The following is a 72,089-nucleotide window of genomic DNA, read 5'->3' as shown; positions in this document are numbered from 1 at the left end:
TCGAGCAGTATTTTTACTAATCGCTAACCCGTTTGATATTTTATTTATAGAGCTTGGCAATGGTAAGAATGCACATTAGGATGAGGATCGTATCTTTTGGCACGGTCGTACATCCTAATCTCGTGTTTTGTGTCGCTTTTTTGTAGAGGTGATATTTTAAAATAATATTTTGCAATATGTTCGGCCGGTATTGATTTATTGAAATACATTGCTAAGCCCTTTGCTGTCTTATTAAACCTCCTGATCTTATATAGATTCATTTAGTGAAGTTGTTGATTAGTATTTTGATATGCTGTTGCATCAAGACAATTTTAGTTTGAGCTGCCATTCTGGATATAACTGACACGATACATTTCTGATTCGCGAAAATAGTTAAGCGCATTTCAATAATTTCTTCTGGGAAGTTTTATGATGAATCTAAGACCTTCATTTTGATAATATATTTATAGTGATTAATCCCCTTTGATGTGAGATATTTGTTACAATTTTTTTACGCATGAAAAACAAGATGAAGTCTTCAGAAGTGTTATTTTGCGACAATTATTATTACTGAAGGCTACACTGCGAGAATATATTCGTAAATCTGCTACAAATAGGTTTCGTACAGAAAACTTTCGTAAAATATATGAATTTTTCGTACATATGATGAATCATTCGTAGTTCTTCGGAAACGTCTTTATTTAAATTGCAAGGTTTTCGTAAAAACCACGAAATGACTTTCGTAGGCTGTAACCCGTCTGGGTAACAATTTAGCACTGGGTGGAAACATACTCTTTTTTGCGTATACACTCCGTAGAGTGTATTGTTTACGTAATGTTATGCTCACCGCTGTTTTGTACCGTTCACGTTAAATTTGTAAATTTTTATATAGTTTCGCGTTTGTGAACGATTTTGTTTGTGCAGATACACAGGTGTAGTAAATTTTGTTTGACAATTGTACATAGTTAACATAGGGCTTAGATAGGCCAACGCGCTCCTACTGCTGAAATAAGTGCACTGGCTATGCTGCGCATAGGTGATGACAGCTATGCGGCGGTGCGGTTGTTTTGGTGTTGAAGGTTTTGTCGTGTCGTGAGGAAGGCGGCCATCGAGTTTTAGATAGTGACGGACCACGAGCAAGAACAGACGTCCAGAATATTTATTTTACTTTCGGGACAGTTTTGCGCCACCGTAACTGTGGAGTTTAGTGCGCGCGTGTGACAGTAAAAATCTCTGTCGAAAAGTGCCGGTTTGTGGTTCGGGCACTCGCGTGTGGTGTTGGCTCGCCATAGAGGGAAAACTAACCGCAAAGGAGCGATCTCGCTTCCCCGGCTAAACGTTAAGGAGCGAACACCGACCATTCTCACTGTGGAGGATCAGTCAAACAAGCCAAGCTCTTCTCCACAGTTAATTGACAAGGAGAACGAAGCAGGGTGAACAAAGGTTCCCCCTGGGAAGTTTACTGCGGTAACTTCCGGGATCGTTTACGGCGAGTAGACGATCCGGCGAGTCGTCGCCAATATCGCTAGGGAGGTTCCAACAAAGGAGCCAAGCTCACCGCCCTAGCTAAACGCCAAAGACCGCTGCTGGAGCAGCCAACGAAGCCCGGACGAGTACGCGGCCGTTGTTGTCCCGGCCTGCCGGAAGGAAATCGCCCGCTTTGCCTTCACCAGTAGCACTGGGATCCCGCATTAGCAGTAGCAGAGAGTAGGAGTGAAAAAACACGGTAAATTTAGTTTATTTGTTTACTTTTTTTGTTGTTACGAAAACCGGAATTCTGTAGAAGCACCTAAGCCGCCCTGAAAAGAATGGTACGCCGGGCAAATAAGAACCCGAGTAGTGGGCAAACCCTTACTTACACTACTTACAAGGCTTATTTCAAAGCTGTTTTATCAATCAAACGAATTGTTTGATGGAACACACGATAGTTTTTCTAATATTTACGAGCATCTTTCGTAATATGGATGATTTTTCCAAAGAATCACCAAAACAATTACGCTCAAAAATTTCATACCACTGAATGAATTTGCTCCTAAATCTGCTAAAAATATGTTAATCGTCGGATCCGAGCATTTTCGTGCCTTGTACATAGTTTCTTTTCACGAACTAAAAACTTGGCGACTTTATGAGTGAAATTTTTTGTAATTAGTTGTACATCGTACGAAATTCATCGCTGAAAACGAAGCTGTTTTTCGTGGTTGCAACGAAATATTTCATTATTTTGCTGTGTGTATAGCACGAATATTTCGTTAGTCGCATAATTTCAGTTTCGTTCACCGAACAAAATTTTCGTATATTTTTCATCCGATCCTTAAGAATCGATGTTTGTTTATAGCAAATTACTGATCTTTGGGTCGATTTCTTCACCCTCGCTTAACTTTTAAACCAGGTTTACCAGTACACTTAAACCTGGCTTAAGCGATAAGCGAGGGTGAAGAAATCGGCCCTTAATGAATTAAATTCGTAATCAACTCAAGACATTTGTTTGGCTCTAATCACGGTTTTACATTTCTTTTAAAAGAAATGTATAGAATTCGCTCAAACTTTGAAAACTTATTTCAAGGCCCGAAGAGCCGCGTCTCATATACCAATCGACTCAGTTCGACAAATTGGGACAATGTCTGTATGTATGTGTGTGTATGTACGTACATTAATGTCATGTAATTATCTCAGCAATGGCTGAACCGATTCTTATGAAACTAGTTTCAAATGAAAGGCCTAACGTGATAGTTTGACACTCACAGTTGTGTAATTATATCAATATCAAATACCTGCATGAAAACTTTTTAATAGAATCTCATTCCAGAGTGCTGAAAGCCATAATAATCCTCAGATTTCCTATCATATTGAGCTCACCTTCATAAAAAAACCTTTTGCCCCTCTCTTGTATATTGAATCTTATTACTAGTCTTAAGATAGCTGTAATTTTTTATCTCTTTTATAAAAAAATATTTCAACATTGTAACCTCCTAGTTTTAAGATATCCAAAATATAAAAACAAAAAAAATTGGCACCGCCAAACTAACGCATTTGTGCCTATCAAATAAACGAAATGAATAAAAAAAATATTGAGTCTTTTTAATAAGAAGCGAAGTTGGAATTGATTTAATGCCTATGAAATATATAACTGCTCATCGAAACATGGCATATCTTTCAACATTTGCTGAGAATGTTTTTATTTTGCGATTGCGTCGAGTTGAGACGAAAACGTAATATGGTTAATAACGAGGATAACACTTCGAAAGTGGAGGGAAATTTATGAAAAATGGCGTTTTTCGGTAGACTCTAGCAGGCTCTGATCAATTTTTATTAGCATTTGTTTTTTTTGTATTACCAATTATATGAATAAAGGGCGAACACGAAATTATTGCGACACCGAAAATGTCATGCCAATTTTCTTATAATGTTTATAATCAAACCAAAATCACTTTTTCAAAAATCAAAAGAAAAGTTAATCGATGGAGCCTTGAGTGTAAAATTGAACGCATTTTCGCTTGATGCCCTCCATCAAAGTCTTTCCAGTGTCATCCGGTACCAGTTTCTCAGTTTTTTTCCATTTTCTTACAATGTTCTTCTCGTCTTTGACTGTCTTCTTGCTCTTCCGAAGTTCCCGCTTCATCATTGCCCAGTACTGCTGCACCGGGCGCAGCTCCGGACAGTTGGGCGGATTCATGTCCTTTGGAACAAAATGGACAGAATTGGCCTCATAGCACTCCAGGACACTTTCAGAATAGTGGCATGATGCCAAATCTGGCCAAAATAGCGGAGCTTCGTCGTGCTACTGCAAGAACGGCAAAAGGCGCTTCTCGAGGCACTCAAAATTGTAGATCCCGCCATTTACTGTGCTCTTTGTCACGAAAGGCTCACTCCTCAGTCCACAAGAGCAGATGGCCTGCAAAATGAGATATTTGGAGGCGAACTTCGACATTTTCTTCTTCTTAAATTTGTCGTCCACATAGAACTTGCTTTTGCCGGTGAAAAACTCCAACACCGGAATTTGCTTAAAATCGGCTTTTATATACGTTTCGTCGTCCATCACACAGCAGCCATATTTTGTCAGGATCTTCTCGTAGAGCTTCCATGTCCGAGTTTTAGCCGTCGATTGCTGCCGCTCATCGCGGTTTGGGAAGTTCTGTACCTTGTATGTATGTAGTCCAGCTCTCTTCTTTGCATTCTGGACGTAGCTCTGCGACATGCCAATCTTTTTAGCCAAATCACGGATTGAGACGTTGGGATTTGCTTTAATCATCCGCTTCACCTTTCCCTCCGTCTTTTTGTTCTCCGGTCCCGGTTTTCTTCCAACTCCTTTGCCGTGGTCCAACGTCAACCGCTCCTGGAACCGCTTCAACACTCTAGAGACGGTTGAATGGTGAATGTTCAACATTTTTCCCAACTGCCGGTGCGACAGGTCAGGAAATTCCAGGTGTTTGGAAAGAATTTGTTCTCTCGACTCGCGTTGGTTCACCTCCATTTTCGTTGAATTGAAAAACACGACTTCGAATTTGACAGCATGTAAACAATACACATCAATGAGAAAGTGTGCAAAATTTGGTTGATTTTTACCCAATGGTAAAAAAGTTATGACTTGTTCAATGTGTCGCAATAATTTCGTGTTCGTCCTTTAGATTAGATCAAAGTGGACAATTATCAACAGATGACGTGAAATTTTTTGAATCGCTGTGTTAAACAAATTCTCATGAATACAATTAAAAGTTAAAGTTAATTTATTATTTTCTAAACCAGCTACCGTTCAAGTTGTACAGATTGGTGTGGATTTGGTACCTGCCATTATCGGATATTAGTAATTTGTGTACGCCTCATTGCGGTATTCAGGCCAGAAATGAAACCGTTGGAAGAAGTTATTTGTGACACATTAAAAGAGAAAATAGAAGATTTAAAAAGAGAATCGTTGACTGAATGCGGAATATTTTGTCTAGAATGCTCAGATTATCGATGAGATGAAGCGACCGGAATTTCGGCTCACACTTGGATGTGTTCTACTAGCGTGGGGTTAACGAAACCAGCTAAGTATCACTGGTTTGGAAGTTTCACTATCATTGCACCATTCAGATGTTTATGTAAGTCAGTTTAATAGCATCTTCATGGTCAGTTCGTTCCTTATGGATTGTCAAAGATTTTGAAATTTTTTTTAACAAAACCATGGATTGATCTTTGTTACGAAACAGGCGATGTTGTCACGATAACTTCATATTTTTTTTACCCTTAATTGATTATCTGCTCGATTACAGGTTTCATCAGTAACCAAATTCTTTATAAAAACTAAGGCTAATTCGGTAATTTCACCTTAATTTACTAGTTCTTATGTGATGACCTATAATTTTATTATTGTATTGAGTAGGCGTTCTGATCTTACGAATTACTTACTTATTTTCTAATATATGTGCCTAATTTTAAGTCATTAGTTCTGTAGCCGCGAAAAGTATTTTTTTAGAAATATTGTATTAGAAGCAATTTTCCAACCTTCGTAGGGTATGTTATCATAGAATATTTTCCAAAAGCACACAAACATTACGAATAAACAAATTATGGCAATTTTACAAATAAGTTGGCACTTCAAGAGAAATTATTTCACGAAACCAAAATCAAAACACTGTAAGATTTCTAGGATTCTAAAAAGTAGTTGCACTATATTGTACGATTTCCGGCCGAATGGGGTTCCATCGTTGTTGTTGGTGATGACATAAATTTTGCAACACGATATGAATGAGACATCGGATATCGAAGAGCTTAAAAGTGATAATGATGAATGGATGGGATTACTTGATGAATCTAATATATATATTGTTTAGAAGCATACGTGTATGCAGATTAACAAGTATTGTTATTGACATTTTTTCAAATATTCCTTCAAACATTTAGATATTTAATTGCATTTATATTTGATAGGTTCTGGAGCATAATCGTGGAAGAATTGCTCCAGGAATGTATGTTGCGCCAGTTTTCAGGTGAATCATCCCATAGTAAGCTTTACATCTGTGCTGGGATGCGTTATATGTATTTATATGTACATTCATGCATATAATCTATGATGCCCAATGTGATAACAATTTTATAAATTTACACTCAATTATCTTATTATTTTTTACATGAATTATTCTAATTATTTGTATTCAGTAATTTCAATGAGTATTTTTTTATTTACTTGTAACAATATACATGTTGACTATATTAAAATTAACCATACTCAATATTACAATATAGTTTTTCATTTTATGCACATGCTACATACATTTATTCATTTTACACCAACCACTGACTTTGGCCGCAAATGCAATACATGTTCTGCATTCTTATACTGCTCAAGCTAAAATGTGAATCAAAATTCTTAAGGAAGATGTATAAAAAGTACATACTAACTCATAATAAATAAATATTATAAAGTATGCTAATAATTAATGAGCACAGTGAAAGAAATAATCCTTCATTTATTTAACATTATAGTTGATATACTTATATTTTTATTACATTCATGCATTTTATTTTATTCGTTTATTAACTTTTATTTTCACTATTTGTACTATATTCATTTCATTATTTATTCATATGCATTATTTCCATGATGTTTATTTATTTCATTGATTGGGCAGGGAGGGTGCATCAGGGCATCATACGAACTGTGTCATGGATTAGGGTACGTGGACCGCTTGTCTCTAGTCAGAAGATAATAATGCCTGCACTGACTTCCTAATTCTTCGGAATTATGTAGTTATTGTCAGTATTGCTATCTGTCATGGCACTGTAAGTTTGACGCGCTCTTCTCACACAAACCATCAGGCAGTGCCTTAACGAGTAGTGCAAATGCCGCAATTCAAACTCCTGAATTTTATTGTTGGAAGGCGATTCTTTGTCCCTGTGGAGTTCGCATAAGAACTTCTGCTTAGCGATCTAACCCTTTTTGGCCATTTACCCGATCAGAAACACATAACAGAAATATTTCTAAACTGTATCTCGTATTGTTACTTGTTATAAATTTCTGCTATTTTAACTGCTAACGAGACCTAATTTATAGCACAATATGTTACACAAATTGTGTTTTGTTATAACTTTGTTATTTCATTTTGATCGGGTATACAGCGTAAATTGAAAGTCGTTTGATAGCAAATTTTGACATTGCTGTTAAAAGCAACTGCAGCCATTGGCGTAGCCCTTGCACTGATGGTGGGTTCACTACATCATCATCATTACCAATTATATGAATAGGTAAAGTACATGTTCGAAAACAGTAATTTAAGGTCAAGATCACATCATTTTGAAACCGCCAATCTCGGAGGTTTAGCATCTTCGATAAATTTTACAGACGTTAAACAGTACATCATCTGATAAAATAATTTTGGCGTTACATTCTCCAAGAAGTATTTATGGAGAATTCACTCTTGAAACAAATTTGGTTCGAGACTTGATATCTTCAATAAAGTTTTGGGGACTGCTATCACAAATCACTTTGTTGAAGACATGAAGACTCCATGTGTTTAGGGTATTAACATTTTTTGGGCTATTTGTATTTTCCTATGAAATAAATTATTATGATTTTACTGTTTATAATAAATTTCTTCTACTGTTTATAAACAATAAAATTTACATTTTATTCAAATCTTAAGTTTGTGAAGCTCTCAATAGAACTTATTATAGAAAAAAATAGATTAAAATTAATGGATTAATTCGTTAATATCGTTTTATAACTCGAAATACTCCCTATACGTAGTATTCATGCCTACAATAAAGTTGTTTTAAATGATAGTCCCAACAAATTTGCTAAAGACAGGGACTCTGTTACGATTTTTTGAAAAACTGATTCTCCATAATTTTAAAACGTAAAGGTGATGACGGTTTCGGAATTACGAACAGTAAGTTCGATTTTCACCAAACCCCCACCAAACCGAATTTCTGGTTACGAGTACCGTCTTTACGCATGGGCACACTGGGCCAGGGCCAGGGCCAGGGGCCCCGGACTTTTAGGGGCCCCCAACATAGGATGAATTTAGAACCATTCTGAAGACTATGTTCCAAAAAATAGTAGCACTCAATTGTTTATAACTCTTTAGTATGTAGGTAACAATGGATCAGTTACTCGGATTCACATATTGCACCATATCCCATGAGACGCTTAAGAGCATCACACAATCAAGTGGAGTTATGATAGCATGTTTTCTACAACACGTATAAAAAGTTCGAAAGGCAACAAGCAGGGGCGGCAACCAACAATGTGTCAATATTTGCACAAGGAAGCTGTACAAGAAGAAGATGCCGAAATTCGGTACACAATCCTTGTTTGGCAAGCGATCCGCGCATGTGGCAAATTTTCATTTCTTCATCACATCAGGGATTGTGAATGGACAAATCTACATGAAAACCTCTAAAAATGACTCCTGGACATCTTGAGATCTCACGATACTCTCGCGGCCAGATTAGGCATGTTCCACTATGCCGTCGTGGTGCGGTACAGAACCAATTATGTTATTTTGTGCGACACTCCGCCTTATCAAAAATAATTTGGCCGTCAGAATTGGGAATCAGAATATACTGGCTCAAATGGAACGTATCCCGTTGGTAATCGAGGATTTGGGCCTCACGGCAGCGTGCATTCGATGTGTTTACTATTTCGACTGTTTTACATGACTGGTATTGACTTCACTTATGAATGGGTTTACATTTTGTATAATATTGCAGTCTAAGTGTATAGCATTAGCTTTTAGTCTTTGATGAGCTGCGTTAGTAGATGGTTCCATTTATGTTTGTAGCTAATTATGAATGGACTGCTAATAGTTGTGGTAGTGAATTATTGAAATGAATTGCGTTGTTCATATAATTAGGTTCGAGTAATTTCGATGATTGGCTCTTAGACTGGTTCAATTTTTGACTTTTAGCTCCACCAAGCTCTACTGATTCCTTTTATGGCCCTTAGTAATTGTGCAAATTTTGGTACCAATCGGTGGTGTGTACGGACCCTCCAAAAATTTCAAAGTTTATATGGAAATTAGCATGGAAAATCAGTTAGCATTGAAAATAAATTCTTAAAAAATCACCTCATCAATCAATTTATCTGAACACTATATATTTCTAAAGGTATTGAACATATTCAAGGAACATTGTAAGTTTTTGAAAATTCGCTGAGAAAAGTTATTAACTAAAGAAGCATCATGACTTCAAAACAAGTGGATTTTATTATTAATCATAGCAACCCTGTTTGAATAACTGTATCTGCCATTCGCGAGCAAGTCGCATTTCGCAGGTGGGTGGCAAGTCTAGTTTACACTTGTATAACGATGGAGCTATTCAAACAGGGTTGCTATGATTAATAATAAAATTTACTTGCTTTCAAGTGACGCTGCTTCTTTAGTTAATAACTTTTCTCAGCGATTTTTTACAAACTTAAAATGTTCCACGAATGTGTTCAGTTGAAGAATACGTTTAGAAATATATAGTGTTCTCATGAATTGATTTATGAGGTGATTTTTTAAGAATTTATTTTCAATCTTAACCAATTTTCCATACTAATTTCCATATAAACTTTGAAATTTTTGGAGGGTCCGTAGTCACAACCGATCGGTACCAAAATTTGCACAATTACTAAGGGTCATAAAAGGAGTCAATAAAGCCTGGTGGAGCTAAAAGTCAAAAATTGAACCAGTCTATTGGCTATGTTTATTTGTTTACATAACATGAAGGTATTGAACATTTGTACGTTCGAAAGGTGAAAAGGCTAATTATCGTTATTGTCAGGCTTGTTATTTGCTGACACAATGTGCCACAAAGAGCGAAATACACCGATGAAAAATGGAGCAGCACAAAAACACTGCGATGTGCAGAACGACTGCACAAAGAGAAACTTGAAAACGAAAAGAAGAAAGATCTATGCACAAAGAGCTGCACAATATCGTTCAAAGAGTCACCTTGAAGAGCCACTTTTTTGTGCCTCCACTCACTGACAAGCAGGTAGGAAGGCGAATCAAATTACAATTCAGATAAAGTTTGATCGGAAGAACGTTTATAAAACGTTTTTTGGTTGCCTTCTCTGCTACTGTGCGCGTGGGACCAAGATTCACACTAAATAGCCTCTTTATTTCTACTCTTTGAGGTGTGAAGCCAAGGAGTAGAGTGCACGTATGGGAGCAACACACATCGGAGTGAAGAGGTTTATTGTGAAAGAGAAGAGCGGTAGTTCGCATGAAAAGTGCGAAGAGCGTTTTTATTCTTCTCTTTATTTGCTCTGAGGTGCATTACCTCCCTGGTTATTGTTTAATTTTGTTTTTTTTTCGGTCTCTTTCTGCACTGAGTGCCTATCACTGACACCAGAGAGGCGACTCTACCATCAAACGCTAGACTCGCCACTTAACTACCGCACAGTCTTTGAGATACTAATTCGTTGAATATGAAAATATTAATATTACTTATAATGCACTTGCTTGCTATCTTCGCCTCTCTGAATTGTTAATTAAAAAAGAAATGCGATTATCTGAAATGAATGAACCTCGCATCGCGAACTTTGACACAATATCGATTGATTTCAATGGCTGCAATATTCAATATTGTCATCTGTAAATGTAGTTAGATTATGATTTAAAAAAGGGCCTTTTTCAAAGCTGGTATTGACTTTTTCCAGCTGCATCATATCAGGATTAGTAAGAAATTGAGAATAACATTGTACGAATCAATGAAACTTTTGTAAGTCATGTAGTCGTCATCTATTAACAAGTTGAATTTTATTGGAATACTGCTAAATATTTTTCCTAGATTGTCATAGTGTGAGAACAATTATTGAATGAAACGTCGACATTACAGTGTTGACCCGCCCTACACCATCATTCCTCATTATTGATGGAAACACTCTTCAGCCTCAAACAACGTCTTACCATTATGAAGGTCAGATTATATCATTATTATCGGAGCGAATAGCGCAGCTGGTAAGTCCATTACACTGTACGCAACTCAAGTGAGTTCAAACTCCTACAACCGCATATAGTGATAGGTCCTTTGCCACTTTCGGTCAGATTGGTCCCAAATGCTAATATCTTTCTACGATCTTTCAAAATCGTCTTCCGTTTTTCGACGGTACCTGGATATTTACAATGCCACCTAGAGTGATGGAAATCTATTTTTTTTCTCCATATATTTTGATTCCAAGTCTTTTTAATACTTTCACATGGTTGAATGATATGGCTTAAATTTGAAAAACAAATCTCAAGGTGGCAGAAATGGCTGCGTGATGCTGGGGATCATTTTTTGATCATCCCACTGTGCAGCAGTTTATACCTATTCAATTATAGGGGCCCCTCAGCTCGGTTGGGCCCCGAGTGATCTTAAGACGGCCCTGGGCTACGCCGCTAACTCCAAGTAAGTAGAAACAAAGTCGTTCTACACTCGTCCACAAGAAACTTCTTCAAATACTGCCTACTTATTATAATACATTTAAGACCCGATTTGGTCAACCTCATATGAAAATATGTTTGATGGGCTCTGGCAAACGAACAAGGCTGAATTCGAGTAAATCCTTTCTTGAGAATTTTTTCTTATCTTAAAATGCAAATAGCCAAAAAAATTTTTTTTTTGATTTTTGCGCTAGAAGACTTTATTAAATAATCAGAAATAGTTATCAGACTACATCAAAGGAAGGGAAGCATATTTTAACAGTTTCAGTTTATTATGAAGATTGTCCCGATTTAGTCAATATCCCCATTTTGTCAGCCTAAAATACACCATGGAGCTAATAAAAACGGGTCTTCGCTGTATTTATTATTCACTGTGTCCCACATTAATAGGTACATCCCATTTTTTAAGGATATTTTTTTTAAATTGTATCGAACAATTTTTTTGGTAATGTTCAAGGGGTTATCTTATAAACTTCCAAAATTTGGCCAACATATTCCCATTTGTGCGATAATTTATGTTAAAAGGATATCCTAAATTAATCGATATACCTAAGGGTTTAAATGTTGCAGATAGAGAAAATTCAGAAATTTTCAGCTCTTTTCTTTCACAATATTAGCTTATTTTACGTTTTTTAAAGTGTTATTCTCGACATACTGTTTCCGTTCAACATTATTCGTACCCGGGAATACCCGTATTCCTGCTAGGCATTGGAGTTTGTACCGAATTTGCGATCGTTTTCTGCGATTTATTGCTGTTTTTATCCGGTCAGTTTGGATTGTTTTTGGCGCCACATCGACCGCTAGCACCAGCCACTGCCACTTGTTTCGTCGTTCTGTGAAGTGCGTAACTGTCATATCTTCTGGTTTGCGAATGCAACACAAAACAAATATAGATAAAAAACAATGTGGTGAGTGTCATCACGAAATCAATGATTTGGAACCAGTGCGCTGCGGCCTATGTGAAATCCCTTTCCACGTCAGCCAAAATTGCTGTGGTTTCAATCCTCCTTCAGCTCTTATAAGGATGTTTTTGCCCAAGGCAAGGCCGTATTTATTTGTACAAGATGCAGGGGCGAGCTAAATGGCAGAAGCATTCGTGAGTACATTACTAATATAAATCGAAACAATATATCTCCAAGTGCAAGTACCGACGATATCAGTAAACAGATACAACAACTATCTGGTATTGTCGAAGTGCTAGGCAAAAAAGTGGACTGTATTGCAAACTCAAATCAAACACCAAAACCCTCCGTTTCCCGTGAAATGAGAACCCCAGGATTGAGTTCAAAGCGTCGTCGCATTGAAAATAGCCAATCGGCTCGCCCAGCTGTCGATCGCGGCACTAGTTCAATCGATTTTGGTGATCTCTCTGTCGCTTTCATCACACCAGTTGCGCCGCCACCCAGATTTTGGCTTTATTTATCGGGCTTCCAGCCACTGATCGGTAATGATGATGTGCAAAAAATTGTTTCTCGCTGCCTAGATTTAGCTGACCCGTTTGATGTCACTCGTCTTGTACCTAACCCAAGTAGCAATTTTAGTTTTATTAAATGCTATTAACGGTTTTTAGGACCCAATTTATAAAACCAGCATTAAAACTTTCAACTCCATAAAAACCTCCTCAACACTGCTATAATATCGTATTATAGCTGTTTGGCCCAATCTTAATAAGGTTGTGAAAGTATGATTAGGAATACGTATAAACCTACTTCAAAACTCTTCTGAAGCAACTTGAATATTCCGTAAGATGTTTTTAAAACCGTTTTAAGAACAGCATTAAATCTATTTAGATTGACTATTTGCCTTTTTAAAACCGCTTTGATTTTTTCTGATTTATTATTGCTTTTGACAGAAACCGAAAGGTAAACATAAATAAAAATAAAATTATTCTTTATTACAAATCTGTAGACGGAACGAATAATCTAAGTGTGCTTGTTAGTATTGCATTTTAATCCGGTAAAATCAAGGATAGAAAATGTAACATTTAATTAATAAATTTTAATCCTTTTTTCAACGTTAAACAATGTGCGGTTCAACTTCTATTGTGAATATAGCGATAATTTTGAGATTCACAGCAAAGCGCCTCAAAATATTGACAAATGATAACATGGAAAATGGTATTCACGGCTGTCAATTCTAAATAACAATCCAAATGTCAACATTTGAAATAGGTCGCTCTATCGGTTAAATTTAACTATTAGAAAGAAAATAACTTTCGAACTGTTCAAAAATGAAAAGCTAAAAGTTAAAAAATAGCCAAGCGTTCACAGCATTAGCATATTTTAAAAACAAATCGCTATTATCTACAGTGCTGAATATATTTAAGCTATGTTTACGTAAGTTGTCACATTTTCCTACACCAAGTTTAGGTTAAATGTTGACATGTTTTGTATTTTCCAGCATACATGAACAGTTAGAAATATGTTCAGAGTAGCTTTGTTTAAAAAATTTAGTCAATATACCAGTAGAGAGGTATTCGCTGCTCGGCTGTTTGTATGAATATTGCAACGAACAATTGTGAACAAAGTAGGGCAGGATTTGAGATTTGTTCATCCTTCAAGTTCAAACAAACCTATTGAAAATTAGCAGCTGATAGAAATACAAATATTGCAATCGCCTATATCCCTAACCAATCATATACGGATGCAACACAATCGGTCTTCTTTTAAAATTGGATGTCAAAGCTGTACTGATGTTTCAATGTAACCCACACTATTTTTTCAGAGAACGGCCTAGAACAACGTTTCATTTGCCGCTTGCCAGCATTTATTTCAAGTCGCCTAGTCTCCATTTCGTTAACTGGGAATTTACGTCGATGCATATTTTTGTCAATTATATCACCAAGCCATTTTGTAGTTGATCCTTCAGATGCAGCAGATATTAAAGATCTTGAGCGTCAAATGATATGTACAAATATATATATATATATATATATATATATATATATATATATATATATATATATATATATATATATATATATATATATATATATATATATATATATATATATATATATATATATATATATATATATATATATATATATATATATATATATATATATATATATATATATATATATATATATATATATATATATATATATATATATATATATATATATATATATATATATATATATATATATATATATATATATATATATATATATATATATATATATATATATATACATAAATATATATTTATATAGAATTACTGAAGTAAACGTTTCTACACAATAAGTAAAGCGTTGCTTTTGGGATATACTGTCAAAAACGTGCTTGGCACATTTCAAACATCTTTCATTAAAAATTAAATGGAACAGAAACCAATAAATATCGTTTTGTTGAATTCCATGATGTTTGACATAATATCACCGATAAAATTCGTATTTATACTCTCTGCATGAATGTAACTGGGCAATTCGAAAAATATTATACTAAATCTTATTTATAATTTAACATATTCTAAATACGTGTAATTGTTCTCATTTTTCACCTATGATCTTTTCACATGTTACTCTAGAAATGTACCTCTTTGAAATCTACCCGGTAAATGAAAAGGCGACAAGGCGGATTGCAATAGATGCCGACGAGCAGTAGGCTATTGACATTTTGTTCTACGCTACTCGCCGTAGCTGCGTACTGTAAAAAAGTGTAGCAGCACGAACACATAGAAACAAAAGTTTTCTACTTTAAATTTAAAATTAAAAACGAAGTTTTAAGTTGATTGGTTTTATTCATTTCGTTTCTTCAGTGGCTAAAGTTGATCAGCATGCCGTTTAAAATTATTCAAACGGTTGAAAATGGTGAGATGTGCCTCTGCGTTGTACCATCACGATGGGAAAATAAGGGCATTCTTCATTGGCCGAAAAATTCATCAGTAACAAAATTGTGCCGAGATGAGAACTCCTGTCCGAATGCGAATTGGGAAAAGATCAGGTGTACGCTGAAACGCGAATTCCTATCTTACGACAAAGCTCTAAATGAACTGAACAGAATGGAATCAATGCCGGACACGGAAGCGGATGAAAAGGATGCACAACCGGAAGTCAAAAAGGTTCGCCATACGAACATTGCTAAAAAAGTGCCAAAAATTCACCAGGGAACTGTCAAGGATTTTAATGAATTTTTAATGAATCCGGAAAACGAGCCGACTGCCGAATTTGCAATCGATGAATTGAAGAACAATGAAGAAATGGTAACTAATTTTATTGTATGTAAGTGATCTGATAAAATAACTGGTTTCAATTCAAATATTAGGCTTTTGCACTTGACGATCCATCAGACATGATCGTTTACGAGGAAAACATATCCTCAAACACAGATGTTGAAGGAACCCAACCTAGCGACGTTGAACGTTATCTTCCAGTTGGTACCGTAGAGTTTTTATCAGAGCCGGAAACGTGTGGCAATGCCCCTAACGCTACACTGTCAACGATCGTAGCGAACCAAGTAGTGATCAATAATAATCAACTAAAAATGACTTTCTTGGCACAACTCGCAGCCGCCGTTGATCAACAAAAGTGTAATATCAATTGAGAAGAGCGTGCAATCCAAATCTCGTCCTGAAGTTATTGAGGTCACGTTCAAACCAGAAAGTTCCCGTGAGGAATTGGACCACTTGGAAGCCGATCTCAAAAACGAATCAAACATGTTGCGTTATATTGAAAAACTAAGTTCCATTTGTGGAACTACTGATAAATCGGATGGAATTGGCAGTGCGTACCGCCTTATCGACTGCATGGCAACTCGAGAAATGATAAACATGTCCTCTTGGACAGGACAAACTCGATAAAATTGCGATCAAACTGGAGGTCTACCAAATGGAGCGATTGAATCTGACGTGGGTTAGTTAAGATTCCGCTTAAATTTTACACCATGTTCCGTGAACTATGCTTCAGAATCATTAAGTTGGCAGACCGAGAGTACTCAGAAGCATCCTGTGAGAAGTTCTTGAAGGGTATAATGAAAAACAGCAAACAACGATTGGCCTCCAAAGTTGCGTCAACACACAAGAACCGACCGAAGAACCTAAAATATGAAACCAAGAAGAGTAATATTAGCGGAACCTCATTGAAAAACGGATAACACATATTTGTTCCTTCGATATAATTTAATTTATTTTCACATTGCAATGTTTCTTTTATTTTTCATCATCAATGAATTAAAGTATGAAGTAAAGGTATAAAAATTGCGTCTCCAGAGTTATTATTTGGAATAATTACCATTTTACATTTGATATCACTCAAATTAAAATTTTTAATAAAGTTATTTGTTCGATTAGAACGATAAATGTGCAACACACTAGAACGAATAGGTTTCGAAAAATGAATGAAGTTGTTTCAAACAACAGCCTCTTATTTGTATTTTCTTGTGGCTGTCCTGGATAGCAAAGTTCATAGCAACGATCTCATTTGATTTAGTCAAAAACCACTGATTAGCGATGTCATTGCACAATGAAAAATCCTTAAATTCAATCTGTCCAAATACTCTCGTTTCATTTCCAATGATTATATCATTGTCCAACACATCTAAATGGATTAATTCCTTTTTTAACACAGGTTGAGTGTCTTTCATACCGAATCCCAAGTCGACATTTTTTGATATTTGATTCAATTCACTGAGTCGTTTAGCGATTTGCGATAGTGGATGCCTTCCTGATCGAACTAGATATTTAACTTGAAACAGTTTGTTTTCAAAAGGATACGCACTGATTTTTGGTAAAATTCCGAATCGTTTGACATCATCCACTAAATGGCTCAGATTATGAACGTTACTCGAAATGTAATCTTCTCCGTAAAATGTCTTGAAATGATCGTGAAAATGCATAAGCAGCATGTTCGCCAACACAATCAAATGAGTAAAATTTTCTGAGGAACAAATTGTAATAGAACAAAATAAGGATAAAAAATGCTCATAAACTTCCGGAAATAGAATTGGTTTTAAAACATCTATTGATACGTAGAGGAGAAAAGTTCTAAATTCAAGACCTTTCCAATGCGCTATGCAGTCAAGGCCTCGAAGTGTCCTGTGAATCTCACGTGGCATCTTGAGTTCCAGCAGTCTCTTGGAAAGATTGATTGCAACATTTGCAGGCCATTTTGTGTTAAGGCTACCAGATTTACCGTCTCGCCACCCAAGCAGAAGTTTTTTCATGATACCTAAATCTATTAGATGTAGAGAGTCTGCTACTGGGAAATCCTTGACCATGTCTATATTGAGTCTCAACAGTGGAGTGTCTTCCTTGTGATGTGTACCATACTTTTTGTTTCAAAAATCAGCGTCAGTCCTCGGTGGACACCCTGCCCGAGGGAAATAATTTGTATGTGATACGTAAGAGTATTCTCCAATTGTTGTGCATTTCTGGCACCCATTGTGCGCATTAAAGTAAGCGGTCCCTGAAATCGCAAATTGAGTTCATAACTTGCAGTACTTCAAAATATGTCTGTGTATGCAAACCTTTTATGAACGCCCTCGCTGGAGAATCGCACACGAAACACCTAATGGATACTGTAACTTTGTGGCCATTAATATAAATTCTTTCCTGATAAATTTTCTCCATCTCAGCAACAAATGGTGACAAAAATGTTCCAACGTTTGTTGGTTTTTGTTTGCCTGCGTAAATTTCCACAATCATTGGTGCAACTTGGGGGTATTCGTCAATATTAATCAAAATCGGCCAAAATTCGTCCTTCGAGCTTCTGTAAACCGGAAGTCCATCAATATTAACTTTTAATGATATATTTGATGGCCCAGTGCTTTCCGAGAGCACCCTCTCAAGACAGTTCTTGACTCCTTGGTGCCAGTATTGCCCGTTCTCCATCTGTTGAAGGTCCACCGACTGGATCGTTTTCAATAAGGTTCTTGGATCACGGGGTAATATATTCGAAAGGCGAATGTTCAGAATAGCTAACAATTCTTTCAAAACTGAATGACGAACACACTTAATTTGAATTACTGGGTACAGTAAAATTTTGCTGGGGTTTTGAACAGCAAACCGTTCGGTAATCAATTCAGTAAAACAATTCGGTTACCGAACTCTCCGCAATCCGTTCTCTTCAAACGTCAAAAAATACTGGTCAGTCAGCAGTTTCCTCAAAAAATGGCAACTTGACAGATGATTTGCTGTACCTGCTTTGTAAGTTTTTGACGAGGTTCGGTAATATTGGTACAATTTTGCCGAACAATCAGTCAGTATTTTACTGGATAATGTATATGTACCGAAAAAAAACAGAAGTGCTGATAAATTCAGTGAAAAATATTACGGATTTCAGCAAACTATTCGAAAAATTACTGAAAATCGCTAAAAAATGAAAATTTTACCGCAATTTTTTAAACAATTTGCTGACAGCTCTGTAAAAATATCATTTTACTGTTCAAGTCGTCAAAAGAAATTAGGGGACCGCGGGGCAAGTCCGACACCTTAAGCGCAATAATTTTTCTAAAATACCACAAACCTCCTAAAATTTTATATTCTGTGCATAATCCTTGTTTAGGTGGTTCTTAACAAAATATAATTTTTTCAGCGTTTCAAAAAATTGAATTCATTAAAAATTATTGGTTGCCAAAAAATGGAGAAAAATGACATTTTAAAAACGCTGCGGGTAAGACCGACACCCCAAAGGGGCAAGAGCGACCCCCTTTTGAACTTCCTTTTTGTCCAATTTTTTTCCATTAAAAATGTATTGTGTATGTGTGATAAAGTGTAATTATGTGTATATAAGTATGTGTGATGCAAACGCAAGCTTTCTGTAGTTTCATCGCGTAGCAAGAGGAAGAGCATTCGAATGCGTGGTGTTATGAATAAATAATGTTTAACGCATGGTTTATATTATGGTAAGGGTTTTATCAAGTAATTCTTTCGAGCTTAATTGGCACTTGTATAGCTATTCTAAGTAGGAAGAGCTGTTCTGCAAGTATACGCTATTACTAGGACTCATTCACTTAAAAGTGACGCACGCTTCGTAGTAAGCTATCCGGTTCGTGTTGTGATTTTCCGGAACACTGTTGATCAATAATCCGGCGGTAAATGAAAATTTTTCATCAATATCATTTCAAAATCTCATATTGGATTATACTTTTCGTTTCTGTTTGTAATATAACTATGAATCACGTTAAATTTAATTTCAGTATCAGACAAAAAACATAGTTTCCGTGTATTTCAATTATTAACATGACGTAATTATAGTAAAATTGAACACAAATATACCCAGTCATTTGTATCGATTCAAAAACGAACCCAATCAACTAAACACCGTGTCGGTCTTACCCCACCCAATAACTGTCGGTCTTACCCCAACAGCGCTCATTTTTGTTAAATGCTCAGTTAACAGTATTGAAATACTCAAACTTATCTTCAATTCACACAAATAACGTTATGGAGAGTAGAATAGAATGTGTGACACAAAAACTGGTCATTTTCATAGCTTTTGTGTTATTGAAACCTTAAAATGTATCAACTAAAAATAACATCCAAACGCGCATCAACTTTGCTTTCGCTTGTTTTGTTTATTTTGTTGACGTTTAATGAATCCATACGGCATCGATGTGTATCGAAATGCCTAAAATAATCGTACTAATGATATCCTGTCATTATTGTATGATTTAAAATTTGATATCTGGGAAAAGTCGTGGGGTGTCGGGCTTACCCAGGGTGTCGGGCTTACCCCCAGTTCCCCTACTGAACAACTTTTGGCTGGCTTAGTGTGAATGTTGTTCTTGACCGCCCAACAACGCAGATTATCCAGAAGACGCAAGTTGGCGAAAGTTTCATCTGCCGGATCAGGGTCAACGTATTCTTCCTCATATACAGGCAGTTCCCATCTTTCCGATTCATCCAATAAGTGCAACTTACGGTTTTGATCCAGTTCGTAACCGCCATCCGTTTCCCTGGAATCAGCACTTTCTATAGAGCTGCTTGTTTCTGGTTTCGGGTATATTGTACTACGGGCAGGTTGTTGCACCTTTTGGAACAAAAGTGGGTTTATGTTAAGAATTTTATAAAAATTCTTCTTCACTTTTCGCTTGAAAGTGCCAGAAGTTTTAATTCTTTTCCAAGAATTCATGTTTTATATGTAACTTTTAAATATTTTTAGGAAAATGATTGTTTATTTTGTTTACAAAATTGAAAATTTAAAACAGCTTTGCGAAAGATTGTCTTTGACTGCATTGCTTTATTAAGGTTGGTTCTAAAGCAAAATTAAATTTGCTGGCAGTGTTTTATAACAGAGTTAGCTATTTAATTTTTAAAGCACGACAATGCAGTTATAAAACCATTTATAAAACAAAAAGGAATTTCTCATGATGCACTCAGTGATAGACTTTATTGAAGTTTTAAAGATAGCTCTAAGGTATTTTTGAGAAGTTCTATATGTGGCATTGATTGAAACAGTTATAAAGCATAGGCAACTTCGGTATCCACAATAAAACCATTATAAAGTTTATATAAAACCGAAAGGCATTCGATTTGCTACTTGGGAAGGGAAAAGACGTCACAAACATGAACTACGTCTCATTTAAAATTGGCCTTGATCCAGCTCTCAAGCAGCAGGCCCTAAACGCTGCGTGTTGGCCCGCCGGTTTGATGTTTAGAGAGTGTGTGGAGCTTCCAAAAAACACGATGAGACGACCGTTTATTTTCGCCCGAGAACAACCAGCAGCAACTCCAACGCAGGAACAACCGTTTCCTATGACAATAAATTGAACGCAATGCGATTTTCTGCAGACGGTGGGAGCCCTAGGTCTAGGGCTCCCATCAGAGGCGAGTATTCGACCGTTTCTTTTCCCCCTTTACCTGTATTCAACCGTTGTCTTTCACAGCGAAAGCGATAGCAGTATTTCCATCTTCTATCAGAACGTGAGAGGACTGAGGACGAAAGTAGATGAGCTGTTCCTGAACTCTGCAGATTGCGATTTTGACGTGGTTGTTATGACCGAGACTGGACTTGATGACTGCATCACCTCACTGTAGCTATTTGGTACAGCTTACAACGTGTTTCGCTGCGATCGTTGCGCACGCAATAGCAGAAAATCTTGGTTCGGGGGGGGGGGGGGGGGGGGTGGGGGGTTACTTGTTGCGGTGGCCCAACAGTATACCAGTACACTCATACACATGACGAACGGACAAAATTTGGAGCAAGTTTCTGTCGAAGTCAGGACTTGAATGTGATTAATGAGCACATTGCTACTGTACAGGAACTGTGTGAAAAAAGTTTAACTGAAGACGTAGTTTTTGTGTGTGGTGATTATAATCAGCCACGTATGCACTGGGCCATAGGCGATACTGATATTGTTTGTAACGGTACACAACTTCCACCGGCCAGCCACACTCTGCTGGATGGTATGGACTTTTTGGGCCTTGGGCAGAAAAATCTAGTGTATAATTTGCTCGGTCGTACACTTGATCTTATTTTCTGCCGATTTGATTGTGACGCCAGAGTTGATAGTTGCCCTACGCCCCTACTACCCGTAGACACCCATAATCCGCCACCTTACCATTTCACTATATAACAGTGCTGGTAGCGCCCAATCGTCAACGAACGGCGATAGTAGTACCGTGCGCTCTTTGAATTATCGGTTAGTGGATTTTTCTGCTCTTTCTGATCATCTGAACAATATCGATTGGGTTTCATTATTCGCATCAAAAGTTATAGCAGAGATGTTGATGATATGGCTGTAGACTTTTGTGGCGAAATCAATCGCTGGCTTGAATTGAATGTTCCTTGTGTCAGACCTCCCCTTTCCCCTGCTTGGATTACGTATCAATTGCGTAAATTAAAACGCGAGCGGAATGCCTTTCAACGTAAACTCCGACGCCAGCGGACCTTTACAAACCGTTGCAATTTCCATCGATCTGTCAATGCATACCGTTCTTTAAACGCAAGTTTGTACAAATCATATGTACTCCGAATGCAAACTAACCTGCGACGCAACCCTCGAAGTTTTTGGCGGTTTGTTAATTCGAAAAGAAAGAACTCATCGGTACCATCAAATGTGTTTCGTGAAGATGCGGTTGCCACATCAGTGTCTGAGTCATGTGAACTGTTTGCGCGGCATTTTACTAGTGTCTTTTCGAGCAGTTTTACATCGAGACAAGAGGCGGAAGATGCTGCTTCCGATGTTCCCAGCGGTATGATTGATTTGGGAACTTTCGTCATTACCCCAGAATTGGTTAAACAGGCATCGAAGAAACTGAAATGCTCGTTTGCTCCCGGGCCAGATGGTTTTCCCGCAGTTGTCATTCTTCGTTGTATCAATGCTTTGGCTGGACCGCTGAGTTTAATTTTTAATCCTTCGTTTGAGCAAGTTAAATTCCCGCGCATTTGGAAGCAATCGCTCATATGTCCCATATTCAAGAATGGCGATCGACGGAATGTTGCGAACTATCGTGGAATTACTAGTCTCTCAGCCTCCTCGAAGCTATTTGAGATTATTGTGAATGGTGCTATTTTGGACTGCGCGAAGAACTACATATCGTTTGATCAGCACGGATTCATGCCAGGGAGATCAGTGACGGCAAATTTGTTGAGTTTCACGTCCAAGTGTGTCGCTAGCATGGAGAAAAAAGCGCAGATGGACGTCATTTACACTGATTTGAAAGCAGCATTCGACAAAAATGATCATAGAATACTTTTATGCAAGCTGTCTCGTCTCGGCATTTCTTCACAATTGGTGTCTTGGTTAGATTCATATCTTTCCGGAAGATTTCTGCGAGTAAAGTTAGATAACTGCACATCGTCACAATTTTCTAACAAGTCTGGTGTTCCACAAGGGAGTAACTTGGGACCTCTTCTGTTCGTACTATATTTCAACGACATCGCATTGCTGCTGGGAGCCGGCTGCAAACTAGTTTATGCTGACGACTTGAAGTTGTACCTTGTTGTTCGTTCTGTAGAAGACTGTTGGCGCCTACAAGGTTTACCACAACTTTTCGTAGACTGGTGTGGCAGAAATAAGCTTGTCATTAACGTGGCGAAATGTCAAGTGATTACATTCCATCGTATTTTATGCCCGGTACAGTTCGATTATAGGATTAACGGTACAATTCTGACAAGAGTTGAGCAGGTGTGTGATTTAGGAGTGCAATTGGACGCGAAACTGACGTTCGATTTGCAACGCTCGCAGATTATTTCAAAAGCAACACGTCAGTAGGGATTTATTTCCAAGATTGCTAAGGACTTCAACGACCCACATTGTCTGAAGGCACTGTACTGTTCACTCGTCCGCCCTATTCTCGAAAACGCATCAGTGATCTGGTGTCCGCATCAAGTAACGTGGTGCATTAGAATCGAACGTGTGCAGAAACGATTTGTGCGCATGGCTGTAAGAAATCTACCGTGGAATGATCCAGCTAATTTTCCAGCATATCCGGATAGGTGTCAACTTCTGGGAATCGATACGTTGCAACGCCGGCGAAAAATACAGCAAGCGCTGGTAATCGCAAAACTGATTAACGGTGAGATGGATGCTCCAGAGCTTCGTTCGGAAGTAAACTTGCGGATTCCAAATAGAACATTACGTAATACAACACTGCTTCAGCAAAGATTTCATCGTACCTTGTTTGGATCCAACGAGCTGATTACCGCATGCACTCGGACATTCACCGCAGTGGAAGAGTTTTTTGAGTTTAATGAGTTGTCCAGTCGCTTCATCAATAAGATTAGCCGCTCTACTGTGCTTTGATGTTTTTATTTGATGTGATATTGTTTTAGTTTAGTTTATCAGATGTATTGTTATTTATAACTATTTATAACTCTATCTGTCCATTTAGACTGCAAAGTCCGATGGATATAATTATATTAAATAAATAAATAAATAAATAAATATTACAAAACGACTTTCCCTAATAAGGTTGTGAAAATTTTAAAGTATTTGATAATTTTTAATAGAAGTGACGGAAGGTTATCGTAAAGTTTCGTGAAAAAGAAAATTTCAGTAATGATGATGATGGTCGATTCCAAGTTTTGGTTATTTTTGGTCACTTTGCGCGGAATAACCCATATATAAGCTATTTTTGAGGTAGGTCAAAATTTGAGAGGAGGTTCACCCTAGACCCCTCCATTCCCCGAAAAAAGTTCTATTGACTGCAATGATCGAATTAGCACTATAATCAAACATTTTAGTTGAAATTTGTTTTTTTTTCGAGACACTCAGATAATCGAATCCTCGGATAATCGAGTCCGACCTGTTCTGCGAATCGGTTATACTTTCATGATGCAGCTCTTATTGTCACGTTATTCCAAGTAAAATATCCGGTAGCAACTCAAAAATTGCATATCATGATAGGGTGAAGTGAAATTACAAATATCGTGATGTAACTGCTGATATCATGAACATGAGTCAAATTGGATAGTAATCTCCTGAATAAAATTTCACAATAACGTGAAGAGAAATTACGGAAATTGGGACTAAGTTTCTAATATTATGGACAGATTTGAACTGCCGGCTCTTTTAGTCGATTTGGATAATACAATCCTGTGTATCCCCAAATTATACGTACAAGCACAAAAAAAACTAAACATGCCCAAGGAATAACCATAGAAACTCAACCAAACATTCGAATGTATATTTTTTGTATGATTTCTTTGGATACACAAATAGTTTCATGAATGCGTGTTTTTTTTTTATAAATACTTTCAGGAACTTTGTCACGTTTTTCGTAAGAGGTTCAGTTAATGAAATACGAATTTCTGGGCAGATTTTTTTGTGTTGCTGCCAAATTTTGATGCATTTCTCGCATTTAAAAAAATATTTTTGGGTGAATATTTTTTTTATTCAATTTGTTTATTTGATAAGGCAGGTTTTCGTTAGCTTAAAGGTGCCGATCTTGGTTTGTTTTACATTTCAAATTACTTGAAACTAGGGGATTACATATTGATGCTTTTTTAAATTAAACTAAGGAGAATTTATAGTTATACATATTACACAAGAGGGTAGTGTAATTTTCGTAAGATTAGAGGTTTTTTTTTTAGTTTTTATGGCAATATGGTTTGACATTTTTAGCAGGGAGTTTATTGAAGCAAAATATTTTTTAGCAAATAATAGCTATCTTAAAACTAGGAATAACTAGATGACGTGAATTAATTTTGTAAAGATTCGGGGAGATTAATTAGAGTTAATTTTTTGGGGTAGTAGAGTTAGGAATTTTCAATGAGATTATATAATATAATAGTTAGAACTAGAAGAGACAGAAAGATATTTTGTGTGAATATGTTTGTGGCTATCATCATTATGAACCATCATCTTATTTTTTATGAAGAAACTTTTCAGTACATATGAGGGTTGACCATTGCAATGCACATCTCCCCCAACAAGCTATCACAAAACATAAAATACTGACTTTACAATCTTAATTCTTCATGAAAGGTGCATATTCCACATTTTAATTTTTTTTCTTTGTGTTGTAAAAATCCACACCTACTTCATTCTAAAGTTAATGCTTCAACTAACCATCTAACCCTGAAATTACTCTCAGCCATCCCACTACTTCCAGGAAAAATAAATTCAGTAATGGCTCAACCTCAGCCTCACAATCCCATTTTAGGGAAAAGCAAATACCCTAATCTATCTTGTTAGCATGTTCCTGTGCAGCCACCTCCACCGCCCGGGATCGTCCTCCAATAAAACCATAAACGCAAATTCTCCAAAGCATCAAATTTTTCATTCCACCTTCCAAGTCAGCAGCTTATTTAGCCTCGCTGCTCGTCCCATTCCCGTAGATGTGTAGGATCTAGAGAAACGGCCAGAAGCTCAATAAATATTTACATAAGCTCAATGTCAATCAACGGTACACGGTACTGACCTTTGGAAGACGAACCTATATAGAATATATGACCATCATTGTCGACAGGGACGAAGAAGCGTGAAATTGGTAATTTTTCCTGTTTGAGATAAGGATACTAAGGATGACGGGCTGAAAGCTGGCAAAAGATGACTTGTCGTAAAGTAATAAAAAAGTTTTTGCTGGGCAGGAGAAGAGCAATGGGAAAAGGGTCTTAAAACCATTGACTTTGGGATTAACTTCGCTGATAGTAATCTGTCGATTGGTATGAGATTTTATATTGTCGTAGAAAGGTAATTTTCGATCGCAACAAGAATTGACTTTCCTCGGAAATGTATGGCTTTCATGAGTTTATAGGGTAGTAAAGAGAATAGTTTTTAAACGTCAAAAAATATGTACGATATAGGAATCTATAATTTTGACTTCGAACTAGAAGCTGATAGGCTTCAAGTAGGGCCGCCAAGAGGGGGGGACCGGGGTGGTTCCCCCGGGCCCGGAGTTTTGAAAGGGGCCCGGATTTTTAACAGAAACTAAAATTTTGACAAATACTTTTTCGACAAAAATTTATTTGAGAATACAATTAAAAATATCTTGTGTATGAGGCAACTAGAATAGCCAAAATTCTAAACTACTGCATATTTGATATCAACTTTGTTTATACCAACCTAATTCGCGCATCGAAACAAGATCAGACTCGAGCGGGCATAGCGGAATTTGTACATTGAATGTAATGTACGCAGCTCACCTGGGTTCGAATCCCTACCCCGCACACAGGAATATAGATTTTTATAGGAAAATTCCTAACCTGAATGAAGAAGGGAATGACCTTAAGGTTAAAATTTCTATAATCGAAACTAAAATATGATCAGACTTGTAAGGGTTAAACAATTAAATAGTTTGATTAGAAGTGAGGTTGTCTTCAAATTTCGCCAATATGAAATCGATTTTTTTAATTTATTGAATTTCCAATCTTCGAAAGCGTTGGATTAGTATCGAAAGTAATTATTGAAAGATATAACGGCAAATTCCGCGTTTTCGTTCAGGTAAATTCGAATTCGCCCAGAAGAATCCATTGGATTATTTTGCAATTTCGCGGTGCCCTTTTCTTTACCAGGAATCGTCCAGCACACAGTCCTCATAAACATCATCCTCGGGTTGCAGGCCCTAATTGTTACGGAGGGCCCCTCATGGCGTTGACAAATATTATTTTAAAAGTGCCATTTGGCTTTACTTTACCTTCGCTTCAATGGATCAATGTTCCAAAGATTCTCGAAAGAAACTGAAGTGTGATTTCACACCCCGTGTTTGTTTACTGAGAAGCAGAGCAAAGCTCGCTCGGGTGGTTATCCTTCACAGCGAGAGTGGTTGATGCTTTTGGATTCTTTGTGAATATCCGAGAAAGCGAATCACTACATCCAACTAAACCAGCAAAGCTGTTAACAAATGCAAAAACATACAACTAAATGTAAACGGCACAGAAAGGTGGAGTGCCTTACCAAAACATCACACTCTGCGGTGAATGTGAAGAAAATAAGATATTTTTCCTCCTAGTGCTACGAGCTACAAAGGAAATAAAACAGTGCATATTTATTTGTTTTTAAGCGTTGTATACAATAAAAAGCAATGGAAGCGCTCACAAATTCTGTCGAGTCGAGATCACTTTAATTCGAAATTCTAATTGATTTCAACGCATGCCCATGTGTTTTATTCAGATACGAGATGATACATAAAAACATTTTTGTAAAGGGGTTATACTCAAATGACGTAGCTTTTTTCGGCAATTTTTGACTACCAATTCCCCCTAGCAAAGAGACCAGGAATGGAAAAAAAATTAAACACGTTTTACAATTCTTTCAAATACGGCTTTTTATCAACATTTTCATTATAACAGCAAATTGCGTACACAACAAGCCCTTTTCATGACGAGTATAGTGTTAATAGTTTTGTTTTGAATTTTATATGTCATGGAGCATGAAAAAAAGATCTCTCAATTCATAATCCTGCAGCTGCCAATGATTCTAAGAAGCATACGTTCAACCAAATTACTAAATTGTGATTGATTTGGAAGAAAAAATTTAACTCTGCTACCAAACTAAATCAATTAGCAAGATTAGCTAACTAATGCAGCAAGTTAAATCCGCATACAAAATCTTTTCGTTTTGAAGGTATGAGCATGAGATTTTGAACGTCGCTTCCTGAACGTAACGATTTTAGTTTTATTTTTGAACTATTTTCTAGAAATCAGTTGCAACATTCTTGTAAAATATTTTAAGCTATGCTAACACACCAACACAAATAAAAGAATAATTCATGTTTTTATAGGATTATGAATGTTTTCGAAACCAGCATAGCGTAAAATCTAGCCAAAACCCTTATTTGAAATTTGATCCCTGTTTCTCATTTTTTTATTCCTACATGGATTTTTTTTTGTTAAAATTTCGTTGATCTACTTTTTCAAGTTATGGATTGTATTTGCATTTCTACAATTGTAAGATTCTGCCTTTTTTATCTATTTGCATACTTTTATTTTATCCATCTTTTTACGTTCCTTACTTTTGCTTTTTTCTATTGCTATCACTATCACTTACATTAATTTCTATTTTTTCCCTGTTATTGAATTTTATTCGCAATTTTTCGAGAAAATTCTGCTTTCTTTATTTTTTTCTTATTGTTTCATATTTTAATATCCTGCTGTTTTGTTTGTTTCTTTTGTCATTCTATCTAATTTTTCAATTTGTCTATTTACTACATTTATTCTTGTCATAGCCTTTTTCTATTTCCTTTTTTTTTCATATTTTTTGCATTTCCAAAAGCAATTTTACTTATCCAAATTCATTCCAATTTGTCTTATTGTTTAATTTTTTACCTTTCTCCTATTTTCTTCTTCATTTTCTAGTTTTTAACTTTCCGTTTATCGTACTTTTATTTTTTCCCATTGTTCATTTAATATAATTTTATTTATTTTTTATACCTTTTTCTTAAGATTTAATTCGTTATTGTTATTTCCTTATGTTTTCCGTTTTCCATATAACCTATTTAGAAAGTACTTTTTCTGTTGACCATTTTCCTATACGTTAACATTGAATTTTTTTTTATTTTCCTAAAAAAAATATTTGATTTATCTTTTCATGATACTATGCGCACTTTTTCTTAATATTACATTTAGTTCGTTGTTTGAATTTATTTCAAATTTCATTTCTAGTTCTTTTTCTACTCTTTAAATAATATCCATTTTATTCATTTTTTTCGTGTTGTTATCTTAATTTTTTTTGTTTCTATAGTAGGGTGATGAGCCTATTTGCGCCATGTTTCTATTATCACCCTACCCGTTTGAAGCCGTTGGTTAGAGCAGTATCTGCCATCTTTGTTGAACGCATTGAGTCAAATGGTAGCGCAACAATAGGGGCACTCGATTCGGGTTTTCATTGTGCTCAAACACGAGAATTTTACTGTTTTCAACCATGGAAAGGAAATCGAAGCACTGAATAGAAGCAGGCATAGTTCATTCTCTCAAACACTCACGAGTGTATGCATGCTTACCACTGCTCTCAAAACCACCCATCGTGCGTAGTCTGTATTCGGCTATTTTTTACCTTCGTGAATGTGTATATATGATGAATATATATTCCTTTGAAGCCATCTGCTGTGCAATGCTTCGCAGGCGCTATTGAGCCGTGAAGCAACATCATTCAGAGAATTTTTTTGCCGATAAGAGAGGCCTACTATACAGCTCAGTTCTCTCCCATTTTCATGAGATTGCGATGGTCTAGAAGAAAACATCCATCAGATTGTTATTCGCAAGGGGTATATTTCGCAAGCGATTTTATCCCTGATTTTGAACCTGCATGTATAACTTTACTTGAGTAATATCGGGTAATTTTAGGTCGCTGATTACAATTGAAGTCTCAATTGTTATAGTTGTAGTAGGAGGAGGTATGAGATAGGACTTAAAGTATGCTTTTTCTGGCGATTCAGAGTGCTAAGATGTTCAGTCAATTTACATATTTTAATGCAACATTTATGCAATATGTTCATTAATTTTCATTGAAAACTATTTCAAATTGAGTAAGTGACCGTGGATCTCCGAGAGCGTTTTAAAAACAAAATTGTTTCATGGTGTACATTATAACGGAGCAATATCTATTGAACCAATCGGACGGTTGTCGGTGATATTAAAAATGTAACTTTTTTCAAGAGCGTGCACTTCGCCAATGAATTTTAATCTATCAAACCCCGAATTTTCCACTTTGACTAAAAAGTTTTGGTAAGCAATCTTTAGGTTCTTATTCGATTGATAACCAAAATCATTTAATAAATTTCAGTGGGTGCTGGATCATTAGGCCGAAAGCCGGTAGGCCGAAAGTCGTTCGGCCGAATGCCATTAGGCTGAAGTGGTCACTAGGCCGAAAGGTACCATTCATAAATTACGTAACGCAAAAATTGCCCAGAATTGACTCCCCCCATGTAACAAATTGTCGCAAATTTCTCCATGGGAAGGGGTTCCCATATTATGCAACAAATTTCCAGAAAAAAATATTTTTTTTCTTCGGTGAAAACATGTTACGTAACGATCTAGCTACGTAATTTATGAACGGCCCCAAAGCCATTTGGCCGAACTATTCATTAGGCCGAATGGACCTTTAGGCCGAATGGACCATTAGGCCGAATGGGCATTTAGGCCGAATGGGCAATTACGCCGAATGGTTCATTAGGCCGAATTAGGTCATTATACCAAACATTCTATGAAAGGTGATTAATTTAGGAATCATATCCTGCCGGAAAATACTTTAATTAGAACTCCGCCCTTCCTTGACCATGAAGTACAATATATGCTCGTTTTGTGTAATATACATGTTCATGGCAGAAATAAGAAATAGTACCCTTTTCTTATGAAAATAATATTTTTCTTATTGATTTCATTTTTCATACTTGTTTTATGATATTACGTAAGAAAGGACAAACCCTCCCTCCCCCTTAGATAAGAATTCGTAAGATATTTTGAAACTCCCCCTCCCCCCATATTCCCTTACGTGATTAGTGTATAGCCCCTTGTTTGCAATTTCTAGACGACAAACCTTCATTAAGGACGTGGCCGGCGTTGGTATTGATCAGCATGCAGGGATCAATATAGATTGTACAATGTGTCTCATCATGTTATTCCCAAGCATGTTGTTCCAATGAACATTTTGCAACCAAATTTGGTTCTGGCCAATAACGGAGTAGCAACTACGGGTGATCTCTTATGCTTATGCTTAAAATGACAAACCTTTCATTATGCCAGATTTTAAAAATTGAGTTAGATTTTCCCAAATTTAACAAAAAAAACGATTGATGCATGTTCTATGAACACTAAAATGTATGTCAAATTATTTACTTTTGGCTTTACTACCAAGAATCTTTATAGATTAGCTTCGCAACTTTTGGAAAACAAATCAAAACTGAAACTGCTCTAACATAACTCAATCTCTCCGCCCACCAAATCTAAAAAAGCTGAATCCCTCTGGTACAAAGATTCGCCATCTCTAACGTTTGTTTACCATTTATCTGACAGTGTAATTTCAATCGACAATTCAATTATCTAGGATTGAATCGTATAGCCATTAAAACCTTTCTAGATTCTCAAGCTCTTTGCACGAGCTCTCTCAACGTACAAAATAATTCATTCATTCAACTTTTTTTTTTTTTGAAAAGAATCCTATGAATTTGTTTTTTCGTGGATATAAAGCATAATTTAAGCTATATTTTACATATTTTTTCTGCGCATCTGGTTCAAATGCTAGAACAGATTATGTTACACAATGAATGTTTACAGTGACCCGTTTTTATCAGCCCCCTGGTGTACGTTATGGAGAAATTGACAAAATCGGTACATATTTTTTCTTTCTTTTTAATAGCCCAAGACTGTTAAAATATTTTTTCTTTAGTCCCTAAACATGGTCTCATTATCCTTTCTTATTATTTAGTAGGAATTTCCTAAAGGGAGTTTCCCTGCGCAAAATTTAAAAAAAATATTTTTGTTTTTGCATATTTTGTATATTTATGATAAAAAAAGTGCTTGAAAGGATTTACTCGGATTTGACTTGGTTCATCTGCTAAAGTCCATCAAACGCCTTTTCATTAGGCTGACAAAGTCGGGAGCAAATTGGGGTTTGATAAAATTAGGTTTTCATTGTATTGGTAATTCAAATAACGCATTACATATTTTCTCTAAATAATATAAACATTATTTGAAAAAAATCTCGCCGATCCGTAGGGGAACCCCGGGCTATTCGGACTTACCTAATCAAATCGTCCTTTCAGATGGATAGATGTGTTTATTGGTCAAAGGTTCTAACTGTTAGTTTGAAACCTCAGCTACATTTCGGAGCCAAAAAATTGATTTGTACCACTCCATGGCAGCGCTAGGCGACGATTTGCAAAACTATACGTTTTTTCCATCCTTTTACGATGTAGGATTAATTCGGACCTCCCTAGGAGGCAATTCAGACCATCATTTTTTAATTTTGTTTGTAATGGAATCATGTTGACTTATATATCTTTATTGGAGAAACTCCTTAAGAAGCAAAAAAAATGTGTTAAAAAGTTGCTGCCGATTTAAGCATTGTGCATTATCTTTGCTGTGGCGTGCAATCGAGTGCGCCTATGCGAGCCGTTGAAGCTTCGTACGCTCATCTGGCATAAAAGTGGTAAGCGTTTTGAAAATATCTGCGTTTTCACCCAAAACAAAAATCATTTCATAAAATAGGAACCTTGAGCTTTCCATAACACATGTTATTTTTTCACTTTTATTTGCTACTTTATTCCCGATTTAGGCATTAATTTTTGTTTTGAGCATAGCAAAAAAATTAAACATGTATCTCCTTACTAAAAAAAACTGTAGAATGTAAAAATTAATGTTTCAAAATGGCGCTTCCACGAATATCTACGACAGTCAAAAAATCTTACCGTTTTCTGAGAAATCGAGAGGGACTCAACCACCCCCACGTTCTTAATGGCACCGGCACCAGGTTCCTTTATTCATTATATTTTCTACAAATGCCCTATGCAAGATTTCGGATCGAAAGCGTGATGGCGAGCGCACGATGGCCTTTGCACTTAGCGGGGAGGCAGGTGTGAATGTGTCATCTGAGTTCGTAAACGGTTTGTCTATGCGCGGGTAATGCCACCAATGCCGAAGGTCCAATGCTTCTACCGCTTCGTGTATCGCCCGGACGCGACAAAATACTGCTCTTGTACGTTAATGATATGTACCTATATGACGAACGCTTTTCATTCCCGTATTTTCACCAGTCAAAGTGGTAAAAAAATGTTTGCTTCATCCCGTGTAGTAAGGCGTGAAGCAGCATGCCTCATTCTCATTATAAACTACCGATAATGAAGCATTCGTCGTATACCAGTTCAACGTGCAAGTGTATTCATGAAGAGTGTCATCGGACAGCGCAGATTCGATGCAAGAGAGACGCAACTTTTCAGTTTTGAGAATGCTTATTTCGTCATGCATCTGTTTTGGGGAAGACATGGGTTTCCTCTCGCCGGGAGGGTAAGTTCATTCAAGTACTCAGCTTTCTCACGTTTAGCTGTTTGCGTCTGGCATAGGTTCTTATTTACGCATGAGAATGAGTGTTCTCGTGCACGAGGGAAATCGCTATATTCGTTCATTTGAAGCTTCACAATCCAAGCCCTGTTTTCAACGCATTTGTGTTATTATATTGGTTCTTAACAACGAAGCAAAGCGGTTGATGTCAATTTTTACGCATTCCATTGATTATAAGGCAAGAAATTACCGAATTAGAGCGGCACCTTGCTTAGTATGGTGAAAATAGGCTCATCACCCTATACCATGTTGGCTTTTTACATTTCTTACAAAAGAAATGTATAGGATTCACTCAAACTTTGAAAACTTTTTCCGAGACCCCGAGTCTCATATACCAATCGATTCAGCTCGACAAATTGAGACAATGTCTGTATGTGTGTGTGTATGTGTGCATGTGTGTATGTATGTATGTACAAAATTATACAAAATATGTAATTATCTCAGCAATGGCTGAACCAATCTTAACGAAACTAGTCTCAAATGAAAGACCTAACGTTACCATTTGACACTATTATTTTTGTTTTTCGATATGTTGTTTACTTTCTGAGATATGAGTGATCTTGTCAAAACATGACGGGTTTTAAGCGAATAACTTTCGAACAAAGCGATCACATCGCATAAGCTAGATAGAAGTAAAAATCTTATGAAAATACCTTTCTAACAAGGTATAGATTGTCAGAATCCGTTTATGAGCGGCGGAGAAATTAAACATTTTGTATTTTTATTCCTCCTTTACTAATTTTCACTAATTAAAAAGAAGACCTTTTCATACAGAGTATTGCTTTACTGGTGTTTTAGGGGCGAAACTAAACCGATTTTGAATATCGGGGTATGAAAACACATCTACGCGATTCAAGGAATTCGACATTGAAAAAAATTGTGAATTACCTCTATAATAAATGAACTATTTCTCAAAAAATAATATGTAAGTTCATTTCAATGACAAAATTATGTGTTCATCGTGATTTTTTTTCTAGAGATCATGTATTTATCCCATAGATTAGGCGTTGCATTCAATCGTGAGGTAGATGTTGATGCTAAATTAATACATAGATCATCAAGCAATTCACCTAGTAGTGAGATAAAAGATTTCTCATATAATTATACTCTCGGTATCACCGAAAGCAATTGCATTTTTGAATCCCAAAACTCTAGCGAAAATTTAACTTTTTTACAAAATTTAAATTATTTATACTGGTCTTTGCGTAAAAATTACTGCTTACATCATTTATAATAATGATGTAAGTAATCAATATATCGCATAATATACTATTTAAAGGTCATGGCACTAAACATCATTTTCCATTTCTCACGCGCCCACTCCCCCTTTCTCACTCTCTCTCCCTTCCTTCGTGTTCCTGGTAACTTTCTTACTGTTTCTCACATATTTCTTGCTGTTTCTCAATCCATTTCTAAGTTGTGTGATAAGATCTTCTGATAACCTGAAACATTTATTAATGTCCAATCATGTGTGCGATGTAATTGTGAAGGTTTGAGAAGACAATACTATTTTTGTCTGCCGTTACTCTGTAAATAGATTTTTAAATTTTATTGTATGAAAAAAACATACATCCTACTAGGTAAGTAAATTATTTTATAGTCCTGAGAAAATTTGTAAAATGTTTGTATAATGACAAAACTATAACTATTTTCAAATGTCCACACCCTCAAGATGAAAGGTGTATCCCTCCGAAACGTTGAACTATGGGTTGGCAGGCAACCAAAATTCGAAAACATCATCAACTCCATTTTAATTCAGTTCTATTCAGAGCTTTTATATACACTATAATTAAGGTAATTCATGGCTCTCTAGAAAAGTATTTAATTTAACTAGGTAATATGGATGTTAGAAGATGAAAATTTTAAGAAGAGACGTTCCACATGCGTTATTTAAACTATTCGTATCTGAATTGAATTTTAAATTAATCATATGCTCAAATATGTCATGTGAAAAGTAAGAATATCTTTTTTGTGATGATATTATTGAAAATATATGTTCATTGTATTGGTACGAACTATTACGAAGAATAACGGATCAAAGCCCAAAAATATCCACGAAATAGATCTAGGAAAATAAGTCTCCTAAAGACTCCATTCTCGATGGGTGATACAAGTACAATGTTTCTTCTAACTTATCGTTGTCCATTTTTACTCTATACTAAGTAAATAAAATGTTGTTTCAGTCACAATTAGTAGAGATGCGTTGGATGTACTGTGTACTGAAACGTTTGATCTACATTTTTGTCATACACATTACGGTGTAACAACAAATGAACACGAAGAAACGTATTTTTTCGCAGAAAATTAAGACTTGTAATGTCAAGCATATCAAGTGACACTTTCAATGGCACTTGCGTTTCCAATAAATTAAATACTTAAATCCTAAAAATTTGAACCATTTCTTTTTCGTAGTATTGGTTTGTATAGGACTCATTTATCCATATTTCCTGAACGAGAATTCCGAATGAAACAATATACACGCTATAAGGATGACTGGAAAGAGAGTACATTATTATCTACTGAATGCACGGCTTTTGTGCTATCGACATAGCCTAGAAACTTCACACTATTTACATCAATGTAAATGAAAATTTTGAAAATTCTACCTGTCTTATTCACGAATCGCATTCTTTCTCTGTCGCTCTCTGTTTAAGGGATTTGAAAGCATATGTGGCCTTGTCCTACTTTACTATTTCCAATTGCGCATATTTCCGTATTCTGTAGAAAAATCTTTTTTTTTTGGGAATATGTAACCAAAATGACAACTTTGAATTCCAAAACAAATTGAACGTTCCAGGTTCCTGATAACTAATTAAAGTTCATCAATAAAGTAGAAATACTAGATAATCGTAAACGACGCCACCAAGAAAAGAAGAACGAAAACAAAAAGGTTAAAACAAAAAAGAATGAAAACTTTAGAAAGTTGATTGCATATTAGTTAGCCATTTTTCAGATGATGGGATTATCAAAAACAATTCATATCTTTCTGATAGAATAGTTCTCAAATTCGTGCAATCCGGTTTATTCATTTACTTTATTCCAAAATGGTTTTAATTTCATTCTAAATAGTCAATTTTTTCAGTTTCTTCATTTCATGGATTTTATTTGTCTTGTTTATTTTATTCATTTTTAATATTTGACTAGTTTTAAGTATATGATTTTTGCATTTTAATTATTTATTTCATTCAGCATTCTTTTTATTCATTTTGTTCATTTGCGTTCATTTAATCTATTTTATTCATTTCATTCTTTGGATTCACTCTGACCAGTTTATTTTTTTTTATAGATGTTATTCATATCATTCATTTAATTTATTTTATTCATTGTTTTCCTTCTACGCATTCTCTTTGTTTTTTTTCCCGTTTATACATATTGTTAGTTTCTTCATTTTAATAATTTGACTATTTTTTAGATTTATTCATTTCATCCAAATTATTTATTTGACACAATTTATTTTTTCAATTAATTTATAACTTTTTAACATCGCCTTATTTTTCATTTTATTCAATTCATTTTCTTCTTCTTTTTATTCATTTAATAAATTCTATTCGTTTCTTTTATTTGATTCGCTTGTTTTATTTATTCCTTTTATTCATTTTATTCAATTCATTTACTCTTTAATTAGTTTTATTCTTTTCATTCATTCCAATCATTTTATTCATTTTATACATTTCATTCGTTTGATTCATTGTTTTCACTGGATTCATTAAATTCGTTCTATCCATTTGATTTGTTTCATAGAATTCATTTGATTTCATTGATTCATTTGATTCATTTTGTTCATTTCTTTAATTTTAATATTTCATAATCAGTCATTCCATTTATTTATTTTATTCAATGTGTTAGTTTGAGTCAATTTAATTTATTCAGTTAATTTTATAACTATTTTAAATAATGACTAATTTTTCATTTAATGAGTTAATCCAATTTGATTTATGTATTTTATTAATTTGATTTATACATATCATTGTACTCATTTTATGAATTTGAAAACATTTTGTTTTTCATTTTTTGCTTTATTTTTTTATTTGGTTCGTTTTATTGATTTTCAATATTCTATTCAGTTTATTTGAGGTTTCGTGCAGGACCAGAAACTGCAAACTAATAAAAGAGATCTGTAAATTAATGAATGATCCAACAGTGACATGTGTAAGAAATGTCTCATCTCACTGCTAGGTGGATTAAGTTGGTTTTTCTAATATTTTTTGTTTTCCATTTTGTCTCTTTGCTCCGTTTTTATTCAATACTTCCAATTTTCTTTTCTTTTTCGTCTTTTCATCATTTCAATTTTCCAGTTTTTAAAATTTTCTGGTTCATCCATTTTTTGCCTTTCTCATATAAAGAAAGGCTATGCAATCACTGTAAAAATCGACTTTTTAACCGAGGCCCGGAGGGCCGAGTGTCATACACCATTCGATTCAGTTCGTCGAGATCGGTAAATGTCTGTGTGTATGTATGTGTGTGTGTCATTTAAACTCACACAATTTTCTCAGAGATGGCTGAAACGATTTTCGCAAACTTAGTTTCATCTGAAAGGTATAACGCTCCCATAAGCAGCTATTGAATTTTTAGTTGATCCGAATTCCGGTTCCGGAGTTACGTGTTGAAGAGTGCGGTCACACAGCAAATTCCCATATAAACTGGTACCACCATGATGTTCAAATGATGTAAAACATATTAAAATTGATGTAACATTACTCTAGTTTGCGGGTCTGGATCACTAATGATCAATCAAAGCAGTTTTGACCACATTGGCCACCTATGACGGTTCATGACGCCCCCGGGGAACCCGCCAAGTTCCTAAGCTAATATCACACCCATTCCCCAACGAATTCTCTACCGATTTTCACAAACTTGATTTCAAATGAAAGATACAATAATACCATTGACTGCTGCTGAATTTCATTCGGTTCTGACTCTTGCTTCCGGAGTTACAGGGGTGTTAGTAAGGATACACTGGAATTTCCCATATAAATAGGTACAATCGTAATATCTCAGAGAGTAAAAACTATTGAAATGGTCACCAAATTACTTCTAATCGCAGATCTAGATCACTGATTGCCAATCAAACATTCTTTGAATATATTGTCCACTATCGACGATTCCGGAAGTCCGGAATTCCGAGCATATTCCACAATTAAAGTCACATCGGTTCTTCGGTGATGACTGAACCGATTTTCTCAAACCAAGTCTCAAATGGAAGGCAAAATATGCAGTTGAGTATTGCGTCGCCGCACTTTGATTTTAAATGAAAGGTCCATCAGCTGCTATTGAATTTTGTGTGGATCCGAGTTCCAATTCCCGAATTACAGGGTGATACGTACGATCACGCAGCAAATCCCGATCTAACGAATTCTGCGATGAATGTAAAAAGGTGGAATTTTTTCCAAAATGTAAACACAACTCTTGAATTTGTAGATCTAGGTCCCCAACAGTCATTCAAAGTCTCTTTGACCACACTGGCCACCATCGACGGATCCTGAAGTATCCAAATTCAGAATAACGGTTATATTGGTTTCTCGAAAATGGCTAGACCGATTTGATCAACTTAGTCTCAAATGAAAGGTGTTGCGTCCCCGGAAACTGATATTAAATTCCATCTCCATCCGACTTCCGGCTCCGGAGTTACGGGTTGTGGAGTGCAATCACATAGAAAACTCCGATTCAAACCGATACCGCGATGAATGCACAAACGTGCTCTTATATATACTTACCAAGTGTAATAAGAATGAAAGACATTTTCATAATGTTATATTGTACGAACCAGTTATTAAATCATAGTTTGTAGAAATGAGAAAGGCACAATTGCACCTCTAGGTGGATTAAAACAGGTTTTATATTAATGTTTGAATTCTTTTAGTAGTTTTTTTTTCATTTTCATTGATTCTAATTTTTTTCCTACTTCCCTATCGATTTTTCATTATTTTCATCATTTGTTCAATAATGTTCGACTTTTTTAATCTTCGCAATATGTTTTTCTAGTTTCCTGTTTTCCTTTATCAATTTTTTATAGGTTTTGTTTTGGTTTTTCTCGATTAAACATTTTTTGGCATTTGACATTAATTTGCCAAGTTTCAGTGAACACGACTACATTGTAATCGCTACTGGATAGCTGCAAGCAGGGTCGAGAGATTTTAGTCCGTATGCCTCTGACGTTCTGATAATTTATCGAAAACAGGCGGTCAGATGACTTGGCATTCAATGTTCTATCCGCTGCGTTGGAAACGCTAGGAACATTCGCGGTGCATTGACTCGAGCCACTAGAAGCGATTGACATTACAGGAAGTGAATGGTTCGAAGAGTGCGCATACTTGCCTGCAACAGAGGTTTGGAAGACCCCATCTCCGCGCTCGAACACATTACCGTGTACATCCTTTTAATATTTAGTTTTCCTATTGCTTTTTTAATCTTTTTCCGTTGATCGCCATTTAAATGTTTTTAATTTTTGTAATTACTACATTTTTAATCTTGCCATTTCCTTACTTTTATAAATACTATTAACAAAATTGGCGCTTTTCAAAGTCACCAAAACTATCGAAGAGGTATTAAAAACCCCCAAAGTATAAAAAACTCTACGTTTTTCCCTTCATTGGCACTACAAACAACTCGAGCAAAAAAATGGCACATAAACATAAAATTTTAGTGTACTATACATAATATCTGTGAACTCCAATGAATTTCAAACATTGACTTTTTTGTACTCAGGCAATACACAGTGGTGGGGGCCCGTATGTTGTACCCCCCGGGCCCGTATTTTCTCACTGCGGCCCTGGCTTTAAGTAAATGTTTTCGTCGTTGAAACATATATATTTCCTACCACGGTTATATTTGAAGTTTGATCTAAAATATAAAGACGTACTTCGACTAAAACTTCACATTGACAACTTGATAATGGCACTCATCAATTTAGATCACAGTAGCCTAGTAGTTAGCTCATCACTAGCTGCAGCGCCACTGAGCCGTCAAAATAACTACATTAAAAATCATTTTGTATCTTAATAGATAATACAAGCGAGTAGGATCACAAGTATTATCATTCAGCTACCCTCAAAACTATATTACGAACTATATTAATTCTACAAATAATCCTAGAATATTCCACTTAAAGCAAGTTAATAAAATCCGTACCCAGTGATAACTAACCGCATATGCGGTTAATTTACGACCACAAAACTAACCAAGCGAAAGTCTTTCGTAGCCCCATGTGACCTCTTAATTGCTTTTCACTTCCAGCTTTTGATCCCTGCAAAAAAAATGAGCTAAAGTCCACTTCTCCCATCGCCACCACTTCCTACGATTTTCTATGATATAAGACTAAAACAAGCGAGGGGAACCCCAAACTCAAACCCGTCAGCAGGACCAGGAAGGTGTAGAACTATCTAGTTCCGATCTACAACTGTGTGTGGAAAAGTCCAGCCTTTCATAATGACACTGGCAGTGGACTCGACCCGAGCCAAACACAACACCATCAGACAATGACGAAGAAAACACAGGGAGAAAAGGCATCAACTTTATTATTGATGAGTTACGACCATAAAAACGACGGGTGGCCATTTTATCTCGCACTCGCCTTCTTCCTCATCGCTGGCAAACCCCCTTCCAACCAGCCAAGCCGCGCACATTAACTCATCCCCTAATCCAATACAAAGCAACAAAAGCGTAACACTTGAGAAAAAATATTCTCCACTCTAAACTCATTCTTTGGTCGCACATTCATAAAAAACGATAAACTGTGACAGCTGAACGATATTTATTCATTTTTTCCCTCTCGCGCCCCCTTCTCGGTCTAACAATTTTCCCCCAAGACGAAATAGGAATAAATAATTAATCGATACACTCATTTCTAGCCGCCATCGCCAATAGTGATCGTTCAGGCATCAGTCGGCGAGCCCCTCGTCAACCGACCATATTAGGGCACAGTTTAGACTGTCGCACCATTCGATCTCAGGAGCCCTTGCGCTGGGTAACCTCTCGAAAATGCGTCAGTTTTTGGACAATCCGGGGCGCAAAATGAAGACAAGAGCACCGCTTCTTTCATATTCAAATTACCATCGAGTGCCTCGTTTGTCTATACAATTTTCAAGAGTTAGCTCGATTATTTACGACCCGAGCGATTTCATTCAAAATTATAAAAACCGTCATTTTATAGCCAATTAGAATGGGATTATTCCGGCGCAGGGTCCCTGCCCCAGGCTGGATTGGAGCGGACCCGTCATCAGAATCGTATACATATTGTAGCGAGAAGGAGGTAATGACACGGTGTCAACAGATATTTGCCTCTCCTTCACATCCTGTGCAGCATCTCTGTGGGCTGGGAACGACCATGGAAACCTTGACACCCTCTCTCAGCCCCGGGGCCGGGATATGGTTGGTGTGACTCCATGATGCGATGCGGCCTTGCGTTGCGTTGATGGGCCTGAGCAGGTTCAACAGATCGTTATCGTACAAATCGCTGTTCGCTCCCCATGGACGGCAGACAGGTGAAGATGATTCCGGTCGGTGATCGGAATGGGATGGGATGCAAATTACGATACACAAACTGTTTGTATGGGATAAGCTATTAGGGGAGGCTATCGATGAGCGATAAGATCCAATTAGTTAATTAATACTGAGACGATGCGGTCCCTTGCCCAATCATGGTTTGTTTTTCTTAAGGGTGGATAGATGAATTATAACACCTCTTGATTTCCATGTTTGTTTTGCATACTTACAGTTTCCGGTGCGTGATGGGTATTTGAGGTTACATATTGTCGTATTAGCTGCCTGTTGTTATTTTCGAGTCATCTACTGTTTTCTGTATCTATAGACGGTTAAATATTGGAAATCAAAATCAAATAATGAATTGTAACAGAATGCATTGCACATTTCTTCTGAGTCAGGTTAGATAAAATAACCAAAGATTATAACAGGAACCAAAGGGATATATTGTTTTGATAGTGCTTCGATAAGATCTTCTGATCGGGTTGTCACGTACAGTACCGGACATATAAAATGGTTCAAGCCCAACAATTACACTGTTGGTAAATAATTAAACAATTGAAATTTATGGGTTTTTTACCGGTTGATTTCGCATCTCCGGTGTCCGATTCTGTTCCGAGTGCTCGGGTCGCGTCAGTGTCATGTGTAGCAAGTGAAGTTCGAATACTCCGATTACGTAACTGAGGAAAATACAGTTTTCCAGCGTCTGGTTCCGACGGGGAACTCGATCACGTCGGCTTGTCAAAAGGCGTTGTGTTTTACATTTCTTATAAAAGTAATGTATAGAATTCGCTCAAACTTTCAAGATTTTTTCCGAGGCCCGGGGGGCCGAGTTTTATATACCAATCGACTCAGTTCGACGATTTGGGACAATGTCTGTGTGTGTAACGGACAAACTCTCATTCGTGTTTCTCAGCAATGGCTGAACCGATCTTATCCAAACCAATTTTAAATGAAAGGTCTATCACCCAGACAGAACGCTATTAATTTGTTTTTGATTCGGATGTTTAGTTTCTAAGATATGGATGTTGGAATGTCTAAAAATGGCACTGCTGCAGTTTTTTAAAAATTACTGCCGAAATTGACAACATATATACACACTTTTAATATCATTAGATGATGATGATGATGATGGTCCCACCTCATACCCCCACAAAGGTGTGAGCTGAACGATTTATCTAAAAGATAATTAATATTTTGATCCATAACAAAACCAGTTCAGTTAACAAAAAGATACGGACTGGTTCAATTTGCAGACATAGCTTTCCTTCAAATAAAACGTAACCAGATACATTTCGAATATTCCGCCAACAACCAGGGTCCATCAAGAAAATTTCCATTCCGGGAAGATACTTGATAGAATCGGGAATTGAACCCAATAGCTTCCATTTCCGATAATTCTCTGTAAGACTCCTCCCGCCTGACCAAGACATCGGTACTACCACCTGCTAAGGTGAGCAGTGACCAGCCTAGTGGCAGTGCAGAGTCCGGTCGAGTTATATCATCCACATCAGACCCCTTTATTGAAAGTTTCCTACCATTAACCCAAGGCAATCAAGGGATACTCCTATCCGAGAACATCCTTGATTGATCAGGAATTGAACCCGATATCTAGTAGTTATCAGAAGGAGTCATCAAGCCCCATACTCAACGAGCTAACTCCGTTATTACCACTATCGCAGCAATAACCGAACTTAACTCTATTGTCGAGCAAAGTCAACACAACTCCATCATCAAATCAGACCCTGATCACAACAAAAGTCTAAAAGCTTCGATTCAACCCGATGAGCTTTTAGTGCTGGTCACCATGTTCGATTTCAAGTTAGTCTCTATCTGCTTAGCGCGCGCGTGGCTCAGACTTTTGTAGACATCTCATTATTTTTTAATAGCTTTAATAAACAAGTAACAAAAATCCATCATCATCATAGCGAATATAATAACTTAGTGTGACTAAATGCAAATAATAGAAGAGAAAAAAAATACAATCTTCGTGGTATTACATAGTTATTCAAATAACTCCAAAATATAAAAATTCAAAAAATCTGTCTACAAAGCAGATTTTACGTGTGAAATACATAGTGTTTTGAACTCCGCTAATGTTGCTGCACGTTTAATATGCCTAGGCATCGAATTGAAAAAACTTATTCCTTTGTACAACAAGGAGTTCTGTGATCTACTAAATAAAAAGTTTGGTGTTCTTGGATCCGACGCGTTTCTAGTGTTGTACCTATGCACATCACTTCCTCTTTCAATTCGATCACACAAATATCGAGGCAGCATTCCATTAATAATTTTAAAAATGAACACCATTGTTAAGTAATAAATTCTTTGCTTCACAGAGAGCCATTGTAATGCGCTTAGCATGAAACTAGAGGAAGTGTATCTGTTACATTTTAAAATTAATCGCATGATTCTATTTTGCAATCGCTGTAACCTCAATATTTGTGTTTGATTGGCAAGAAACAAAATGGATGGGCAGAAGTCAATATGTGGTGAAACAATAGATTTATATAATAAAATTTTACTACTAATTGTTAAATCATTTTTCAGACGACACAATATACCATACTTTTTAGCAATCTTTTTGATGACATTGTCGATGTGAGACTTAAAGGTTAACTTGTCATCAATGATTATTCCAAGATATTTTAATTCACTAACGCGATCAATAGTCTCACCATTTATTTCAACGTTAACGTCAGGCCTAGTATTAGCCGAAGAGATAATCATATATTTAGTTTTAGCAACATTTAACTTTAATTGTTTAAATTTTAACCAACGAGCAAGGGAATGCAAATCTTCGTTCAAATGCGCCACGGCTTCATCTATATCCTTAGCTGCAATGAACAGAACAGTGTCGTCAGCAAACAAATTTAAGTCACAAAATCGTAAAACTCGCCTCATGTCATTTATATACATAGTAAATAAAATAGGACCTAAGACACTACCTTGCGGCACTCCAAGAGGATTGCCGAGAGGACTAGATACAAAATCGTTGAAACTAGTTTTCTGAGTTCTATCACATAAATAGTTTTCAAACCACTTATGCGCTATCCCTCCGATACCAAATCGCTCTAAAGTTTTCAAAAGTAATGGTCTCGAAATTGTCTCAAAAGCGCGTTTCAGATCCAAAAATACAGCAAATATAGTCTCTTTAACCTCGATTTTCTCTTTCCATTTTGCTAACACTAGATTCAAAGCGGTTTCGCAAGAGTGTCCCTCTCGGTATCCCGATTGCTCCGGAATTAGCAAATTATTATTATTCAAATAACTCATCAGCTGGCCCTTAACAACAAGTTCTAAAATTTTCTCTAATGTGTGCAACATGTTAATGGGGCGGTACTCTTCGGCTTTATCCGTCCCAGTAACTTTGGGAATAGGAATCACAAGTGATTCCTTCCAAACTGTCGGCACGTGCCCAGTTTGTAGCGATTCATTTACAAGGTCCAGCAGATCGTGTCCGATGACATGAAAGCAATCCTGTATCACTTTTGCATTGACATTATCGATACCAGCCGATTTTCCCAAAGAAAAACAAATATCTTTCAATTGTTCAAAAGTGATTGGGTGAAATCCATCAAATCTACAGTTAATATTAATCGGCTGTGTTATTTCCGCAGGTTCACTGACCAGCTCAATACTTTGATTGATCAGTTGCACACTGTTAACGAAATAACTGTTCAATTTTTCAGCTATTATTTGCTCAGATTGTTCTTCTACCCCGTTAAAAGTTATGGACTGCGAGGAACTAGGTTTAGGTTTAATTAAATTCTTTAGGATTTTCCATAACTCTTTGCTGTTGTTTTGATGTTGATCGATCTTCCTTTGAATGTACTCACATTTGGTCTTTTTCAAAGCTCGTGAATAAATATTTCGCGCGTGTGTGTACCCATTCCAAAGACGTTCACTATTAGTTCTGCAAAATTTCTTGTACTTTTTATCCCTTTTACGTTTCAGGCGCAAAAGATCTAAAGAGTACCAGCTGTTCGAGTTATTTAAATTAATATACTTTTGAGAAACTAAACTATTTGTACACTCTTTTAACACATTAGTTAGAACAGCTGCCTTGTTATCCAAATTTCCATTCAATTCCGTAAAATCCAGGCTTCTCGAAACCAGTTGAGACATGGCTTGTTTCGAATATCTTTTCCAGCACTTAATTTTAACTTTATCCTCCTCACGGTTTGGTTCACTCTCCAGCAAAATTGAAATTGTCTCATGATCTGAAATTTTACAATCGGCCTCTACATACGAATGAACCCCATCAAAATTGGAATACACGTGATCTATCAATGTACTACTGTGTCTGGAAATTCTTGTAAACTCACTAACCGTTTGCTTGAAATTGAAAAACTCAGCCAACTGCTTCAACTGATTCGAATTTTGATCGTTGAGCCAATCAATATTGAAATCGCCCGAAATTACATTAAGTTTGCTTAAATCAACGAAATTCTCCCACCAGTTTTCTAAAATTTCTAAAAATCGTCGATCGCTAGAACTAGGAGAATGGTATACTACTGCAAAGTTTCCCATCTGCATGCCTCTTTCAACTGATATACCCAAGAACCAATTATTATCAACTGCTTCGTTTAACCGAACGTTGAATTTAATCGATTCTTTGGCGTAAATAGCAACTCCACCGGTATGTCTGGAATGAGATAGGCAAAAAGCAACTTTATAACCCGGAATGCTATACTGATCAAATGCATCAGCATTAACAATATGTGTTTCTGATAGAAAAACCAACAATGGACGTTTGTTTTCTACAAGATGTCGCATTGCAACAAAGTTTGTAGACAACCCAGCTATATTTAAGCATAATATTTCAGACAGCCTCCCGTTTGTTAGTTGCTATTCACTCAACAAAACGTTGCTTTTTTTTTTTTTTTTTGGCAACACTGTTTTCCAAGCTAGCCAATTTACTGCGATGTTTATCTGTGCATCGATGTTTTTTCGGGCATCAGTGAGAGACTCAAAAATGGAAGCGAATTGTTCCATCTTCTTATTCAACTCAATGGATATCGAACTAACATCCTGCACACCAGAAGACTGATCTGATAAACACTTCGCACACTTGTAGCAAAGACTTGCATTATCTGCCACCCAATTTACCATGGCCTTTGTTAGCCCGGAACATTTTTGATGATATTTATCACCGCAAAAAAGACATACAACCAGGCCTTCGGCGAGACTGACCGTGCTCGTACACTTTGCACACAGGCCGCTCATTATAGGCAAATTAAACTACAGCTGGAGAAGCGGGACAATACCAAAGAACAATATAACACTGCGTCTTCCACTGCGGGCAAGCTTATAAAGCCAGCCGCAGCGAAATGAAATCTGAAAATCACAGAACAATAATAGTCTGTATGACTACACACTATACTTATCTGAATGATATTTCGATTAGCAATAGGCGCCCGCAAAGTTTTCAACGAAAAGTAAAGTATTTCACACGATTTAACCGATTGATGTTTACGCACTCTTTCACACAAGTTACCATATTCACTTTCACAAAAGTGATAGCTTATACGAATACCTTTCGAACGAGCTACAGTTTGTTGAAATCTGACTATTATCAAAAGAGATATTTATCATTAATTATGTATGACGGATTATTACCGTTTACCAGTATCCAGAAATAAGACCAAAAATTTATTTTAATCCGCCTAGCGGTGCAATTGTGCCTTTCTCAATCATGAACACGAGAATTTTTTAGTTGCTTATATTTATTAAAAGTTTGCAAATGTATACATTACAATTTTATTATACATGACTTGACAACTATATACAAGAAAAGAAATCATTATTCGAGTTCTAAAATTTTGCAAAAAAAAACTTGAATTGAAAAAAACTGAATTGAAAAACCCGTTTTTATCCACCTAACGGTGCAATTGTGCCTTTCTCATTTCTTCAAACTATGACCATGACCGATGATGTTCAATATAGGGGAACATGGGGAGACTTGACCAAGCGCAAAATTCTATTTTCGGCTATGGCGTCTTCTATTCGATTCTTAATTTTTTTTCAAAAATGTTTTTATGCTTGTTTCGATCCGTTAAGGTAATTTTAAAAGTTTGGAATGAAAAATCCTTTCCTTACAGAAAATATTACTTGATTAATAAATTTGAATTAAATTATGTAATTTTTTATCAAACTTTGTATGGACATATCTACTCGACTACTAATTACTATTAATGTACTAATATACCGTCTTAATCCTTGTGGAGCAGTGAAATGATTTTACATAAACTGGAACATTGGAATAGTTATTACTAGAATTTGCATGACATTGAACGCAATAACTAATGTTGGGGAGACTTGACCAAGATTTTATGGGGAGACTTGACCAAGTGGCGATCAGCTGAAGAAAATTTCAAAATTCCTAATATTTATTATGCTTTGGTACCTATTGTTAATGTTAATCACGCCATAAAAAATTTCCACCCCAAACATAAGTCTTTATATTTTAAAATTTGTAAGCAAAGTTAGCAATAGTGGGACTGATTTCGTGACGTGTGAACATGCAATGCAAGCAGTACAGTTAATCCTTGAAAAGAAATGCATTAAAAAAAATCAAAATTTATCAAATGCAACTATATATTTATATTTTTTACTGCTACCTAAGGATTTCGACAATAGGGAAAAAAATAATTCCAGTAGGTTTTATGTCATTATTTTTGTTATGATTTTTCAAAATTCTCTTGGTCAAGTCTCCCCACTCCTTGGTCAAGTCTCCCCGCAATGGGGAGACTTGACCAGAAAAAACGATCACAGAAAAACTTTTGTAACTTTTCAAAAATTAAATTAAAAATTATGCAAAAAATCATGAAGACGCGCAATAACTTTGCGCATTATATCTGAATGACTTTTGAGGGATTGAAGGCTTTTTTAGAGATTTATGCAGTTTTAACTGAAAACCAGGTCAAGTCTCCCCATGTTCCCCTAATAGGGGAAACATCTATTACATTCTTAACCCTAGACCGTTGCACTTGCGTTTTCCACCCTAGAATGTGGCACTGTTGGGTAAATGTACCCCACGCGTTTGATCGCATTTTTCGCAGGTAAAAATGCAGACAAAAGAAATGTATAATACATCACTTTCTTCGTTTTTAAATTTCGAAAACAGCTGTGTAAGAGAAAGTAAGGAATTTATTGAATCAATGATACATACATTGGTTTGAACAAAATAAAAAGTGAAAAATTAAAGGTTAGTGTGCAAGACGCGACCGCAGTCACATTGAACATACAGCATTATTAATGAACACCTTGCACGAAGTTATTTCATCGCATCTATACCACGCATGACGTTGTTGCATTTTTTGAAACCACACCGACGATAAATGTTATTACATTATTGGATAAACAGTATTTACATTCTTAAAAAACCTGTTTTAATCCACCTAGAGGTGCAATTGTGCCTTTCTCATTTCTCCAAACTATGATTTAATTGTTTTTGAAGGATTACGAAAACTATAGCATTTTGGAATATTTTTGTTAAATGCATTTTGATTTTAAATGGTGCTTAGAATTATATTCTGTAATAGAATTACAATTTTGCATGTCTATTAGTATGAAATTTAAAAACATGTACGAAGTTATTGTTAGGAAAACTTTTTTACCGATTTTTTCTCCATCATGCAATCACATGGGTTTTTTCGCAATTTAAATTTTTATCATAAATTTTTGTTTTTTTGAAAAATGACAACATTTTTTTCAGTGTATATTTTTTTCAGACAGAAGTATTCATTCACTGTAACTTGTTCCCAGATAGTTTTGCTGTATAAAATACAGTAATCGAACAAATCGAAATTTTGAAATTCATGCACGTAGAAACGTTTACGCCCTTTTGAAAAGTTGCTCTTGAGTCAACATAATCTTATTACTGTAGCAGTAAGCAGTGAAATAAAACAATAAAAAAAAATATATCTATATAAATACAAGCTATTCTAGAATCCTGAAAGATTGGGAACACCCAACGTATGAATATCCCGGTTCGTAATTGATTCTTCAGCCTTGTAAATCCACTTGAGAAAGCGTCGCCTACTGTCCCCAGCGATAACAAGTTGCCATTAGCAACAGCAGCAATCCATTGCCTCCCCACCAACTCTTGAACGTAAAGCACATGACCGCGCACCTATAAAGCTGTTTGTAACAGCGCGGAGAAAGCCATTCCAACATCGATCGCCTTAGTGGACGGACAACCCAGCAGCAGCAGTACACAATCCAACCAACCCAGCAGCAGCAGAGGCGAAGCAGTACGCCACCCAGCCAATCCAACAGAAGGCAAGCGAACGGGCCGATTCGCGCGTAGCAAGCGCGTCAACGGGTTGCCACTAGCAACCACAGCGAAGCAGTACACCATCCAACCTACCCAGCAGCAGCAGAGGCGAAGCAGTACACCACCTAGCCAATCTAGCGGAAGGCGAGTGAACGAGCCGATTCGCGCGTAGTGTGCGCGTCAACTGGTTGCCACTACAGGAGGACCGAAAAAAGTACACCGTGCCCAGCGAGCGACCGGATTAGCGTGATCAATTCCTATGGAAGGCCAGCAATCTCGTGCTCCGCTTCCACCGCAGCACATTGAACTAACCAGAAATCACGACAATTACCTGTGGAAAATATTTAGTCTTGCATGACGGTGAAACGTGTAAAGTTTCATTGGAATCTAAGATGGTCGGTTACGATTTTAAAGATTTTCGGACGGATCTTCGTGGAAATCCTCACATACATACATACATACATACATACATACATACATACATACATACATACATACATACATGCATATATACATATACACATACATACACACATACATACACACATATTTTGCGATCTCGGCGAACTGAGTCGAATGTTATATGAGACTCGGCCCTCCGGGCCTCGGTTAGAAAGTCGGTTTTTGGAGCAATTGCATAACCTTTGTATATGAGAAAGGCAAAAGAATAATATTTAATTAGCTTAATCAGCATGAGTTCAATGTTATCTTCATGTGATTATATTTTGAAATGTTGGTGGAATGGGTTTGAAAGTGGAGGGAATGGGGGGTTAGTAGAGTGGGAGTGGGGGATGCGTCAGAAATCCTTCATCTTATTTCGGTATACGGGGTGGATGAAGGAAATGCGGGCGTGAGGGTGGTCCAAGGGGAGGGGAGTTATGAAGGAGTTAGGTGTAAGGGCAAGGCGGGGGGAAGGGGCGGCGACGCAATACTCAGCTGCATATTGTGCTTTCCATTTGAGACTTGGTTTGAGAAAATCGGTTCAGTCATCACCGAAGAACCGATGTGACTTTAATTGTGGAATATGCCCGGAATTCCGGACTTCCGGAATCGTCGATAGTGGACAATATATTCAAAGAATGTTTGATTGGCAATCAGTGATCTAGATCTGCGATTAGAAGTAATTTGGTGACCATTTCAATAGTTTTTAGTCTCTGAGGTATTACGATTGTACCGATTTATATGGGAAATTCCAGTGTATCCTTACTAACACCCCTGTAACTCCGGAAGCAAGAGTCAGAACCGAATGAAAGTCAGCAGCAGTCAATGGTATTACTGTATCTTTCATTTGAAATCAAGTTTGTAAAAATCGGTAGAGAATTCGTTGGGGAATGAGTGTGATATTAGCTTAGGAACTTGGCGGGTTCCCCGAGGGCGTCATGAACCGTCATAGGTGGCCAATGTGGTCAAAGCTGCTTTGATTGATCATTAGTGATCCAGACCCGCAAACTAGAGTAATGTTACATCAATTTTAAAATGTTTTACATCATTTGAACATCATGGTGGTACCAGTTTATATGGGAATTTGCTGTGTGACCGCACTCTTCAACCCGTAACTCCGGAACCGGAAGTCGGATCAACTAAAAATTCAATAGCAGCTTATGGGAGCGTTATACCTTTCAAATGAAACTAAGTTTGCGAAAATCGGTTACAATTTTTACAGTGATTGCATAGCCTTTCTTTATATGAGAAAGGCAAAAACATTTTCAGCAAATGGTGAAAGTTTTTCAATTTTTCGGTGAGCAGTTCTAAGTTTCATAGACATTAAATCCTTCCTATTAAAAAGACTCTATACCCCCCCCATATTACAGTACATCCCTTCAAAAGTGAGCTCAATATGATAGGAAATCTGAAGATTATGATGGTTTTCAGCACTCTGGAATTAATTTCTATTATAAGGTTTTCATGCAGGTATTTGATATTGATATGAATACACAACTTATCGGTGTTAAGTCAGACCGGACCAAGTGACATTGATTTGATTTCGAGAAAAACGAATTTAAAGTTTGAATCACTGTAACTTTCAGGTTTTAAATCTTCTTTTCCTATTTTTTTCTTCAGAACCTATTATTACTTTCGAACTACATCGCGCAATACTATAATATAAAAAACAACAATGTTTTAAGGTCAAAAAAGGAAGATTCATGACTAATAATTTGCGCTTGGTCCACTGTGACTTAACCAAAGAAAATCTTTCAGAGGCTTGGTTCACTGTAACTGAACAAGTTATAAATAAATTGCCATCAATAATTCTGCATGTAATCAAATAGCGTTTTTACTTATAATATTATCTCCAATAATAACAAAAAACGAGAAAAATTGCATAAGTGTTCAAAAGATGATTATTCAAGGGAAATGTTTCATACAACATTAACAAACATTGAGTTAGCTCTAATTTTATTCTAATTTACTCTGAATCATACTCCTTGTCATCATCTTGTTTTAAATTCTCAAAGAATTTGTGGTGCACTGGAGGAACATACTTAAGCAGGTGAATTTTATCCAAGTATTTTGCTTTTGAAATTCCATGTCCGTTTGGATAAAGTGGTTTCAAAACTTCATCTTTAAATTTTGGCTCCGGACCTCCAAGTCGCTTCCTCAAGTCCAATTCCGTGTAGGGCATGTCTGGGTCGTAATTGTACTTGAACATTAGAACTCCGGGTTTAGACTTTTCAACACGAATTACCTTCATTGATAGCCAATTCACTTTTTCCTTTGACTTATCTTTCTTCCTGTTAGTGGTTAATAATTCTAAAGTCTTCGTAGAAATGAACATATTGCTGTCCATCTTTGTCACTTGAAATCTCTTTTTGTTTTGTTTGCTTGATCTTACAATCTGATAAAATTCATCATACCAGAACATGTTACCAACTTTTCTAGTTTTATTTTCAATTTGGCTAAAGTCACGATCGTTGGGAAGATAACTATGTCCGCTGACGCAAAATTTGTGTTCAATGATGTCAACTGCACATTCATCGAGATCCACAAGGTACATCCAAATCAAAGCGATTTTGATATTTCTGTTTTGACCGCCACATGCATCAGACCAACACACGAGTTTCTTTGATTTTACATTGGTTTTAATGTACTGGATCAAACAAGAACCTACTTCTTGGGCTCCTCGCGAAGCTAATCCCTCATGCCACAGATACATGTATCCTTGTTTTAACACTAGATCGTGTATTCCGAAGTTAAAAATTGATAATTGACGTTTGTAGTAAGCTTCACTTGTAGTGAGCTTTGGCAGTGGAAAAGTTTTCTGCAAGTCAAACGAGATGAGATGTATTTCGGCGTCTTTTGCAAGATCTAAATCCTTAGCTCGAGTGCTGGTCATCAATTCGACTAGTTTAAAGTGTTCGTCCTTCTTATTTTCGAGCTCATCGATGGTTTTCGAATCATCGTTTAGCGTGGTTAAACTTTCGATTTGAATTTTCAAGCTGTCACATGTCTTGCACGTGTCCTTCTTAGGACTCTTGAATTTAAGACTGTAATTATTGTAAAAAACTCTTTTGTATGTGGCAAAGCTTACGTCGGTCAAATCGGATGTGTTCTCCTTTTCATTTTCGATCCACTCTTTATACAATGTAAACATTTTCGTGAGATTCAAATCATCTGAAAGGTAGCGTGAATCTGGCGTGTCACTTCGGCGATAATGGCTTGTATAAGATGGAAACGACTGAATATGCTGGTGTACCTTGAGCAACTTTGTTTCGGATATGGCTACTCCTGGACGGTGCTTTCCCCTCATATCAGAGATACAATTTGAGGCACCTTTCATCAGAGTGCTGTGAATCCTTGCACTACTGACGATCAGTGTGTTCTTAAACATCTCTTATACGAAGAAATTAATGATTGTAGCAAGCAACATTAATTATTAGATGATAAACACATACTTTACACACTTCGACGTCGATCGTGTCAGCTCGAAGGTAGTATTGACGGGAATAGTTTCTTGTTCGAAAAACCAAATTTTAGTCTTTTCTGCGTTTTACGTTATTAATTCGGATAGAGCTTATCAGAATAGCTGTTTGTGTTTCCCATGATGCATTGCTGTAAAAGCTTTCAAAGTTCTGACAACGTTGCATAAACGTGATCTTTTCCGAACATTAATCATTATTTCCCTTTTCGTATTATGATCTGTGATATCCACTGAAGAATTCCTTAAATATAATCAATGGACTAATACCTATATTGTAACCATACTCACCACATTCTTCAATTTCAGTAGAGCAAGATTTTTGAGTAAGACTGTCGATTTCTGATTCAGTGTCAGAGTTATATTCTGAAAATGTTTAATTTTGCATTGGTTACACTATGGACTTCATTTTTTCAATGACGTGCTCAGTCAGAGCGAACCAAGTGATATTTTTCTTTTACTGGTAATAGGTAATTTCCCGACAAACGGGTTTTGGTTCTTACAGCTTTAGAAAAAAAATATTTTGATTGGCAATCGATTTTGAAAAGAATAGTAATTACATCTTTTTACTTTTGTGCACATGGTTCGCTCTGTCTGCACACGAGAAATCACAAAGCCAATCAGCTTCTCTAAAACATAAAATACCGAAGAAAACGAAACATGATTTTTCTATATGTTCAACTTATCCGTTGAAGGGTGATATGAAGAATCCCCTGATACAGAAAAATCGGAATAATGATCCGAAAAATCGTCCATTATGTCGTTTTCACCAAAACGTGACCCCTTTCCAGTTGCTATGGACGTATACGTTTGGTCCACTCTGACTGCATACTATGATCGGTTTTCATAGATCAGTAAAAATGAATTTTTACCATAATCATCACTGATGGTAACATTTACTAAATCTGATGAAAGTGAAATGCAGCTGACATAATTCTTGATCTAATGGTATCATTATCTCAATTATTTCAATTTTGCTACTTAGTCCCCTCTGACTTAACACCGACCAACTGTGAGATCAAGACAAATAGATCAGTTGCAGATCAGAATCCCATTTCCACAATTTTTTAAAAGTCATCATGATGTTTAAAACAACAGGTTATCAATGTCCTGATCAGATAATTAGAAACATTATGAAATTAGTCAGCATCAATAAATTTTTAACTTCAATCCTATTATTTTTTGGAAGGGTGGGGGGTTGGTATTAAACCCCAAAGCCTCCTCTTGGCTACGCCGTTGCTTGGAGTTATTTATATCGCTTTTCATTTTCCGAGATACTCGTAGGTGGATTAATCAGCAAAAAATAATACCAAAAGAAAAGCCATATTGCATCCATAAAATTCTCCGAAGATACTATTGATCTAAAATTAGCGGTTTTGGCGTTAAAGATAGATTACCTGTTTTTTTTTTAATTATTTTATTAGGATCATTGGTTTCCCATTACAGAGCCGAATATCAAACGCACAATAAATAAAATCTTTTGAAAATTGTTAGAATTCGAATTTTTGATTAAAGGTTAGTTTAGTTAAACAGTAAGGTTATGAGCTTCTTTAGACTTATGTTAGATTTGTGTTTTAGTATTCATGAGGAAATTGTTTATCATCATCATATACGGTATGTCCATTGTCCCCAACACATTTCGAATCGGTACATTTGTTTCTCGGCCAATGCTGATTAGGTCTTGTACTAGATTATTCCTAGGAGTATCGAATCGGTCGCAGTTCCAAATCAAATGGTCTATGTCACCATAACCCTTCCTGCACTCGCAAAGATTTGTATCCGTGATGTTTATTCTGAAAAGATGCGCATTTTGAGTGTAGTGGTTGGCAATTAAACGGGACATATTTTTTATAAAAGGTCTCTCAACGTTTTTTCCGGAAAACCATGGAGTTCTATTCACAGTAGGTAAAATGCTATGGCAGTGCCTTCCTAATTCACCTTCCGTCCACATTCGCGGCCAGTTTTCGGTTGCGATTTTATCGACCAAAGGAAAGAAATCTTGTGGTTCTATTGCTCTATGAAAAACACTGCCTTCTCTAGCCCCTTTCTTAGCCAGCAAGTCTGCACGCTCATTACCGTTTATATTGGAATGTGCTGGAACCCATAGCAGAGATATTTTAGATTGGTGTTCAGACAGGTAGTGGACGGATTCTCGTATTTTAATCACAGCTTGCACTGATTTGCTATAAATTTTTATCGACTCCAAAGCTTTAATTGAGCTGTAACTATCTGAGCATATTAAAAAGTACCCTTGAGGAAGGGACCGGATATACTCGCACACATACAGAATAGCAGTTAGTTCGGCTGTATACACAGAACATGGGCTTTCCAGTTTGAAGAAAGCTTCATGCTGGCTGTTATAAACTCCAAAGCCTGTGGAGTCGTTCATCATCGAGCCGTCTGTGAAAAATATGTTTTCTTGCGGGAAAGAAGACATTTTTTCATCGCACAAAAGTTTTATTGGAGATGGACGGATATAATCCGGAATGGATTTCATATCGCGAATAAGAGATGTATCTGATGGGATTACATAAGTACGATATTGTATGGAAAGATCATAATAATGCATTAGGCTAGATGTTGATGACGGAATGGACAAACATTCTCTATAGACAAATAAAAACTTGCATTGTGGGTTTACCTCAAAAAGCAAATCAAGCCTTTCCATGATTTTTGTGGACCTGACATGACAGGAAATTAAATATCGAGAGTTTAGTTGACAGAAACGGATAAATAATGGTGGGACACCAGCTATAACCTCCACAGACATGGTATGGGTCGAAACCATCAAACCTAGACATATTCTCAGGCAACGGTATTGCACACGTTCAATTTTTGCCAAATGAGTTTTAGCCATCATTTGGAACGCAATACATCCATACTCTATGACGGAAAGAATTGTTGTCTTGTACAACATAATCATGTCCGAGGGTTGCGCACCCCACCATGTGCTAGAAATTGTCTTCAAAAAGTTTGTACGTCGTTGACATTTACTCATCAAATATTCCACATGAGCTTTCCAGGTACATTTGGAGTCAAACCAGAGACCAAGATACTTGAAAGTTAGAGATTGCGTGATCACAACATCATATAAGAATAATTGAATAGATGAAGCAGGACGTTTTCTCGAGAAAACTACCATTTCAGTTTTGGCTACTGAAAATCTAACTCCAATCTGGTCTGCCCACCTAGCTATGTTATTCAGGCTCTCCTGTAGATGTTGTTTAATATCATCACATTTCTTTCCCGTGGCCCATACACAGTAATTATCTGCATATTGCACTAAAACACAATCACTTTGTAAACAACTATCGATATCACTAGTGTACACATTGAATAGCAAAGGACTAAGGGTTGACCCTTGTGTCAATCCCATATGACTAGTGCGAAAAGCCTTGATTTCGTTGTTATGAGCAAAATGCATCTGTTTTGTATAAAGAAGATTGTATATAAAACCACTCATGGCCCGCGGAACTCCGTCGTTGTTAAGCTTTTTACACAACACATCAATTAACACTGAGTCGTAGGCACCTTTGATATCCAAGAAAACTGCTGCCAATTCTTCCTTGGATTCGAAAGCCAGTTGAATGTCTGTAGCTAACAAGGCATGGCAATCTCTTGTGCTACGGGTCTGTCGAAAACCGTACTGAGTTGGAGAGAGACAACCGTGCTTTTCGGCCCAGCTTTCAAGTCTTGTGAAAATCATTTTTTCTAAAGTTTTACGCAGACATGAAATAAGACCTATTGGGCGATATGAAGTGAAATCGTTGGCATCTTTCCCTGGTTTGGCAATGGCAACTATTTTAATCTGTCTCCAAGCCTCCGGTACTACGTTATTCGAGAACATCCAGTTGAATGCGTCTATCAAAACTAGTTTCGCGGGCAGCGGAAGATTTTTTATAAGTGAAAAGCGGATATCATCTAATCCAGGAGAGGAATTGTTACAATCATGCAATGTACATTCTAATTCACCAACAGTAAATTTATCGTCCAGAGAGCAGATTGATTTATGGGAGTTGTGAAATATTGGGGTATTTACAGCAACAAATGTAGGGCATAAATTGTCTGCAAATTGCTCCATCCAATTAGAATTATATTCTTCGCGATTGCTAAGTTCCGGCTCAAAATTTCGCAGTTTCCGAGCAGTAGACCACAGTGTGGACATTGCTGTTTCTCTAGTCAATGATTGGACAAATTTTTCCAATAATCCCGTTTTTTTCTTTTTAATATTTTCTTGCTTTTAGCCTCAGCTTCTTTATATTATAGAAACTGTTCGAATAAACCCTCTTTCCTAAATATTACATACGCTTCCGATCTTATTTTAATAATATCTGTGCATTCTTTATCCCACCATATTGTCGGCGCTTTACGATGAGAGCCAGATTGGTGAATCGGTTTGGTCTGCGCTTGGAGGGCAGAATCCACGATCAACTGAGATATAAACGAATACAATTCACTTGGGTGAACCGGCCTGTAGCTTTCAACGTTTTCCAAAATAATAGCAGAATATGCCTCCCAATCTATATTTTTACACATATCAAATGACACATAGCACTCATTTTTTGAGTGGGTTGCGTACTTTAACAGAATAGGGAGATGATCGCTTCCCGCTGGATCATCAAGTGTGCTCCATGAACAATTAAGAGCAATCGTAGATGAACACAGAGACAAATCAACTCTGCTACATCGTGCTGGAGGACAAGCTATTCGTGCTATCTCTCCTGTATTGAGAACAGAGAGGTTGTAATCGTCTAGCAACTCGTAAATCACCCTAGATCTAGCATCGTCGGTAGATTCTCCCCATATACATCCATGCGAATTGAAGTCTCCAAGTATGAATGTTGGGTGGGGAAGGCGCGCAATCAGTTCGCTCAACTTTTGAGGATCTAGTTTATTAGGTAATGGTGGAATGTATACCGCAGCAATGTTGAACAGTTCGTTTTTAATCGTCACTGAACAAGCTATAGCTTCGATGGGTAGAATATTGGGAAGATTAATTCGACGATATGAATATAAGTTTTTGATACCGAGCATAACACCTCCCGCTCGAATTTGTCTATCCGACCTTATGATATTGAAAGACGGAACGTCAAAGAATAAATCTTGTGTTAGCATCGTTTCGCATATGGCAAAGCAGTCTATATCGTATGTTTGAATAAATGAACGTAAATTAGCAGATTTTGGAATTATACTTCTACTGTTCCATTGGAGTATCGTGAACATTCTATTTCGGGTGTGTCTATCCATCGATCGTCAATAAAGATCCAAGGAGTGGCCAAGATAAAATGAGCTTCTCGATAAAGGTATTCAGAATGGGCGACAGTTGGATCAGAAGGGACTTCCACGTTGGGTCTAAATTCAATAGATTTGCAAAGAAATTAATTACATCAGAAATTGTAAACTTTTTCACTGGAGCCGTCTCTTGGTTTTTCGGATTATTCAATTTGCTTTTTTCTTTTGTATCATTAGATAGGCTAGGGAAATCGTTCTTATTAAACTGAAAGCCCGAGGTAGCGGGAAGCTTTAGATGAGATGGCTGCGACGAGAGTGATCTAGTGGACAGAGATTGAGAAGTCGGGCAAGGTTTAACTCTTTTAGGGTGAGATATACGTTGAACTTTTTTACGTTTGGGGGTTTCTGCGTAACTACTGTGAGGGATTGCTTCGTCAATATCTGAAAGCTCACTGAGAGAGCTAAACTGGTTCTCGTGAGTAATATCGACGGAATTACTGGTTTGTATGGCAGCAGCGTAGCTCAATTTAGATTTTTGGATTATCCGTGCTCTAGCTAGTGAAACTCTTTGCTTATACACTGGACAGTCCCGTTGCGAAGCATGAGCGCCTTGGCAATTCAGGCAGACCTTTTCTTGTATTTGGCACTCATCTTCATTGTGAACTTGCCCACAACTACATCTAAATTTGTTGGCACACATCGCTTCTGTGTGTCCGTACCTTTTGCATTTGTTACAGATCATCAATTTAGGAGAGTATAATCGAACCGGAATCAGAACCCCATCTATTTGCACAAAGTCCGGGAGAATAGTTCTTGAGAAAGTTACACGGATCGAGTTGGAAGGGGCATATTGTTTAGAGTTTCCTTTGAAGATTGATTCTGCAAGTTGATGGCATTCGAGAATGGATACCGATGGAACACGTGGATCTTTGAACTTTCCGATGCCGTCGTTAATGACACGAATAAAATCAAGATCAGATTGATCGATTACTCCGTCAATTTCTACTTTTTCACTGGGCACATAAATTCTGTACAAACGGTTTAGGAGCTCATTGAAGACGACCTGGTTTGCTTCTTCTCGATTCAAGAACACTATGCGGAGCTTACTAAAATTCACTTTGCGTATCTCCTTAACGGACTTGTAGTGCTTATGCAGCTCAGCTGCAACAAGCAACGCGTTAATGGGTTTATCGATTTGTCGAGCGAACACCTCATACGGGCCTTTGGAAGATTCCGGATATTGCCGAACACGTTTTGGCTTTTCTGTTATCGATTGAGGGGTGTCGAGGTTAGATTCAATTGCCGTATCGGCGGGGGAGGACTGATTATCAGGTGTTTCTATTGATAGAGGCGGCGAAGTATTCTGATTCTCGGTAGGAGGAGGGTCTGCTGAGTTATTGGAAATCTCAAATTCCATGGTTTTGGGATGGAGTCAAGCTCCCAACCAACCGGAGATTTAACCTCACTAATTACAGTTAATGTGGAAAAAAGATGTAAGATACACAATCACTTATCTGTTAGAAGAGCTACGAGCAGACGACGCTGGTGTAAACCGAACAATAGACCACTATTCACTCACAATCTTCTACCTATGATAACACAACCGAACACGCCGAGAGTTGAATATCGACTGATAGATTACCTGTTTTTGGTCTTATTTGTGGCAATGGGAAATGATAAAAATCTTTCGTCCATATTAAATGATGAATATTTCTTTTGATAATGGTCCGATTTCAACAATATATAGCTCATTTGAAAGGTATTTGTATGGGCTGTCCAAATATATATATATATATATATATATATATATATATATATATATATATATATATATATATATATATATATATATATATATATATATATATATATATATATATATATATATATATATATATATATATATATATATATATATATATATATATATATATATATATATATATATATATATATATATATATATATATATATATATATATATATATATATATATATATATATATATATATATATATATATATATATATATATATATATATATATATATATATATATATATATATATATATATATATATATATATATATATATATATATATATATATATATATATATATATATATATATATATATATATATATATATATAGATATATAGTGTTTATCTGTCTTTAATTTCGGCAGATGATTTAAAAAAACTGCAGAGGTGTTGTTTTACACTTTCAAACATTCATATCTTTCATTTAAAATTGGTTTGGATAAGATCTGTTCAGCCAATGCTGAAAAACACGAATGAGAGTTTGTCCGTTACATACACACACAGACATTGTCGATTGGTATATAAGGCTCGGCCCTCCGGACCTCGGAAAAAATCTTGAAGGTTTGAGCAAATTCTGTACATTTCTTTTATAAGAAATGTAAAAAGGTGATTGTTTCAGAATTCATGACACTTTATTGACGATTTTGAGAACATTTTTTTCCGTGTACTACTGAAAATACGTTCTGTATTGCTATAGCGAAACTCTTCAGACTGTAGAGATGGCGCTTCGGAAGAAATTGTGTTTCCTCTTATTTCGTTGAAAGTCATAGCAACGCGCGATGAGTATTAGCTACTTCATTATAAAGTAGTGAAATGATTTTTATGTTCTGAAATATTGGAATAGTTATTTGTAAAATTTGGGACAAATGTTGGGAGGCTTGACCAAGTGTCAATAAACATAAGGACGATACAAAGTTTCTGATATTTACTATTCTGTGGTACCTACGGTTAATGTTAATCACGTCACAAAAAATCCCACCTTAAACACCAGTATTAGTAAACAAAGTTACCAGTTATATGGCTGATTTCGTGACGTGTGAATATGCAATGTAAGCAGTACAGTTAATCCCAAAAAAAGAAATGCATTTAAAACATCAAGATTCATGAAATTCCACCCTTTTATATATTTACTGGGATCTCGACAATTTGGAAAAAAAAAGATTACAGCATGTTTTATGCCATTATTTTTTGTTCTGATTTTTCAAAATTTTCTTGGTCAAGTCAACTCGCAGTGGGGAAACTTGACCAGAAAAAAGGATCACAAAATTTTTTTTTCATAACTTCTGAAAAAGGAAATTAAAAATCCGCCAAAAATAGTGAATACGTACAATACTTTGGCACAGCACTGAGTTTTGAAGAGTTAAAAACTTTCTGCAAATTTACGTAGGTTTAGCCGAAAACCTAGTCAAGTCTCGCCATGTTCCTCTACTGATAGTTCTTTGTTGAAGGCTCGAGCCGGTGCTGGTGTCTATTGTGGTGAATTCAGATAAGATTAATCCCACTCGCTTGGTAGATACTATACCGCATTCCAAGCAAAAATCTTCGCGATTCTCTGTGGCGTACAATCGGCTCTTCAACAGGGGATGTGCGATAAAAAAATATATTTTAGATCTGATCTGTCAGGCTGCCCCAAAAGCGCTTAGTTCGGCAGATACGACATCGAAATTAGTAATTGCATGTCGAAGTTGGATAAAGCACAAGGTTGGGTCTTTGACTGCATCCAAACATGCCAACCATTGGCGTGGCATGCAAATTTGCCTTCAAATAAAAACTTTTCTGCCGGATGTGAGCCCGAAAATGTCGAAGAATTTGTGGCATTTTTCCAAGCACAATTCTATTCTAGTGAGGGTAGTAACTAGATCAAACTCAACTATCACATGGCTACTATGCAGCGTGCTTAGTATCAGTCGTGTAGTATAAAGGCATCAGAGGTTCGTTTCAGATCCTATCGCGAAAGTTTTTCAAAAATCAAGCTGACCATATCCATTTTTGGGTCAATCTCACCCCCAGCGGTACATAATTTATGAAACCTTCAATCATGGTCACGATAAATCCATGACCCAATGAGTTCAAATTGCAAATTTCAAAATTCAATCCCTGCTCTATCAATTCATAACTACTGTCTACCATGTCCATCGTAAATGAATCATAATTTAAACCTCCTCGAGCTCAAACTATAACTTACGACCCTACCAACTCACAAGTAAGTCTGTTTGCGAAAAGTCTAGAGCTAGCCCGTGCTGATTGATGGCCACCGTCGCCGGGAGTAATTTCTCATCATTTAGCACAGCTCACATCTGGCATAGTTTATGTGTGCGATCGTCGTTGGTTCGATCAGCGGTGATAAATTGGAATCGATCGCGATTTCTTCAACTGACTGTCCGGCAGCCGAAGCCGAGAGCGAAGCACGTTCGCCCCATCATAGTAGCGTCGACTTCTGTCTGGTTTGCCATCGCACCGAATCGATCGAATTGATTGGATGGGCAACCTCAGCAACAGCAGCAGTTTGACTAACTCCAGTCCCAGTTCTGCTCTCGTGCTTTGCCGGGGTCGTCAGTCACTGAGTAGATGACTCTCTACGCGGCGTAGTGAAGGGCAGATGAAATATAGTGAAATGTCGTAATGTTAGAAATTGATGAATTAATCAAACTGAGAGGCAAGGTAATCAAACTGTGGGGGGTATTTTTTACAGGAGTAAATAATTACACAGAAGTTGGAGCGAGCTGTACGTAGAATGAAGGAGGAGATTAACATTGTGTTCACATCCTGGTTTTACTATTTAAATCTTGTTGTTCGCGCCAAAGTCTAAAATGTTTATTCTCACAATCTTATATGCAGGAATATTTCACTCGTACTCAATAAGATTGTTAAATGTCGAATTAAACTCTTCTATATAATAATCGATAGGGCTACACTCAAAAATGTAAAATATTCATTTCAAACTATTGAAACTCTACGTAAAGGTAAATTGAGGCTTTTAAACTATTAACCCAGAAAAGTATCAGGAGTCAAGGTGGTAGAATAAAAGGTTGCTGATTTTTATTTTACGCAAAATAAAAAAAAAACAGTTTACCAACGATCTTGAACGTCGGCTGCGTCAGGAATATCCAACATTTGTCTTAATGACCCTATTTTATACAACCAGCTCGATTCGGAAGGACCGGCACCTTTTTCAGACATCACATCAATCATACCAAATTTGGGGCCATTCCCTCAAACTTATTACAATCAATTAGTATGCCACCCATTTGGATGCTAATTGATGAAACAATAAAAAAAACTCAGGCAGACTTCCTTCTGCCCTCGGTCGAGTTTGTAAACAATGAAGATAACATTATTTATTTCCCGAGTAGAACTAAAAAGTGCACATAAAACAGCATGACGACCCCTCGAACTCGGGACGGGGGACAAGTCGACCTACTTGCGGAGTAGCCAATAAAGTAAAGTTATCACATACAAACGATTTAAATTCTAGCCGCACTGAGCTCTCCCGCACATAAATTCGACAGAACAAGTTGCGTACATATCTTTAACCGTAGTTGGTTTAAACTGTTTGGAGACAACCGGAAGCGAGGGAGGTAAATATCGGTTGAAAGTTACCTCCCAGCGCCAGTCATCCGTCACCCGCAAACCCCGCGTAAAATTGGTGGGAACATAATTCAATAAAAGCATGCTTTAGTATCTAGCAACGAATTGAATTTCCCACCGATTGAGAGCACACGGTGCAGTGAACCGTATCGCCATCACCAGCGTCATTCGGGGTAGAATAGAGCGAGGAATAGAACCTATTTAGCCACAATTCCCGTCGTGTGAGTGGCGTGCACCCAGTGGGGGCAAGGACGAATTTGATCAGCACCCGCTGGCGGTACTCTATATGTATGTACCGTTTTGATTCGAAGGTTCGAATGCCGGACACTATTAAATACTTATTTGAATACCGTAAGATGAATAGTAATGCTGATTTCGTTTTTAGAACAGAGTCGCTCTAGGTTCGCTCTGAGCTGTCACTTTTGCATGGATTTTGTAAATATTAGAGCGAACCTAGGGCGACTCTGATCTAAAACCGAAATCGGCATAAAACTGATACTGGTATGCCTATTGAAGAACCCCTTGCCACCCTGTGACTAGTTGATAGGTGTTATTGCTCGAATAATCGAGTAGTAGGCTGGAAAAAACGTCATCCAGACGATTAGCATTTTTCCTTTGTGTTTATTATATTCGTATTATTTAAACAATCGGCACGAAATTTTGTTGAATTTAAAGGAAAATTGTTGTTCCCATAAAAAGCCTGAAAGTGAAAAATTGAGCACTCGTGATACTTAATGTTCAGCAAGAGTTTCTAGATTGCCCGGAATTCGAAGCAAAACGGTAGGTAGGTTAAATGGCGGCAGTACGACTTCACCATCGGGATACTCCCAAATATTTAGTTCGTTTGCTTCCGGTTTGTCCGTGTACCAGCGTGTTGCGTAGAAGATTCCACACACTCATTTATAGTAGTGGCCCATATATTGAAATACATAATAACTTTCTGAAAAACAAGTAGCACATAAAGGCTTGGTGAATACAATTTTTTTAGTCCAGGCAGAGTAACTAGAACCTGTAATTGGAACTGTAGTCGAGGCAGTTTTCTGAGAATCAATTTAATTTTGCTTATTTAAAGAACAATAGAAAAAACGCTTGTCTTTAAGGTTTGCAAGTCAAAACCGAAATTGAAAAATAGAATTTCAAAAAAGATGCTTATGCAAAAATTGATCGCGCTGAAAACCGAATTGAATGCGGTAAGATCTGAAAAAGATCGGTTACTTCTAGACAGAGAAGTTAACAGTACGTCAAGTGAACAAGTAAGAATGGACACTACACTTGACGTTTGTCGCGTATCGGAAAACGAGTCTCTGTTGGCAACCATGAATCACATGTCTCTGGGATCGTTACACATTCCAGAATGCAAGCCATCAGAAGGCGAAACTGACCTTGATAAGAAGGTTTATGAGCATTGGAAAGAGATTGTCACTGCTTCATTCAACCTAGTCCGTGCAACCGACGAGCATGCGAAGATGAACATCTTCAAAATCAAAGCCGGAACGAAACTTTTAGAGGTAATGCAAGGAACATCAACGACTAATGATATGTCAGAGGAGTGTACCCACCCGTTCTCCAACGCAATTGCTCGATTGGATCGATATTTCGGATCCGGAACCTACATTATCGGACAACGTGGCAAGGCGATGAATACCATACAACTCAAAGGGGAATCTAGCGTTTCCTATGTGCCACGAGTGGCAAACGCCGCTAAGCTATGTGACTATGGCAAAGAAGAAGAAACGGAAGCGACAGTCCGTACCATTGTCAAAGGAACAAGCGACAGCCGTGTACGTGTTCTGGCACAAGATGAATACCAGAAACTGAATCGTCAAAGCACTGCAACAGTAGCAGCATTATCGCAAGATCAACGAGTTCAAATCCGGCGTGGATCTGGGACAAGATTCCGGGGAACTCAGCGTGGAAGAGGACCGTTCCAGCGGGGACTATCTCGCTCTCAAGGGTCATCCCAGAGCGCATGTTGGAGATGTGCTAGTATATATCATGGCCCTGCCAATTGTCCAAACCTCGATAAGGTATGCCATAATTGTAACCGGTGTGGTCATCTTGCTCGTACATGCTCAGCTCTGTCTCGACAAAGTATTGCAAAAAAGCGTTCACATGGATCGGATGACGAAGAACCAAAACTTGCAGCAATCACGCAAAATGGTGACGACATCGATGAAAAGGTACATGATATTGTACAACCAGAATAATGTAATTTTAAGGTATCTTATCTCACATACAAATTGAATTTTGATCTGAATATTAAGCTTGAATTTCAACAAATAAAATATTACAAACTGTAAAACATTTTTTATATCTTTTATACAATTTCCTCATTCAGATGGTTTAATTTTGACCTGATCAAATATGGGAAATGTGAATATCGTGTGAAAATATCGTCCATAAAGGGTGGTTCATCTTATTAAAAGATTCATTTGCGGAATCGTGATTAAGTTAATGCATGGGCCAATTATACTTCACTGGCGAATGTGAGATAAGGTAGCTTAAATATAGGGCATTATATTACCCAATACTGATTGTTTGAACGTTTAGAGGTCCAAACAAAACACAATGTCAATGACGTAGACGAGCTAACATGCGCTGCACCAGTTTTTGATCCACTGACAGAGGAAGATGCATATGTGGTTGGCCATGTAGCTGGGACACGAGTAACTTTTTTTTTATAGATTCTGGGGCTCAAGTTAATACTATCGCAAAACGAATATGGCTCAACGTGCTTCTGAACAAGTCTATTGCAAATGAGCTGCATGATGTATGCGAAACGTCAGATAAAACCTTACGCGCCTATGCATCACCAGGGGAAATCAAAGTAATAGCAACGTTTTTGGCCAAACTGTATATTTCCAAAGAAAGACCAATCCTCTTAGAAAAATTCTACGTAATCGAAGAGGCACGATCGTTGCTGAGTTTCAACACAGCAGCAAGGTACAGCCTCTTAGACGTGGGACTACGAGTTCCAATCAGTGAGTGCGGTAATATCTGGCAATGTGAGCTCGCCTTAGTAAACGCAGTAACAGCTACACCCCCAAAAGAGTTTCCAAAATTCAACGTTCCGCCAGTTCTACTATACTACAATCAGGATTTGCCTCCCTCTAGAAATGTATATACGCACATCCCAGCAGGTTTCAAAACGTTGGTACATCAAAAGCTCAATGAGCTCTTGTCTTCTGGAATTATTGAACCAGTTACAGACGACATGGATAGATCCTTTTGTTCCTTGTTACTGGTAGTACCAAAAGGAAAGAATGACATTCGCTTGGTCATTGACTTGAGAGGCCCAAATAAATGCATTTACAGGACGCCGTTCAAAATGCCTACATTTGAATCGATACTAATGGAATTGCATGGGGCAAAATGGTTTTCAACGTTAGATCTCAAAAATGCATTTTTCCATATCGTGCTAGATAAGCGTTGTCGACATTTCACAAACTTTTTCTCAGGCGAGACACTATACAGATGTCGGCGCCTTCCTTTTGGCCTATGTAATGCTCCAGATATCTTTCAAGAGACTATGCAATCTGTTATTCTGGTGGGATGTAAGGGCACTGTAAACTACCAGGATGATATTCTAGTGTTTGGTTCAACAAAGGATGAGCATGATAAAAACCTGGCAGAGGTTTTGAAACGTCTTGAAGATCACAACGTCATGATCAATGAAAGTAAATGCTTATGGCAGAAACAAGAAGTGATGTTTCTGGGATTCAATTTGTCGCCTAGTGGTTGGAGCATAGAAGATGAGAAAATAAAGGCAATTCAACAGTTCCGCAGACCTGGAAATCAAGATGAAGTAAGAAGCTTCTTGGGATTGATCAATTACGTCGATAGATTTATTCCTCATAGGGCAGACAAAACATGGCGATTAAGGGAACTTGCAAAAGCGGAACGATTTTATTGGTCCAAGGAGTTGGACCAAGAATTCGATTACTTAAGATGCAACGCTTGGACAAAGATCAAAACTTTAGGGTACTACAATCAAACAGATGAAACCGAACTCTATGTGGATGCTTCGCCGCACGGTCTTGGGGCTGTTCTAGTACAATTTGATAGCAGTTCTAAACCAAGGGTCATTGCGTGTGCTTCAAAAGCATTGTCTACCGCAGAACAAAAGTATCCGCATACTCAAAAAGAAGCCTTAGCCATGGTATGGGGTGTAGAAAGGTTCTCCAATTATTTAATGAGCACAACCTTCAAGATAAGATCTGATGCGAAGTCAAACGAATTTATCTTTGGTGGCATTCATCGGATTGGAAAAAGAGCGGTTTCGTGAGCAGAAGCATGGGCGCTGCGTTTGCAGCCTTATGATTTTACGGTTGAAAGCGTCCCGGGTGACATGAACATTGCGGACACACTCTCAAGATTGGTGATGGAAGATAAACCAGCTGAAAATCGGACTCGGAATTTTCTGCAGAAAGATATTCAATAATTGCAAGAGACGGAGCAAAAGTGATCATTCGTAGCGACAGAGGGGTTCAATACTCTCGCAATGTACAAGATGTTAAAAAGGTTCCAGAATGTTTACTAGAATCTACTAACAAAATGATTGACACAGAGATGGAAACGGAAAAAGAAAAATTGAGAGAAACAGACCCAATCGGAATCGACCTTGAGAACACAATCGATCACGACATAGAAATCAATCAGCGACCAAAGAGAACAAAAATGAAACCAAGCAAGTTTAAAGATATGTTACTGTACAGCATTTTTGAATAAAGTAAAGTGAGTGAATAAATATTACAATATATTAGTATATATAAAAAACTAATGTTGCAGATCAACCATAAACTACATCATCAATCAAGGCTAGAAACATAAAACAAGACAACTGAAACCTCCTATGAACCGAGAAAAACAATGCACAATTGCCACATTGCATAAATGAAATAATACCAGAATGTTTTAGAAATATAATATTATTAAAGAGTAGAGGAGGGAAGTATTGTAGAGATTAAGATATTATAGACAAAAAAAATTAAAAAAAAGATTATTTAAGTTTTATAAAAAAATGTTTTAAATCCTTTGAAATATAGTTTTCAATATTAACCTCCCTTTTTCCATCATTCTATCAAAATCCTTTTCTTCGCTTCACTTAGTACACATTGGGTAGCGTGACAACAATAATAATGTTCTTCTTTCACTAAGCAACTATAAAAAAGCAAAGCTGTGACAATCAATCCACATTCTTTTACCGGACGGCGTGGCGAACGGATCGCCTATAAGTACTCACGAACCAGCACCGAAGCATCGGATCCAGTGACTCCCAAAATTCCTTGCTGGACGGCGGTTGCGAACGGATAGTTTAGAAACGCTCGAGAACCAGCACCGAAGCAGCGGATCAAGTGGCAAAATAGCAGGACAGGAACCATGATGGAAGACCACCGGTTCGTTTTGGCACCCGGGGATTTGACTGAAAATTACGACACAGACTATTGTAGGATGGTGACTAATTTTGTGTGGATTTTGAGGAGTTACTGAAAGCTCCACAAGTTAAGCGTTTAGAGACATTTGGTAGTATTTTATTTTAGTTCATCAAGATATTGTACTTCTATACTATGAATTCCACCGTACTTTCACTTCCACATGGAGTCAATTATACCGATATTGTCTCAAACGTGTGAATCTCAAATCTAAAAATTCGAGCAATTGTTTGAAAGTCGGTTGTAAGCAGCTCTTTTGAATTTGGTTTTCAACCCCCTCGACATAACGCTAGAGATTTTTCAAAGCCGAAAAAAGAGATCCTCCCAAGATTTAAACCTCTACAATCGAAACAAAAAACTAGGTCTTGGAGGAAACTTTAGAGATTTCCTCCAGATGTCCTTTTTGATATCTGAAGATTTTTTTGGATTCTGTCAATCTGTAATCAATATTCAATTTGAATTTGTGCTACCCATGAACATGAATAAACTTAAAGCTGCTTATGCTAAAAAACTTGTTTTAATCAACCTAGTAGTAGTACCTTTCAATATATTCAATATATTGTGGAAATATTTTTCACTTATTACACTTGGCACGTAGCGCACTGACACGAATCTGATTAGCAACATGTCGACGCTAGCACAGTTGAAACAAAAAATTTAATATTGAATTAGCTCAATCAGTACTCTCTCAGTACAATGTCCCAAATATGTTGATTTAGTAAAGTGTAACCAAAAAACCTGTTTTAATTCACCTAGTGGTATGATTGTGCCTTTCTCATTTATCAAAGCTATGATTTAATATCTGGTTACGTTCAATGTAACATGAAGGAAATATCTATTACATTCTTATTACACATGGCAAGTGTATATGAGGGCACGGCTGCCACGAACCTGAAGAGCAACATGTCGACGCTGACACGCTTGCAACAAACAAAAATATAATATTTAATTAGCTTAAACAGCTTAACATATACTAAAGGGCGTAATGGTAGGGGAGGGTACGGGGATAATTAGTAGGATGCGTTGGGAATCACATCAGAAACACATAACAGAAATAATTCAAAATTGTATCTCGCATTGTTATTTGTTATAAATTTCACTTATTTTAACTATTAGCGAGACCTAACTTATAACACGTACGTTACGTTGTACGTTACAAAAATTGTGTTCTGTTATAATCTTGTTATTTCACTCTGATCGGGAAAAACCTGACATATTTTGGTATACAGGTGGGCGATGGGAATGCGGGTGTGAGAGGTGGATGGGTGGTGTAACAGCCAACTTCATATTAGAGGTATACCTCGATTTAACATACATTTTTCGTTCAAAACATGTAGGTTAAATCGAATTTTATGTTAAATCGAAACATAAAAGAAATATATGTTTTTGAACAGAATTATTATATTATTCAACGGAATTGTATCGGGATAACAGTTCGTGAAAAATTAAAAAAATAGTGAATCAAAATGTTAATGTTTCTAAAGTATGAGTGAATTTGATTAATTTTGCCGCGGTTTTAATGTGAAAATAAATTAAAATTCGGGTCAGGCGCGCAGAAAGTACCGAATCCGCAAAATATGTTAGTTGGCGGACA

Source organism: Topomyia yanbarensis, chromosome 2 (genome assembly GCF_030247195.1).
Source record: "Topomyia yanbarensis strain Yona2022 chromosome 2, ASM3024719v1, whole genome shotgun sequence".
NCBI lineage: Eukaryota > Metazoa > Arthropoda > Insecta > Diptera > Culicidae > Topomyia > Topomyia yanbarensis.
The sequence above is the reverse complement of the archived record's forward strand: the minus strand, read 5'-3'. Positions refer to the sequence as shown.